The sequence below is a fragment of the Panicum virgatum genome, chromosome 6N (genome assembly GCF_016808335.1).
Source record: "Panicum virgatum strain AP13 chromosome 6N, P.virgatum_v5, whole genome shotgun sequence".
NCBI lineage: Eukaryota > Viridiplantae > Streptophyta > Magnoliopsida > Poales > Poaceae > Panicum > Panicum virgatum.
This window is the reverse complement of record NC_053150.1, coordinates 42002184-42063131: the sequence shown is the minus strand read 5'-3', so window position 1 is coordinate 42063131 and position 60948 is coordinate 42002184. Positions and strand designations below refer to the sequence as shown.

General features: G+C 46.0%; 4 protein-coding genes and 1 long non-coding RNA gene across 6 annotated transcripts; 1 reads left to right on the top strand and 4 right to left on the bottom strand.

Annotated features, from left to right (window-relative positions):
• Nucleotides 1–227: 227 nt before the first annotated feature.
• Nucleotides 228–2803, bottom strand: LOC120679322. Its single transcript, XM_039960880.1, has 3 exons — nucleotides 2401–2803; nucleotides 853–974; nucleotides 228–728 (listed from the first exon to the last, which is right to left on the bottom strand). The coding sequence occupies exons 1-3, from the start codon at nucleotides 2534–2536 to the stop codon at nucleotides 402–404; spliced, it is 585 nt and encodes a 194-aa protein (XP_039816814.1). The 5' UTR covers nucleotides 2537–2803; the 3' UTR covers nucleotides 228–401.
• A 6302-nt stretch (nucleotides 2804–9105) lies between these two features.
• Nucleotides 9106–11759, bottom strand: LOC120679367 (exocyst complex component EXO70B1-like). The gene has a single exon (XM_039960946.1). It carries the CDS (start codon nucleotides 11492–11494, stop codon nucleotides 9605–9607), a length of 1890 nt encoding a protein of 629 aa, XP_039816880.1. The 5' UTR covers nucleotides 11495–11759; the 3' UTR covers nucleotides 9106–9604.
• Nucleotides 11760–13533: 1774 nt separating this feature from the next.
• Nucleotides 13534–15112, top strand: LOC120680290. 2 transcript variants are annotated; one of them, XR_005677572.1, is made up of 3 exons: nucleotides 13534–14178; nucleotides 14750–14947; nucleotides 15030–15112. It is a non-coding gene; the product is annotated as an uncharacterized LOC120680290 (long non-coding RNA). The 2 variants fall into 2 exon arrangements; XR_005677571.1 differs by having other exon boundaries at nucleotides 13535–14197.
• Nucleotides 15113–20286: 5174 nt separating this feature from the next.
• On the bottom strand, nucleotides 20287–22305 carry LOC120680271 (serine/threonine-protein phosphatase PP1-like). The gene is made up of 3 exons (XM_039961889.1): nucleotides 21812–22305; nucleotides 21151–21710; nucleotides 20287–20688 (listed from the first exon to the last, which is right to left on the bottom strand). The coding sequence occupies exons 1-3, from the start codon at nucleotides 21990–21992 to the stop codon at nucleotides 20515–20517; spliced, it is 915 nt and encodes a 304-aa protein (XP_039817823.1). The 5' UTR covers nucleotides 21993–22305; the 3' UTR covers nucleotides 20287–20514.
• Nucleotides 22306–33986: 11681 nt separating this feature from the next.
• LOC120678178 (ethylene-responsive transcription factor ERF018-like) lies at nucleotides 33987–34679 on the bottom strand. The gene has a single exon (XM_039959330.1). The coding sequence runs from the start codon at nucleotides 34677–34679 to the stop codon at nucleotides 33987–33989; it is 693 nt and encodes a 230-aa protein (XP_039815264.1).
• Between the last annotated feature and the right edge of the window lie 26269 nt (nucleotides 34680–60948).

Genomic DNA, 60948 nt, shown 5'->3' with positions numbered 1-60948 from the left:
AGAACGAAGCAACAAAATGCGAGGTAAGGAGTGCACTGGCAGCGCGGCTCACTGACATTCAGTCTTTCCTGCAGAAGTTCTGCACCATCCAGGGCCAGAGACGGTTGAATTTGATCCCGTGAAACCCTCGTGATCCAACGAGGCTCCCAGTATGCTGATGCTGTGATGCACAACATTTCGGACCACACTAGGTTTTAGAGTTGTGCAAAAGCACCCCCAGACCCCCGTTCCAACATCAAGATCCGCAGTTATTCTGTTTCATTGCACAAAATGTTACAAGCAGCACCAGCACCCTGGTACAGTTTACAGTCTACAATATGGTAAAAGCACAAGCCTAAAAATGGGAATCTGGTACAGAGAAGCTGAGGACTAATCCGGCATCAACGGAGGTCGCCAAGGAGTTACTCGGTCGAAGGGATGAGGAACTTGAGGAAAGGTTCAGCCTTGGGGGCGATGGACCTCACGTCCTCAAATGTGGCCATCTCAAAGTCCTCGTACTGGAAGCCAGGTGCACAGGTGCATCCCACCAGGGAGTAATGCTGCTCTGGATCCCTCTTCCGGGACTTTACAAGAACGCTGCCATCGGAAGCAAACGACTCAACATCAAGCGTGGGGAAGGAACCAAACCACACGTTCGGTGGCACGGTGTACTGAGGGCGCTGGCCGGCTTCGAGGTGTGGGCCGATGACAGTGAGGTCAATGTGGCCATCATCGTGTAGCTCAAAGACCTAAAACAAACACGGAGTAGCTGTATTAGATAGAGCATGCAAATTAGTTGCCTAAGTGCTCTGGTCATGGTATAATAGCAATAAGAGACAGCTCAATGATGCCAAGCAAATAGATGGCGCTAACCGTGAGAGGCTCTCCCTTGTAGAAGTGCCAGGTTTCTGCACAGGGAATGCGGTGGAGACATGAAACACTCCCTGCAGGAAGCAAGAAGTAGATTGCAGTGCTCACAGCACGGTCGACTTTATCTGCAGTATATGTTAGGAAACATTAGATACATATAAACCTATAGCAGCTCAATTTCATATTCACATGCCATCCAGTAGACAAGTGGTACTCTAGCTAGCGAAGATCCACCCGCCAACCTTTAGCTAACAGTTAGTTACTGATGGACTAAAAAAAAAGAGAAGTCACTCAGAGAAGTTTCCACAGCTACATACCCACATTCATACATGAATATACACTAAGATGGTGTTTGGTTTGTACGACGGTAACGCAAATGGTAATGGAATCAAATCACGGCGCATCTGCTGCCGTAATGTGGGTCACTCTCTTTGTTTGGTTGTACTCCGCTACCGAGGGAGAGACAACACGGAGCCGCTCCATATCTATTTGCACCGGGTCTAGAGCAGCATCAGATTTGTGAAGGCCCGAATATGCTAATGGTGTGATCCGATTACAGGAGGCCAAAACAAACAGTGAAAAACGGAATCTGCTACGCTATGTAATCAAATCATGTTACAATCACCCAAACCAAACACTACGTGAAGTTGAATTATAAAGGCAGCAGGCAAGTTCTTCGATCTTAGCAGATGATACATGAGCTAGACTGTATGCATAAGACTTTTAGCAAAAGGCTGTAAATGACCTAAAAATCTAAAATGAATGGTGTTTTAACATTGGGCCCTATTTGGAAAGCACATGAATTTTTTAGGACTTGGAACACAAATTTGAACTAATTCCGGAGGATTTGGATCCTGATCCATTCTTTCTTAACCAGCCCTTTCAGGTTCTGACCGGAATCAGGGCACTTGTGGCGATTCGAACAGTGACCAGACTTGGCAGACCTAATTTGTCTGAGGCAAATACCAGATGTTCAGTTGCAGCTGTCATAGGTCCTAGAAGAAAAGGAGAAAGCATAATGCTGCAATCCTGAAACAGGAAAGCACATCAGCGATGCCATGTCACAGAGTACTTAAATTGGAGCCATATGTAGGCAATAAAAGAGCACCATCTTTGCTTAGCTGAACAAAGACAGGAACCACAACCGAGCAAATTTATCATTACATTCCCTAGCATTCCCGATTGGCCCACTTCATGGATCATGATGCATACAGCTGCCACACGGAGAAGTAGCACGCACTGCCAGACTTATCTGGCTTGAATTTCCTAGGTCGCAGAGAGCACACCCTACCGAACCTTCACAAATTAGTCAAACAGCAGCGAATCAAAATCAAACACTACCCCCACCGATATACCTAGCTAAGGCCTGCACATGCCCGAGCCTAAGACGCAACCAATTCCGTCTCAACCCGGTGCGATCGCACACTATCCCGCGCAATAATAATCAGCCCCCGCGCAGCGAGAAAGCATAATAAAAGTGTAAAACGAGCACTAATCCCCCCTGCGCGCGGTGATCGAACGCTACGGAGTAGGGATCGCGGGTGCACGTACACTGGGGCGGGAGCTGGGCGGTGGAGAGCGTGACGGAGCCGTCGCGGAAGGTCTCGGCGTAGAAGCCGCCCTCCGGGTGCGGCTTCAGATCCAGCAGCGCCGCCACCTCCGTCGCCGTCATCTCCTCCGACGACATCCCGTCTCCCCGCGCCCGCCCGCCCGCGAGCTCCCTCGTCGCCGGAGCCCCGCCTAGATCCGGCCGGCCACCGGCGCCGCCCGCGCCCTGCTCGCCGCGGGGCTCTCGGATTTTTCCGCGGAGGATTTGACTGGCTGGCTCGTTGAATTCCAATTCCTCCGCGCGGTGGAGCGCCCCGTGTCTGTTTAGCCCGCGGCTGGAATGTGACGGCAGGGAAAGCGGAGTGGGTTGGTGGTGGCCAACAATTTGTTCCGCCGGTCAAGCCGATTGGGTGTTGAATCCGGAGAACACACGACTCCAGGTGTTACGCTTCCTCAGTAATCCTAGCCTCCTAGGCAATGGCGCGCTGGGAACAATGTAATTTATCCGTCAAATCTCTAAACCTCTAAACGTGGCCCAAGCTCTAGCCAGCCATTGGGCCACGTCACCCGTTTTTTTCCCGTCCATTGGATCTTAGGTAGCATCTGCTCTGGCCGTTGATCTCGGGCTTGGTTTCTCGACCTTTCGCGAGAACGGCGCAGCGGCCGACGCCTTCTGCAGCTTGCACCTCTCCTCCCGTCGGTGTCACCATCCATTGCTATGGCCGCCTGCTCGCACTCAACCTCGCGCAACCCCTCTGCTCCTCTCCTACTGACCGCATCAGTCTGCTCCGGCCATCGGGCCTCGCCGAGCCCGCCAGACTCACCGCCACCTCCTCTCCCTGCTGTTCGTTCCCTGCCGGTGCCCCTTTTCCTTCTCCGCTGCGTACTGCAACTGCTCCACTGGGAGCCACTCCTATGCCTGCTTCGCTCGCTCAGCGCTCGACGCGGATCATCCTCGAGCAGCAGCTGGAGAAGGTCAGCGTGCAACAGCTCTCCCGTCATCAGCAGCCGCGAGCACCCTGGCTGTACGAGGGCGTGGGCGTGGCAGACCTCACGTGGCCCTACCCGTTCGAAGGAATGGCGCGCTGAGCTGCGGCGAAACGGCCTGAGCTGAAATCCAGACGGCAACAATGCTCAATAAACTACTGCTCACAATACACTTTGGGTGCTCACAACCCGTTCGATATAATGGCGCGGCGAGCTGCAAGGAACCAGCCCGAACTGCAGTCCAGACGGAAACTAGCCTCAAGCTGCTGCTTGTGAACGATGGCTTTAGCAGCAAGCTGGAGGATGGAGATGAGCTCACGGCGCATGTGGAGGGCACTGATGAATGGACACTGAGACCTTGTGTACCTGTCAGGTCGCTTCCATGTTTGTTTGCCTCCTCTACCTGAGTTGTTTGCCTCCTGTTTCAGGCTTCCATTCATCATGCAGAGTCCCCTCCTCTACCTGAGTTTGCTTGCCTCTGTTTGATAAAATGCCCGTGTACTTGTTGAAGGATCAAAGCAACCATACCTGCTGCAGATTCTTATGGTCGAGGTTCAACATCAAATTGTGGGTGCAAGGCAGCCTATTAGATCATTGGCGTAGACAAACTGCAACTGTCATTAGTAACTTTAACCTTTCCTGGATTTTCCTTCAAAAAATTATTTAATTTTGCCGGAATTAAGGAATTCCCATCATTGTCCTTATATTAGTTTAGTACACAAATAATAGCAATTCCAGCTAGCTTGCCAATAGCTGTGCTTAACTTCTTATATTGTACAAGTAATTTCAACGCATCCCATACAACTCTGAGCATAATAATTTGTCAATTTACTTAAAAGGATTGAAACTTTAATTTCTATAGAGACAAAAATATGTTAGTGTTAGACTTTTCAAAAGCCTCCATGATTAGTTTGTTAGGTGTAGCATCTTGGTACTCAACTTCTCGAGTTCGATACAGGAATAAGATTCTTCTATTACTAATTTTTTTTGAATTCAACATAGGAATGTGACACCAAGCTCCAGTGCATAGTAAGGAGCTCAGTGAGGTGTTGGTGGAAAATGAAGAACTTTGATGTTTTTCTCCCCTTGATCTATCCATCACCGTGGTTCTAGATAAAAGTTGCTACTACTTCAGTTCACTGAAAAAGCTATTAGTAGCTGTATCATTTGAAAGTCAGGTTCATGACACAGTATTAGCTTGTTAACGATTATGCCAACCAAATTAATAGCAAAGAGTAGTGTCCGTTTGGACAGCATAACACAGTACACTATATTGCTACCTTTACACTGCCTAGTAGGATAAAACTTTTATGCCCAAAAAAAAGTAGGATAAAACTTTGTGGGTTACACAAAAAATAACCAACAAGGAAACAATGAGGGGATGACAAAAAATGTCCCACCAAGGACTGGGCATTGATTCATATATATGGCCAATTTTAGTAGTATATTTAAAAACATTTGTTTACACATGGACAATTCTATGTTGCAGTATCATGTGCAACGAGCAAAAACTTAAAAAATATTGCTGGAAAATGGAGACGGGAGCGAAACCACAAAATTTATTCTAAGGAGATATACTTCAATCAATTTAACTTCAAGAAATGGTTACTAATTAACTTCTATATTAATTATTGGGTACACATCTCCAACAATTTACTCTCCCAGGTTCAGCCAGGAAAAATTGTAGATTATATTAAGTTTAGATGATCTATAATCGCGATTATTTGCAAAACATCCTTCAATCTGTTGTTTCTACTTTTATGTATTATTACAATTTGTATGATAAGGCTACAAGGGAACCTATGGTCCAAGATAGCTCTTGAATTCAAAGGAAAATCAGTATTTCCATCATACAAATAATATATACATACATTGCGAAGTCTTCCACTCGGCAGCTAAACTGGCGTGGCAACGCCGCGCCCTAGGTTTTCTAGTTTCCTTTCTAATCTGAAACCAATCTAGGAGTAACTTGCAGCCACACAATTTTGTAGGGGTGTTAATTGACGGTCTTTAGATGCATCTCCAACTTTTTTTAGTTTAAAACTTTGTAGTATTTTTTCAAATTGAGAACTTATTTTTAAAAAATAGTACAAATTGAACTAAAGAGAGTTGGAGGTGCACATAAGGGTCACCAATTAACACCTCTACGATTTTGTGTAGGATGTCTAATTAGACGACAGTTTTAATTTCAACGAGCTTGAGCTAGCCAATAGTTTGGTACTTCCCCTATTCCAAATTATTACTACGTCAGTTCTAAAATATAACAACTTTTTAACTATTCAAAATTAATTATTTTCATCTTTGACTGTAGATAGTAAAAAATAATATAAAGGTTGACAATATAAAAATGATAGTAGTTGTTTTAAATTTTCTAGATAAATAATTTTTTATACATATAAATATAATAAATATTAGACAGACTAATAATTATGAACGGAGGAATTATTTCAGGATAGGAGGATGCTTTCATGGTTTATGATCGTAGAGAGATGATCGGGGTGATTTGACAGCCCAAATGTTGGAAGCGGTCACAAGTCAACATCGATAACGGATGTTTAGTTGGATAAAGACATAATGTGAAATTATAAAGAATATTTTTGTAAATTATGGTTGTGGTGAGGGTGGTAGACTTAATAATAACTATGAAATTAAACTGACAAAACTACCCAATGTTGAGTTTACCTTCGCCTGTGACTTTTGCAAGTCACGGTCGATCCGACCGTTCCACCCCTCTCTTTCCCCACCTCTTCCTTCTCTTTTTCCCTTCATCATTCTCCTTTTTTTCGCCTTCCTCCGGCGACGAGGAGAGGCGGCAGGGCAGCTCAGATCCGCAGCGCCGCCCCCCCCCTCCGCCACCGCACCTGTGCGGCCTCCCTCCCCCTCCGCCACCACAGCTCCGCGGCTCCCTCCCCTTCCGCCGCCGCATCTCCGTGGCCAACCTCCCCCTCTGTCGCCGCTCCTCCGCGCCCTCCCTCCCCCTCCACCGCCGCAGCTCCGCGGCCTCCCTTCCCCCTCCGGCGCCGCACGTCCGCGGCTTCCCTCCCCCTCCGCCGCCGCAGCTCCGCAGCCTCCCCCCCTCCGCCGCCGCCGCACCTCCGGCGGGCTCCCCAGCGGCGCCGGATCCGCAGTGGAGCAGCGCGCCTGGGTGGGGCCGCGGTGGGGGAGGGAGGCCGCGGTGGGTGGGGCCGCCGGACCCCTTCTAAAAAATGTTTTCATCTGATTTTTTTTATGCAAAATATTATACCTGAGCCTTTTAGATGCAAAAAAAATTTATCTGAGTTTTTTTTTAATGTAAAAATTTTCTCATCTTTTAGTTTGTTTCTTAAAAAATTTTCTTCCAAATATTTTCCCCTTAAATTTTTCTCGCCTCTTGATTTTTCTCCTTGAAAATTTTTCTATCTCTCCAAAAGAGTTTTTGAATTTTTTCTAAACTTTTTTTATCACAAAATGACAAAAAATTTATTAAAAATGGAAAAAAGGCACGGTCGGAAGATCGACCAAACTCATCCGTACGTCGACCGTGAAGTAGCGTGACCCACGAAACTAGGTGGAGCGGCATCGAAGGCGCTAAAGCCGAGCGAGGTGTTACCGAAGGCAAAGTGACATGTAAAGGTGAAATGCACCCGATAGTCGAGTGGGGTGACGATAGAGGAGGAGCAGGAGCTCACTCGCACTCGCAGCACATGCTAGCGTTAGGGATAGTTGCCGCCATGTGGCGAAGTAATGACGTGCAGGATAGCGACGCGCCAAGAAGCAACAACAACTGCTCAGATGGAGAGGTTAAACTAAAGTGGAGTTAACGAAACCACCATACTAAAATATCGGTGTTGCCACAAATTCTACAACTTGCACAAACACCTAATTCCATCCGGCACGCATGGGTGTCGCACGCACGCACGGACGCCGGGCTGAACCCGTCGCCGGCCGGAGGTGCTGCGACCTGACGCCGCCGCCGGTCCGGATCATCCGGCGGGCACCCGGCACGAATCCGCATCCGGCCTCCCCAGTTACACCTTTCGACGGAGGGGAGGGGGCCAGCAATCCCAGTGGGGCAAGCAAAAGAGCCAGGCGAAAAACCGGCCAATTTTTTCCTCTCGTTCATACGGGCGTCGCGGTTCAGTTCGGCAGGAAACAATCATTGCGTGGACACGGCAGCCGGCGCCACATGATCACCGGCTCCGGCGAGGTGAGCGCCACGTTCTTCGTTGATCAACACCGGAATTATTTCCGGGGAGGGAATATCCCCCCATTATCGGCGAATTATTCGGTGGTTAAGCCTTGGTTGGGATTATTATTCATTCAAACGGGCATTGTAATTATGCGCGGTCGATGTTAACGAGAAGCGAAAAAAAAAAGAATAAAAGCAAATGCAGTAAGCGTAGCTGGGGAGTATCAGGGATTCAGAGTCGTCGATACAAATGTCACAGTACCTGATTACTGAAAGCGAGGCCTGCAACATCAACAGGATAGCTCGGTAACAGGAACTCACTTAAGTGAAACATCAATGATACTAGGTTACTAGCTCGATAACAGGAACTCGTGCCCTACGAAGTTGAAACACCAGTCTCGCTGAATGTATGGCCTATGCAGTGCAACACTTCTATGTACGGGAGACCAAATGGCTCCCCCTGTGGAGATGTCTGTATCATACTGACTGTGTCACGGTGCTGTGAAGTGAGAAGTGTTCAAAGTGCATTGCTTTTATGGCAGCTAAATATTACTGAGAAGCTGACATGTATGTACTCCAGCATAATTTTCTTTTCCATTGAGATTGAGAACACACAAAGTTCCCCTCTCGACAAAGAAATATCCGATTATAGATACAATACAAACCTGTACCCGTGTCATTTGCAAGGTAAAAGGGGAAAACAGAAGAAATGATGCAGGTACGCCAAGCAAGCAATTGCAGCTCTACAGGACCTGGTAACTCTATAGCGAGAGATCAGTCTCTAACAATATAGCAGCTGCAACGGGAAGGGTTGGCCAGGTAGGCACTGAGATTATAGCATTGTCTCAGTTTCCCAACAGCATGCTAGCTAAAATTCAATACGCATACAAAAAATGCCAAACGATACCCTCTAGGCTACACGTATACGGTGGCAAATCTTTCAGCTTACATTACAATGTTCTCTTCAAAAGAATTACATCAAGAACATTATAGCTCCAAAGGAAAACAATCAGAGCCATTCTATTTAATGGCATGTATGTCGTTACATCATAGGTAATGCTGGACCATGTGATGCCAGAACACATACAGCACCACCCCAGACATACCATTTTCAGTTACATGCATTGGTACATCATATTGTGCATTTGCCAAGAGAAAAAGGGCAGGCATAATGAAGATAAAGATGGGGGTATTGGATCTTTTTGCACAATTGACTAGTCACACACTTGTACAAGTGGAGAGCGCAAGAGACTAATTTCTCATACCCTGGTAACAACATAAAGCAAGGAAGATAATAGGAACACTAACTGAACTAGTAAAAAAAAGACCTTTCAAGAGGAGAGCATCCCAAAGTGGTGTACAGGGAAAGTAATCACACGATTGAAAGTACTCTTGCCATGGCAGTGACAGAGCAGTATGCATTTTCTAACTTACTGGTTGTATGCTAGTAAGCTACAGTAGTAACGAAGTGCCAAATCTTATGGAAAGCTGCCAATAATGATAATTTAGTAGTTTAGCTTCCTATTGGTTTTGACACCTGAAAAGAACTGTACTATAGAGAAGACTAGAGTTTCCTTTTGAAATTGTAACAGCATGATATTATCATATTACAAAATCATGTGGTACATGAGTCATATAAATCTTTTTACATCTAATCCACAAGCATAGATCCTTCAGATAATTGTTAACAGTGAAAAGGGCAACAAAAGCTGATGCAAGACAGGGCAGAAATGCTATGAGTTTCAACTATCCAACATTACTGAAAGAATTTCCTATATGGACAAACTACTTGCAAAATTATATAATAATAGTGTAAGAACTGAACAAGTTCTCTAACAGAATGGGAACCATATGGAGGGCGATTGACAGCTTCAACAAGATCCCAAAATGTATTCATGTTTCGCCAATTCTGATAGATGGTCGCCAACTTTATCTCTCAAGTATAAGAAGAATAGTGGAAATAGAACCCCGAATGCCAGCACCAGCTTCCGTGTGAAGAATCAAAGAATAAATAGCAACAGCAATCCAGTTGAATGCCTGAGGTGAAGTCCTTCATCCATGTGATCTCCTCCTATTATGTGGGGTAGGAGGAACACCCTCAAAGAAATCACCCACAGCTATTTCAAGATCCTCAACAGAATACTTGATGTACAGTTCTGGATGCTTCCCATTCTCTATGTGATGTCGAAACCTGCCAAGGAACGACCGGTATGCTGGTAGTAGCTTCTCTGCAATCGAAATCCTTAGCTCCTCCCTCAGCTGGTTGTCTGGCACACACCACCCAGACTGCACCCTATGTGCATCCTCAAACGCAGCATTGAAGGACTTGAACCGCTCCCTCAGCGCTGATTTAGATATTCCAGACGAAAATCCACCACTTACATGGAGCCCCTCATCACGCAAACAGTTCAAGATCTTCAACCATGAGGTCCGCTGGTAGTTTGTTGCTGCCATTGTGAACTTGCCAGTAAGACGTTTCAAGTAATCATCGCCAATCATGCCCCAGAGGTCTGGTGAATCTTTCACCTTGTGCACAATGTAGTGTACATTGTTCATCATGAACAAATGTGAAAGAGCTGGATCCTTGTAGAGTGCCGCCTTGCCCTCCAGGTTGTGTTCAAGAACAACAATGATCCAGACAATGTGGGAGGCAAGTGGCAACTGGTTCTCAAGCTCAGGAAGCTCGAGGTCCGCCAAGGACGGCGCGAGCTCATTGCCCTCAGCAGCAAGACGGGCACTAGCCGACGGCCGCGATATGATCAGCTCGGAGAGCGTGACCTTGTAGTCGCAAATGAGGCTGCTATAGTTCATCACATACCGAGTGAGCGGGTGGATGGTGCCGCCAGGCACCGCGGTCTTGGGCGGGTCGCGGAGCACGGCGTTCTCGAACTCCGAGAGTACCCCCCTCACGGCGTCGGCAAGACGCGACTGGATCTCGACGGCCTGCACGTATATCGACTCCGCCGCCTTGGAGGCGGCGAAGATGTCGGAGACGTCGGGGAGGAGGTCCGAGAGCGCGTCGTGGAGGTCGATGATCTTGAAGAGCTTCTCAGGGGATCTGCGGCCGATGCTGATGGCCTCGGCGAAGCCGAAGAGCTGCAGCGCGGCGCCCTTGACGACCTCGGCGAAGGGGGTGTCGTGCGTGGCGGGCGCGGCGGCGGCGGAGATGGTGGTGCTGGAGATGGGGAGGTCGTGGAAGATGTGGAAGCAGAGGCGGCGCTCGCTGGCGAAGACGCCGCGGACGGCGGCGCGGGCGGCGCGGATCCAGCGCCGGATCTTGGCCTCGAGCGCGTCCCACTCGAGGCGCTGGACGTCGCCGATGCTGAGGCGCTCGACGCCGAGGCGGCGCAGGGAGGCGTCGACGGCGGGCTTGCGGACGGAGGCGTAGACCTGCGCGCACTCGCGGCCGTAGCCGGCGGCGGCCATGCGGGAGGCGATGGCGCGGAGGTCGGCGACGGCGTCGTCGGGGAGGAGGTCGATCTCGCGGATGCTCCGCAGCGAGCGGTAGGCGCTGCTGCGGCGGCCGATGGAGGAGGAGACGGAGTCGTCCTCGTCGGTGGCGGGGAGGTCGGCGGAGGAGGCCGAGTTGGAGCGGTCGCTGGTGATGGAGAGCGAGCTGAGGTCGGCGAGCGCCTCGATCTCGAGGTCGAGCGCGCGGGAGGAGAGCACGTGGCGGAGCTCGTCCTCGAGGCGCGCCATGGCGACCTGCACGGCGCCGGATCCTCCCCCCGCGGAGGACGAGGAGAGGCGGCGCGGGCTCCCGACGGCGGCGGGCGACGGCGGCGCGAGGCGGCGCAGGTCGTCGACGGCGCGGAGGAAGCGGTCCGCCTCGGCGCGGTCCCCGGCGCCGTCGAACAGCATCGGCTCGTCCCCCGCCGAGGCCGAGTCCCACCGCATCACCACCCGCTCCGCCGCCTCGAGCTCCGCGGCCGATCCGTCCATGGGTGGCAAGCTGGGCTGACTCCCCCGCCGCTTCCTCTTCCTCGATCCGAAGCTGCTGGCCTGGCTGGCTGGCTGGCTCTGCCGCGGCGGCGCGAATCCGGGGAGCCGCACGTGTGGGCGCGCGCGCGCGTGGATGTGCGCGATGGCGCACGGGGCGGGGCAGAGGGGGAAGTGATATAGAAGTGGAGGCGAGGCGAGGCGAGCTGGCTCCGCTCCGTGTGCTGCTGCTCGCAGCTCGCTGCTTGCTGCTGCCGGTCGCGCGAGCGAGACGGGCAAAGCCGGCGCTTTGTTTTCCCGTCCCTGTGGTGTGAACTTACTTTTTGTTTGGACTCGCGAGGACTAGGGAGCGAGAGCCACAAACTTTCTCTTCTTTTTTTTTTTGAGAAAAAACTTTCTCTTCTTTCAGAAAGAGCCATAAGCATTTTATTACTCTTATAAGATTTGAACAAATTACAACTCTGGGTAGAGTTAGACAGCCACATCTTGAAAAAAGGGTAACGATGATGTGGATTATTGGAGGGGAATGGTTGTATCCAAGCAAACTGATCCCTGCTTTTTCTATAGGCGAGGAAAACCACACGGCGCTATATCTTGGGACATATTTGACATATTTTCAAAATATAGGGGTGTTTGGGAGGAAAACCACACCGCGCTATATCTTGGGACATATTTCCATAACATGGGGTGTTTGGGAGAGCTCCACTCCACCAAATTTGACTCCACTCCACCTTTTTTTATCCAAACACATCACTCAGCTCCACTCCACTCCACCAAATATCAGCTCCACTCCACCAAAAACCTGGAGCTCCTTAAGAGGTGCTCCACCAAAATGTGAAGCTGATGGAGTTGGAGAATATTACCCACCTGCCACTGATTACACACTTCACATACCCTTTCAAATAGAAAAAAGTTAACATTTCCCAATCCAGAGACGTCTGCTGCCCACCGCCGCTTGGAGCTTGCCACCGCCCCTGGGGCTCGCCGCCGCCTGGGCTCGCCGCCACTGCCCCTGGGGCGCACTAACGCCAGGAGCTCGCTGCCGCCCCGGAGTCCAGCCGCGCCTTGGAGGTACAATCGTGGAGGTTTGGCCACGCCTCGGAGTCCGACCGCGGAGGTCCGGCCGCCGCCTGCTTTCACCCCGCGTCGCCGCCTGGAGGTCCGGCCGCCCCTAGAGGTCGCGCCACCGCCGCCATGGAAGCCCGAGCGCCCCCTGGAGGTCGCGCCACCGCCCGCCATGGGAATCTGGCCTGGAGGTCGCACCGCCGCTTCCCTAGAGTTGGAGGTCCAACCACCCCTGGAGGTACCCGGCGCCGCCTCTCATCGCTAGCCACGCCGGCGGTGGCCTCTGCCGCGCGGGCGAGGGGCACACTGGCGGAGGGAACACGGGAGGAGGGAGGAAGAATGAGAACTCAGAAAGGGAGGGTGTAGAGGTAGAAAATAACTTACCAACGAGGGCCGCGTGGAAGTGAGAGGAGTTGAGATGGGCTGAGCTGGGCCGCTGCTTGCTTCTTGGGCCGATGGGTAAAGGGAACTGGGAACTGAGCCTCTAAAATTTGTGGAGTGGAGCTCTCCTAAACAGAATGAATCACAAGTGGTGGAGTGGAGCTGGAGGAGTGGAGTTGGTGAAGTGGAGTGGTCCCAAACACCCGCCTCGCGCTCTATTCTCCGTCATCTTGACCTTGCTCCTTTGTGGCTCCGCAGTTTGAATGTTGTCCTTTCGGTGACGATGAGACATTCGATATTGGAAATAAAGCAAGGTAACAAAGATACGAAGGAGGGGTAAAGACTCGGTAAAATTGGGTTTCATAATTCTATTGAAAAATGAACCATCAAATGAACATGGAAACTCTTTAGAATTTTGCTTAGATTAACGAGTAATAAAATCCCAGCCGCTACATCATCGTGTCCTTATTACAAAACAAGCAAACAAAAAGAAGCTAAAAAGTGAAGCAGTAGTTTTTCAAGCATCTCTATCTCTATAAGACGAAAGCTGACCCTGGATCGGGCTAAAATCGGGCGCTCGTTCGGCCACGTCGCCTTTATTTTTCACCCGTGCGATTCTGATCGGACGGTAGGAACGTGTTCTCGCGAAGTGAGGGGGCTCGCTGGCCGCCGCGAGGGGAACCCGCCCCGGCCGTCGTCCTCCTCCTCCGCCGCGCGCTGGGACCGCGCCCTTCACCCGGCCCCGCTTGCTCCGGCCGTCCCCGCCCCCGCCGACCACCACGGCCTCCACCCCGGCGGCATCTGCTGCTGCGGCCGCCGCGGAATCTCCGAGTGGCGTCGGCGATGCAAACGAATGCGCTCAGAGGCTACGAGAGAGGCGAGGCTGCTCTGTCTACCCGAGGGCCGGCAAGCAGGTGGCTGCCAGGGCGCTCTCCTGCTAGAGAGTCCATGATGGCGCAGCACTGCTTGCCCGTCACCCATCCGGTGGCCCGGCTTCGAAAAATTCTCCGCCGAGCAGTGACCTCCTCGATTCCACCGACCCAGCCATGGACTTGGGATGAGAGCGCGCTTGCCCGTGGCGCCTACACACCATGCGCTCAACCTCCCCCACATTCTCCGCCACCACAGTTGTTCCATCTATCTAAGCTCCCCCTTAGTCCAGGAAATGATGCTGGAGAACGGTGTTCAGGAGCACGCATGCAAGTTACTCGACGAAATGCCACTGTTGGTTGCTGCTAAGGGTGCGTTGGAGCTCCTCCTGTAAGTGGTGAATTTAGGATTGTCTCAAGGAGACAGATGCGCCCCTTTCTCCTACTTCATGTGTTGTGTCATTCAGACTATTTTTTTCCTTCTTGAAAATGGCCCATGGTGAGCTGCCTGAAAGAATCCTCAAGGAAGAGCATTATTGTCACTGCTTCAGTGCTTGTCAGTGCATGTGCATCTTCTTAATATTCAGCTCCAACATGCAAGATAGTTCTTATACATATGGCATATATATAAGGGATCCCTATATATAATGTTAAGTCAGTAAAGAATTGCAGTTTGTTGAAATAACAGTCAGTACTATGCAACAAAATAGATTAGCAATTCCCACTGGTTTAATTTTACAAACAATAAATTTCTTGAGCACTCAATCTACACATGATTTCTCATTTATATTCTTTTGTTTTCCATATAGTTATTCATTTCAACAGTTGTCATTCCCCAGCACCAAAGAATCATATGAATATTCTGAGCTTGTGTCCATTGGTCTCAGAATTTGTAATCATGTATATGGATTTTTTTTCTTACTCAACAAGTATGGTGTTTCAGGGACGTGCACATGCGGAACCAGGAGATATATGGATGGAGCCCGGGCAAAGTTCATGGCAGCTCTCCGTTCCACCATAAGTTGAACACAAAGAATTAGAGTGACAGGCAGATAATTTGAATGAAAGTTGAAACAATATCGTGTTGTGCCATTCCACGTGCTATATCTCAAGTATTTAGGATCAGAAAAACATCGCTAAGGTGACTCTGAAGGAAACAAATATCATCCTCAAACCTAACACTGGGAATATGACGTATTTAGGATCAGAAAAACATCGCTAAGGTGACTCTGAAGGAAACAAATATCATCCTCAAACCTAACACTGGGAATATGACGCGGGCCACGGCAACGCCGCGCCATGTTTCTAGTAAAGCCGATTACTATACCACGCTTCACATAGACTACATCACTATCGATTCCAACAAATTGGCACTAAGGGTGATGGTCTTCCTCATTTCGCAACTATGATCAAAAGGAGCTAGTGAGTGCTCTAGAAATGATATGCATGTATTGATTGGTTATCAAAGACCATATCATTTTGACTAAGTCAATTTGCCCAACAAAGAGCACTAGCTCTAGCCATGATTTGATACTCTAGAACCCTCCTTAATCCACCTCCAGACATGTTTGAGACACTTGTTGGAGGATTGAGAGGATTTTTAGTTTCTAAATATAGGTATTTTACTTGGGCCTATTTTATCATTTTGGAGAGCTCTATACATAGATTGGACTGAAAATAGTACATTTTTGCATAGGGTCCATTGCAGAGTATGTTATTTATTAGGTTGCACATTAGCTACTACAGCAAGCAGATCATGCAAAACACATAATTTGTCACTAACCAAAGATCTACGAATGGAACACTTAAAGAAAGCTATATGCATTCTTTCTTCCTAAAAATAATATTATAATAAACATGGTATTTTTGTTTAAAAGGTGTAACTCCAAACTATGTATCTTCCCAAAATATCGAGACACAAGAAATCCTTCACAAGGCCATACCAGAATTGAGTCTCGCTCATGATTTCTTTTGCACTTAAGTGCTAGTAGTATGGCTTAACCTATATTTATTTCTAAGGGGATTGTACCAAATTCCATCGTCATTTATTAATTTAAACAATCATTTGCGGATGAGACTTTTATTTTGCCCATGTAATTAAATTTGTGATGCCTAGCCCCCCTTGATCCTAATGTGTGCACACACACTATGTTCCATCTGGTGAGTCTATATTTCATTTTGGGATCATCACTTTGCCAAAAAAAAATCTCAATATGCATGTAGTAATCTAGCTATTTAAGTATGGCTTTATGCGCATCAAAGATTGATAATACAAATATGGATAGACTGCTAAGGGTGGAATTAATGAGAACTAATTTTCCCCTACGGATGTGCATGCACTTCCAACTACTAAGCTCTTTTTAGAACATTTATTCTATTTCCTTTTTCATTGTACTGAAAAATATTAGAAAAAAAGTTTAAAAATAAATAAATTACTCTTCCATGGAACCAAATTACATGGTAATAAATTTCGGTGTGTCCTTACCATTTTGTTCTTCATTTTTCCTTTATGTTCTCTTAAGTCGACAAAACCTTATTTCCTTTCAATTATTTTAACAACAGTTCGTTTCATACACAAGGTGTCTAGTGTCGTCTGGTATACTCTCCAATACTAAAATGGTTAGATACCACCATTCTACTTTCACCTCATCACGCATTATAAAATCGAATAGGGTGATACCTTCTGCCACATACATGACCATGCCTTGGGATGACAGGGAGCAGACATGTTCCATGGATCTCACACGTCACTCCGCTTGCCAGCCATGGATTTGGAAGGCGGGGCCGGGTGCGATGAACCGACGGGGCTGTCGCCGCCGCCCAAGTCAGGCTACCGGCATAGTTTATTGCCGCGGGACAGTGAGATCGGCGCTCGCCTGCGCTGTCCTCGCTGTCCTCGCGCATGGCTCCAGCTCCAGAGTCCTGGACGGGGCAAGCATGCTGACGAGAGAGAGATCCTCCTCATCTTCTCGAGCACTGGTCCTCTCCCCTGCCCGTGCGCAGAAGCTACTACCCATGGATTCGATGGGATCACCGGTTGTCAATTGCCGGTTTACAGCGGTGATTGCCCGGCCGTCAATTGTTTACGGCTGGTCTTATCTCGGAGGCTGTTTTGCTCATCGATCGAGCTTCATCAGAGTAAAAGCCGCGGCATTCTTCTTTCAGAAAAGAGTGGCATTTTTGAAAAGCTTTTTTTTTCAGATTCGTACTGCATCGACATGGGAATGAGAGAGTTCAGAGATCAACGGGGACGGCCGGACGGGACGAAGCCCTACCAAGATCATGGGCCACTGTACTACTGTGCTCTGTAAAGGAAGTGCCCACTGAATGCAAATCCTATCCATCCTCTCGCGGCCTTATTAATCCGTATGCCTCGGAGTGAGTTATGGCCTACCAAGGTACAAGGCGTGCCACTGTTCCTCTCAAAACAAGAAATTAAAAACAACAAAATTGGGAAGGGATGCTTTCGGCGAGCTCGCCGTTCTTGTTCTGTACCTCTGCACTGGCCATGGCTCCCAAACCAGCGATCAAGGTGTGTCCGATCCACGATCGAGCACTTGGCCTTGTCCCGCCGCCGGTCTAGCGCCTAGCACCTTTTAAACACACCACTAGAGGCGCTAGCTACAGCCATGCTTGTCGTCAGGTGACAAGGGCACCAAAGCATGCTACCACCTCTGTGATCTGGGCATTGTTTTTTTCTTCTTCTTCTCCCAATCAGTGATTCTCAAGCATCCACGTCGGGTAACAGTGACAACCTGTGGTCTCCTGAATTCCCAATCAAACGCAACGGTCTCTGCATAGAAAAACGCCTGCAGGATTATTCGTTGCTGAAACATGTCCAGGACACGGCGCCAACGCCTGCCTTTTCTTCGTTTGACAAGAGGCAGGTAGAGTCGTTTTGGCAGCATGCTAATGCTCCAATGCTCCATGCTGTTATTGCTGTAGGGTCAGGCAATTCTATTGTTGTTTTCCTCTCTTTTTTTTATAGAGCACATCACATACCGTTTTATTCTTTTTCAGGGCAGTGGCACAAACGTTCAACAATCATTCAGCTGACAGCTCCTGGCGTTTAGAAACTGCTTGATTTCTCAGCGATCTGACTTGGCACGCAGCATACGTTACCCTAGTACTATGAGTGTTCTTGTTGTTCTCGTGTTTATGTTCCTGTAGGAGCTTCCATGTCAGGAGATATATTTTTGATCCTTCATAGATTATTGTACTATATCATTTAAGTGAATACTAGAATTTATGTATATGGATGAACCTTCACATCAGGAGCTGTCCGCAATCCTGAAAATCCTTTTCCTTTTTGAATAGAATGCAATTGCTCATAGAAATGTACATAATGCAGCCGGTAGTGTGAGAGGCCAGTTGATAAAATAGTTCGTCATGCTACTCTGAAATCAGCCAAATTGTCGATATTATTACTTCCTCTGAAATCGGCCGAATCATCCATATTACTTTCTTTGCTTTATATATATATATATATATATATATATATATATATATATATATATATATATATATATATATATATATATATATATATATATATATATATATATATATATCACCTGCATGGCATGGATGCAAATATGAAAAAGAAACTGATTTTCCTCTCTGTGTGTCGTGCCTCATTAGGCTTCATCAAGTGCTAAAAAGTACGTTTTGATGGGAGAATACATACCAAATTAATTAATGATATTATGGGAGACTTTTTAGTTTTTAAAAGATGACATGTGGGGGCCCAAGCCGTGGATGGCGAGGGCGGCATCAGCATTGTGAACTTGCGTGCTCTTTAGTGTGAAATGAACGATATCTTTCAGATTGCCAGATCAAAAAGTTGCAAATCTCTAGACTGCACGGGCAACAGTTTTAAACAACTTCATGAAGTCAACTTGTACTGCCTATAATACAGCTCAGTTTGTTATCTTGCGTTCAGTTTGCATTACTAAAATGCAGGATAAAGTTGTCATCCAAGTTGGATCAAGGGTTAGGTAGGCATGGGCAGGTGTACATCTGGAAGATATGCAAGGGTAATGGGGTTGACTTTGTTCTCACAAAGGTTCATTTTTTTTAATACTATGTATGCGAACGCCGTACGCCGCACATGATGTTTGTCAAAACAGCACAGGAGAATCTTCTTCCTGAGATTTGTATTCTGTTTTTGAATTATATGCTGTCAGCCTGTCACTATATATTTTACTTGATGGATGGAACAGCCATAAAGTGGTAAATGTCTGATGAATAATCAGGTTCCAAGAATTTGAATTTGAAAACACGAAATAAGCTGATATGTTGTTATGATGGGCTGCATTCATTCTGAACTTCTGATGTGGAGAAGGGTTCGTGAACATCATGTCCTTGTTGAATGAAGAGTCTTTCTCTTGATTGTGAAATGGCATTATCATGGGCACTGCTGAATATTCAGACAAGTCGTAGGACGTGACATCACTTGATCTTGTAAACATCTTAAGACCCATGATCACTACGGTCCAACAGGTAGCTATCAGCACTTAAATTCTTGTTACCCTCCTATCGATCTCATCACAGAAACGAAATTACACGACAATTAGCTGCCAGGTTGGGGCTCACCTTTTTTTTTCTGAAAGGATTCTCCTTAGCACTGCTTGATTGGAAGCACCAATTGCATTATATTTTTCTGTGAAAAATTAATCTGCAGGCATCTTAAGGCTGCTAACCGTATCTATCCTCAGATTCTGGAGGTGCTTAAGTTTGAAGTTCTGAAAGAAGTATTCTTGAAAATAATTTGAAGAAGGTACCCAAATGCTTGTTCTTTAGGTGCAACAGAAGTAAGATTGTATGGTTCTGAAAATGATTGCCGTACTTGAACAGTTATTAACAGTTCTCCCATCTGGAGTTCTGGACTACCCATGCAAATTTTCAACGAGCATTGTCGTTGAAAGTCATCTATCTAAACTGTTGAGAAGTTCAAGTTTGCAGATGCCACACCTAGCAACTGCTAAAGTTTCAGAACATGATGATATTCTGGAAATTCTCAAATGATATGCTCCAGAATTAAGGTTGTTTGGTTCTGAAAATGGTTGCTGTACTTGAACAATTATTAACAGTTCTCCCATCTGGAGTACCCATGCAAATTTTTCGACGAGCATTGTCGTTGAAAGTCATCTATAAGAACTGTTGAGAAATTCAAGTTTGCAGATGCCACTTTTAAGGAAAGTTACAGCCAAAATAGAAGGAACAAACTGAATTTTTATGTTTGTAGATGGAGCAATAAGTGAGCAGCAGAGAAATCCTGTATAAGTTGATGACTTTGTAGATTCACTATTCCGTTGGTTTGCTAAAAGATGATGATCTTGCTTTCGGTCCATTGCTCTCTCTCTTTTTTTTTATATCAAAAGTCCAATGCTCTTTAAAAGAAATGTTTCGGTTTTCTGCATATGTTGCTCTCTGAACTGAACTTTGAGATGACATTTTGCCCCTTGCATGATCATTAGATGAAAGCAGTTCAGAAACTATAATCTTTTATATATACACGTATTGAATTCATCAGGTACAAGCAAAAGATTCAGAAGTAACTGCAGACTGAACCGACAGCTCTCGGGCCAACAAAAAATGCGAGAGGAAACACCTGCGCAGGAAAATCTCCTTGCAATTCTAAACACGCCTCTAATGAACATCTCCCGTGTCCCGGCCGGCGGCCGGCGGCAGCCTGCTCCGTCCATGTCACTCCGTCTGCGCTTTGCCCCTGTACGGCTTGAGGATCTGGAAGGAGCAGAGCAGGCTGGCGTCGACGTTCATGAGCGCGCCGGCGTTGTTGAACTCGCCGCAGTAGTTGGGCGCCGAGAATATGGTGACCAGCTGCCGGTCGGCGAAGAACTCGTAGCCGTCCTCCACGACCTGCAATGGGAGCAATGGCGATTTATTTAGGACTGAGCTTGGAGAAGAGCACGGCTGCCCTTAATTAAATGGCATCGTATCTAGTGCAAACCAAGGACCTCGTGCAAACCCGTGCAAACCTACTAAAAAAAGTTTCAAAAAATTCTGAAAAAAATCATGAATGTGCTTCTCAGGTTACCTCATCTATATATAAAATTTCATGGTCAAATTCGTCTTACTCTAGAAGTTACAAAAAAGACAAATTTTCTGACAACAATAATGGTTCAAATGCATCTCAAATTTGTCTTTTTTGTAACTTCTAGAGTAAGACGAATTTGACCATGAAATTTTATATATAGATGATGTAATTTGAGAAGCACATTCATGATTTTTTTCAGAATTTTTTGAAACTTTATTTAGTAGGTTTGCACGGGTTTGCACGAGGTTCTTGGTTTGCACTGATATGTTCCCTAATTAAATTACCTGGTGCGCGCGGCAGATGAGGTCGAGGTCGTGCTTGGTCAAGAACTCGGCGACCTTGTCGGCGCCGAAGGTGAAGGAGACGCCGCGATCATTGTCGCCCCATCCGGAGCTCTCGCGGTCGGGGTCGGACCAGAGGAGGTCGCAGAGGAGGCCCTGGTCGGGGACGTCGACGGGGCGCTGGATCTCCCTGATCCGGGCGAGGCTGTCGAGGTCCGGCGACAGGCCCCCGTGCATGCAGAGGATCTTGTCGTCGATGACGGCGGCGACGGGGAGGCAGTTGAAGCAGTCGGTGAAGAGCTTCCAGAGGCGGACGCTGAAGCGGCGCTTGCACTCGTCGTAGAAGCCGTAGATGCGGTTGATGGAGGCGCACTCGTGGTTGCCCCGGAGGAGGAAGAAGTTGTCCGGGTACCGGATCTTGTACGCCAGCAGCAGGCAGATGGTCTCGATGCTCTGCTTGCCGCGGTCAACGTAGTCGCCCAGGAACAGGTAGTTGGCCGCCGGCGGCAGGCCGCCGTACTCGAACAGCCGCAGGAGGTCCGAGAACTGCCCGTGGATGTCACCTGCATCATCAGCAACCGCGGCGAGGCCAGATCGACGAGATAGATTAGTCGCCGCCGGCGACGGCGAAGCCAAAGTACTAAAAATGGCTTTGTTTGCTCACCGCAGACGTTGATGGGGGCCTCGAGCTCGAGGAGGTTGGGCTGGGAGAGGAAGACCTCCTTGGCGGCGACGCAGAGGTTCCGGATCTCGGCCTCGGTCAGCAGCACCTTCTTCCCCGGCGCCTTGTGCTTCTTCCCCTCCAGCAGCCGCCGTATCAGCTCCTCCACCGCGCTCCCGTCCATCACGCACGACGACGTATCACACCAACCCGGCGGCGACGAAGCTCTCGTCCTTTGGTCCGACCGGACAGGCGGCCCCTTGCCCTTCTTGGCCGGGGTGGCGACGCCAACGAGGGGTGCGCCCGCAGGGACGGGAGGGGGAAGACGAGGGGACCCCGCGTGTCGTGTTGTTTGCCTCGGCCCCCGTTCTATGCCGCGCAAACGCTTGGCCCGCGGCGACTTGCCAAATCGGGGCGGGTGGCGGCGTGGCAGCGGGAAGAGCGGCTCGCCGGTGAGGCTGGGGGTCGGTCAAAATGCGAATCGCCGCCGCCCCGCCAGCCAGCGGGACTGCGGGAGCACATGTTTTTTTCCGGCAGATTTTTTCTTCGACATCGCACAGACACGTGGCATCTTTCTATTGGATGGGTCAGCTGCGAGCTCAAAATTAATCCGCCATGCATCGCAGGGAACCATGCAGCAGCGCCACGTGTCGACTAAATGTTTGACTGGTCCGACGTGAGTTTATTTGTAAACTCCAAACATATTCTTCTTTCAAAATGGAGGATCCATTTTCAATTCCGTTTGAACCACCATATTGTTTAGAATAAATGCAATGAAATGTTGAATGTATTAGTTCAACATTTTAAATACGCCGATTCAACTAGTTTATGTGAAAATTCTAAAATTGTCTAATTATAATGTTGAATTATGTGTTTACACGGAGATTGAATAACTCTTCTGTAATATTAAAAGTCAAAACATCATCTCATTCTATACTTTTAAAATTAAAGAAGAATAAAAAATGAACAAAAGCCTGCATGCTCTCCCCGCTCTGGGAGCCTGCTGCTTAAAACGGCCTGCGGGCTCCCAGCAGATGATTTTATTTTGTACAACAGGACCGGAGCAAATGGAACATCGTAATGGGCTTCAACTGTTGGGTTTAAAGATTCAAAGGGCAGCCATCTTCCACAAGCCCCCGGAGCTGGTAGGCCCAGTTGGAAAGAGCATGCTTCGACGCGCTACACAAAAAGACCAACCTGTGGGTGTTCTGATCGGCCCAGTTCGAAGGAGGCGGGTTTTTCTTTTTTATATTTTAAAAAAATTAAAATTTCAAAAATATATGTGTCGCCCCAAAGTGTTATTTTTTTTCTTCAAATTTGCAACGAAGTCCCTGGAGAAAAAAAGGGGGCCTGTCGCCACCCCAACGGGCGACAGGGACCTGTCGCCCACCCCTCGGGCGACAGGGGGTGGGCGACAGGGACCTGTCGCCCACCCCTCGGGCGACAGGGGCCTGTCGCCCAACCCTCGGGCGACAGGGGCCTGTCGCCCGTTGGGGGGTGACAGGCCCCCCTTTTTTTTCCAGGGATCTATTTTGAGCTATTCGAACGTGTATTCGTCATCATCGTCGGCAGGATCTCGGCCGCTAACTCCTACGGCACCTAACTTGTCCTTCATTAAATCACGGAAAAAAATCGCAAGAACTTCCTTTATTTCACGAGCATTATGGAACCCACAAACACAATAAGTTCACATCAATAGTATCTATAGAAACAAATGACAAGTAACCTACCACAATCATAAACATCAGATACAAATAAGCGGTCCACAGCTATCTCATTACAAATAAATATCATAGATACAAACATCAGATACATCTAACTACCCCTAGGGCGTCGGACCCTCTTAGCCCTCTGCTGGGCACGGACATGGCCCTCGGAGTAGGTGAGAACATCCGGAGACCTCACCTGTCGCTCAGGACGCGCAAGGGGCTGTGGTGTCTGCTGCTGAGAGATCCCAAGTAGTGCCCCTCCTAGGTTTGAAAACCCCAAGACATCGGGGTCACCTTGCGCGGCAGGCTCTTCTGGACTCAAGCTGTCGAAGTCGTCTAAGGTGAAGGTCTCGTTATCTGGTCGAAAGGAGGAAGAAGAAGGTCCGGCGCCCGCATGGGGGTAGAATCCTACGCAAAAAATGTGGATGTTAGCGTACGCTCGTATATTTTGTCATGCCATGTAGAAACCGAAATACAAAACATAAACTAACCTGTGTAGGCCGGTATCTGTGGCCCCGGTACCATCCCTGGATACGGTCCGCCAACTGGTGCTGTCCCTCTAAACATTCCAGTATGGCCGAACGCAGTAGCTGGATCGTATCCTGTATGTGATATTAGTAAATATGTAGGAACACTTGATGTAATTTTAAAGAGATATGTACGTTACCTGCACTTGGGAAGATCTACGACGTCGGCCCGTGCATGGTCGACGGACACGGGAACGACGACGAGGCCTGAGACGACCCGTGGCTGTCTTCGTACTGCACACGGCTTCCGAAGTTGTGGACTACCTGACGCAACTGATCATGCTGCCTCGACCATGCCTCTGTCTGCTCAAACTGGGTCATTGGAGATCCGGCACGTACCCTCGTCAAGTAAGTCGAGCAGTCCGTCTCCATCATGTTGCAAAGGCGAAGCTGCATCAATTCAGTAAAGGTACAGTTACAAACACATGAATTATCTTATGAATATGATTATATATATATATATATATATATATATATATATATATATATATATATATGCAAATATGATCAAGAGACTCACCGCGCCAGCTAGTGCCTCCACGTGGTGCCGGCCATAGCCATCCTGATGCCTCGCCTGGTGTGGCTGCGGGTGAGTGTCAACAAAAACCAGACGAGCCCGAGTCCGGGGTAAGTACCAGGTGAGGTAAGCCCTAAAGGAGCTGTCTGTGTGTGGTCCTGTTGGATGGACCAAGAGCTCGTCTACCTGTTCCCATTGGTCCACCCACGGCTGGATCTTGGTGAGCCAATCATCAGAGCACGGCAAGCCACTCCTTGACAACCTACATCAGGCCATAATGGAGGCGTTGTCGCAGTTCCACGTTGCAATTTCAGTATTGATTGCAGGATACCTGCATGCCTATCACTAATAAGGCACACATCTGGACGTGCAGCAACAACATGAATCTTCACTCGTTCAAGGAACCAATACCAACTGTCTATGTTCTCATTCTCAACAAATGCAAATGCGAGCGGAACAATTTGGTTGTTGCAATCTACACCGATTGCGGTGAGTATCTGACCTTTATACCTTCCAATAAAAAATGTGCCATCAATGCAGATCACCGGAAGACAAAACTGAAATGCTCTAACACAAGCACCTATGCAAAAGAAGGCTCGTTGCATAATTCTTTGCCCCCTAGTCACGGCTGGTAAAAGGTATGTGTCATAAAAGCTTCCAGGATTTCTAGCAGCAACCTGGGATAACATACGAGGTAGGTTATCATATGATGTCTCTTATGTGCCGAACCGCATCTCGAATACCCTTTGTTTAGCCCGCCATGCCTTCAAATAACTAATGGTGTACTGGTAAGTCTGCTCAATATGTCGAACAATCATTTTTGGCTCATAATTTAGGTTGTCCATAATAAACCCATACATTTGCTTTCCAACAAAGTCGCATGATATATTGCGATGCGAGGGAAGAACTTCTGACAGCAAACAAGTGTGCTCTGTGACAATGGAACATTTCCAGTTTGACTTCCATTTTCCCTTGAATGCATGTACTCGCCATGGACATCCAGCATTCACACACTTCACCTCATATTCTTTACTGCCAGACTTTACGACTCTGAATTCTCGTTTCAATGAGATTGCCCATAGTCTCACAGCATCTTTTACGGCTTCAATGTTTGGATATGTTGCACCTTGCACTACCTCGTTCCCTCTGTACTCCCACTCATGATTTCGTACATCTTCTGCGACATGACTGTCAAAACCATGCTCTTTCCACTCTTTTGGCAATGAGTACTGCTCGTCATCAGATGAGTCCTCATATTCTTCCATCTCTATTGCGGTTTGGTCTTCTGCCTCCATCTCGTCCACAATGCTATGTATCCTCTCTCCCTCATCAGCAAGGCCCTGTGGTCCCATGTTTTGGTTCTCTGTCTCTTCTGACTCATCTTACTCAACATAATTGGTCTCTCTTCGAATACTCGGAGTTCCTTGATCTGCACAATGTTGGATTTCATTTTGTGTCTTCTCCTGAATTTGAACAAGAATGGCCAGAGGCCACCCACGCTCTAGAGCTGCTTGCATGTACTTCTGCCAGTCATCAGTGCTGTGTATCATCATTAATTTCCATAATTCACTTTCTACCTCCCAATTAACAAGAGACTGGACAGTGATCACATGTGTCAACGGATCAACATAGAACCCACGCTGCAGCCACTTACATATGGAACCAAAACTCCTTTCCAGAGGTTTATCTATGCCGCTAGATGTGCGCCTAAAGGCAGAAAAATCTACTCCATTTGGCCCATACATAACATTGTATTCACCATAAAATACTTGAAACTGCATCTTGCTCGACATATCTGTATATCACATAATACTTATCGAGTTATACTCTTTACTTCACTACCTTATTCAATAATCCGTAAAAACTAAGTATGAAATTCAACTACAACATATAAGTATTCATAACTACGTGACGACACTCAAATTCTATACTGCATATACCAAATTCTATTCTAAATCATAATTAATTTATAAACACGTCTCTAATAGTACTGCAATTGTAATAATAAATGCGTAGAACTAATTTTCTAAACTAATTTACTACTACGTAACTACAAACTAAAGTATCATTGAACTCCTACTTAAATGGTTCTACTATAGCACTAATTAAATTAAATTACTTACCCCTACTTAAATTACTCATATTTAAATACGTAGTACTTAAATATAACAATATATAAACTAAACGTACTAACCTGCAGATCACAAGTGCTGAATCCGGCAGGGCTTCGCCGCTTTCCTTCTCCTCAATCCTCTCTTTTTTTCTGGATTTTTGGTGGAATTTTCGGGCTCAAATGAGGAGGGAAGGGGAGGGCTGGAGCTTTTATAGGGGATGCCCCGGTCGCCCGCGGGGGGGGGGGGGGGGGGGGGGGGCGACAGGCCCCCCGCCACGCCTGTGGGCTGGGCCCAGCGGCGGTCGCCCGTGGGCTGGGCGACAGGCCCCTGTCGCCCGTGGGGGGGGGGGCGACAGGGCTTTTTTTTTTCCAGGGACCTCATTGCGAATTTGAAAAATAAAATTACACTTTGGGCCTGTCGCCCTATGGGGGGACCGGGGGATATTTTTGAAATATTTCAAAACGGACATATATTTTTGAAATTTTTATTTTTAAAAAATATAAAAAAGAAAAAACCGCTCAAAGGAGCACGACGCTCAAAAGGCCCAGTGGGGAGAGGCTGATCCTTCTTTCAGTTGGGCCAAATGACAAGCTCACATAGTTTTGCAAGGGCCGAATCCACGTTTTCTCCACAGACAATAAAACCGTCCAACTGGACTCTTGATCTCTTCTGACTCACGATACCGGATACGTGATTTTTTTCGGTAGTTTTGCTTCTTTCTTTTATATTTATTGTGGTTGAATTTTTAAAAAATTATAGTAAATTATAAAAATTATAAAATGGAAAATTCAATTTTATCGGACTCCACATTAGTAGGTCCATGCTTCATATAATATGATATAATTTAGTAAAAAAATTCTTGTACTTTTAGATACATATACTTTTCTAGAATTAATTCATATCTACATTTCTGTTGTTCAATTATGGTCAAATTTTAATGGTGGGCTAAGCATTATATACTTGAGTTGTAGTAAAAATTTCATGCTCATTGGATATGAATGAAACACCAAATTTGCTGGAGCTAACAGAATCCGAAATTCATGGGCGCCACCAAAGGTCAAATTCCTTACCTGGCTTGCGTTCATGGGCAGAGGCAGACAGAAGGCGACTGCATGGCCTAGATGCCCATGATGGTTGTTGGTTGTGTGATCAGGGACTGAAGACAGCAGACCACCATATCGGTGAGCCGTGAGCTGACAGTTTCGCTAAGGAAATATGATGGGGGGTTCTGAATACAACAAGTTGTAACTGTGGCTTCCTACAGAACAACCCTGGCCTGCAAGATTGGTGGCAGCATTTGCATTTGCAGGAAGGCCCAAGCAAAAGAAAAGAACCCATTTCATGCTCTGCAGCCTCATGGAAGTAAAGAAAATGGAAGGTTATTCAGACGAGCCTCACAGTCGGCTCTGCAGCCAGCCAGCTACGGGGTCTGATCCTGCAGGAGGCTGCGGCCTGCTTACAAGCCAGCGCCGAGCACCTTGGTGGAATGGTAGAGCTCTAGTGTCTAGCTCGTGTTTCACTCCTTTGAGTTGAACACAACCACCTGTCTCTTTGTAATGTATTTTGGGTCTGCGAGTGCGAGTCACTCCACGTTGCAAAACTCTATATTCATCCTGTTAATACAAAGAAGTGCAGCACTCCTGCATTTTCAAAAAAAAAAACCCATGCATGACGAAGAACAGTTTAATAAACCACGCCAAATTATGCGATCGAGGGTGTATGTGTGGAGGACGTTCCAACAACATCATACTCAATGGACGGTGTAAGGAAAATGACTCTTAAGCCATTGTTTATGATTTTGATGATTGAATAATAACATGACCATTGGAACTAATATGTGTGTCAAGAATGAATATTTGTAGGATTTTATAGGTTCCAACACAAAGAAAACCTCCAAAGCCGGAACAACGAGAGGAATGAATTGGAAGTATCCCATGTATATTTATATTTTTACTGATCAAATGGCTTATATTTCTGAAGAAGCTTGTATAGCATTTCACAAGCTTTCCATAAAATCCAAGATCATCAAACTCGGAGTCCCAAGTAAAAAATTATGATCAAAACAAGTAGCACCGACGCAACTGACAGATTAAGACGATCAGGCTAGCATTGTTTTGACAGTATGATTCGTTCATTGCTTGATAGTATGATTCGGTCAATGCATGAAGGGAGCCTGGGATGAAGAAAAACGGCTCTACCGATTAGAGAAGCGGTGAAGGTCTATCTAGTCCTCGTTGTCAGAGCCCCTCAAATGGAATGCCCGCGCAAGGATGCGTTTGCCATGGCTAGAGGTGGCATCCATGGTACCTCTCCCTGCGACAGCCAACGATGTGGGCGCTGACATCATAGTAGTTGAAGCCTTCCTCGATGCACACTCCTTCTCATGTAACCATATGATCGTGGTAATAGATATATCACATTGATTTATGCCTAGCAATTTTCTCTTTAATTTTCATACTATTGAAGAATTGCTTCTATCCTATTAATCATGAATTTTAATTTCCATGAATATCAGTCAGAGTCTATAGTAATCCATATGCATATGTAACAAAATGTTGGAAATAGCCCACTATAGCTTGCTATTAGCTTTTTAGATCTACCGCTACGCTATGCAATATTTGTCTGCTATATTCGTTAAAGGGGTTTTTTTACAAGATTTAGCAATGCTAAATGTCTGCTAAAGTGGCTTTGGTGAGATTTAGCAGCACTAAATGTCAAGTTGCTAGTAGATTTTAGTTGTATCATTCGCTCAAAGACGCAGTCAACAGATACAACTAAATCAACATAACATGAATCCTAGACAGCATAGCATGGGCAACATTGGCCAGTTAAGAGACATATTAGAGTTCATTTTTTGGTGTTAGACCTTACTGATTATTTTATTATTTTGCTAAACGATTTAGCTTTCGCTATAACCCATATAGCTTTCTGTAGCTTTTAGAGAAGGCTGCCACTAAACTTCATAGCCTGTTATTTACAACACTAATCTTTTTCTCAATTTCTATTTTTATATATTCTTCTAATGCATATATTGGTTATACTAGCTTGCATCTATGCTCACCAACAATATAGATTTTTTCCCCAGTTCCACCAACTAGATTCGAGTATTTTTCAAGTCAGGCCTATAATATACTCAATTAGTTTCGGATCTAAACTTCGCACCTAGCGTCCTAGCCTCATCCTATGGGCAACTTTCGGACCGAGCTAAGGCTTTGTCAGGCCATGCTCTCGTTAGGGTAAATTTTCTCAAGCCTAGTTTGTTTGACCAATCCCGACCCTAGAAAGGTATGGCTGTGAGGATGGGGCAAGACTTAATGGGTTCGAGCCGGGCCTAAAATGCTTAGGTTTACCATCGATTAATGTGGCAACTTCTTGTCTCTCAACACTAACATGGTGACTTAATATTTTTATGTTAAAATTTATGTACTAAGTAGATTGATATGCATATCGAGATATTTTCCTTATTTATCTGTTGACTAATTATATTCTACATGGGCTTTTCTATTTAAGTAATTTGCTTGGAAATACAACTTTTCACTATTTTTCTTTCCAAAATAGTTATTTAATACATGTATGAATATAGTTATTTTCTCCCATATTTATTTAGAATACCACTATATTTCCTATTATTTTAGTTTTGAATTTAGCTATTTATTGGATGTACTGAACATGAATTCTTGGAATTAATCTAGACAACTGAAGCATCATAAAAAATCAATGGTGTAGATTATTTCTTTATCAATTAGCATTGTAACTTCAATTCATATTTCACAGTTTAATTATTGGTGAATTTTATTGCATAAGCCCTATGCGTAAGCAATTTGCTTTCCAACATTGTTGGAAATCATAATACCAATTTTTATATTTTGATTAAAAATTTAGTTATTTATCAATTGTATTTGTCATGGACTCCATATTGAGCTATGTTTCTTCCCAATTTGTGTACAATTAAACTACTAATTTATTATTTCCTTAATTCATAATTTATCTATTTATTAACTGCATTTGATATGAGCTCTATTCTTATTTTTCTGAAAAGCTTTAAATTCATTTGTTTATTAATTCAATTTTTGAATTCACCCAACTATTCATATTTGACATGAATTGATTGGTCAATTACTATTTTCCTTTTTTATTACAAATTTAGCTATTTGTTTTATTATTTATACTCAAGATTATCTATTTTGTAAACCTCTAATTATTTTATATTTTTATTCTATATTTATCTATTTATTAATTGTATTAGATATGGACTCTTTAAGTCAATGTATACAATAAGATCATAATAAATTTAGGGATATGTATTCTTTTCTTTTTCTAGATTAATGTCTTAATCTCTAGTCACTCTTGACCAACGTCGCGCCTTGTTTTAACACCATGGTGTTAAATAAAAAAATGTTTGAAGGTTGACTGGGCACTTTATAAGAGAGGAAAAGTTGACTTTTTATCCATTCATGAAATAGATGATTGGAGCCCGTGGATGCGTAGGGCTCGTTGTATACATTATGTTTAACTATTCACATTATCTTCTGGAGTTCAGATTATGAGTTATGTTTGACATAAGATTAATAAAGGGAAGCTAAAGTAATAATAGCGGGTACAGAGTGTTGATTTGCCAGTGTGTATGATGATGAATATGATTGTGTAGATTAATTACCGCATCCCCCTAATTATTGAATAAAGGAGCTTTTGGTTGCTGTCAATAATTGCCCCTCAATTACCACTTGGTGATTACTACTGCTGACGTGAGTACCATCGCAACAGTACCTTGTAACAGTCAATCAGTCATTGTTCGTGAGGTGGTAGGTACGTGCCTGTGCATGTGGCATGCTACCTTGCTTTGCAGCCGCACGCTGGTCTCTAATCTCAGTTTCCTCTGCTTCTTTTTTTCTTTTTCTTTATATATTCACTGATAGTATTTATCATCGATTTATTGGGTTTAATATGGACCATTATATCATCATAGATTCTAATACTATCTATTTTCTTTTCCGATTAACATGAAAATTTCTTTGTTTTTTTTGTTGAACGTGGACTCTCTAGGTTAGCCTAGACCATAGATCTTCATAAAATTTAATAGTATAAATCCTTCTTTTTTTAGATTGACTTGGAAATTTCTATAGCCCCTCGGCGAACATGGTAGCTTATTTTAACACTCTTTTATTAATATAATAATAGATTAGCTAATGGAGTAAGATTAGAATCAGGAATTATATTGTTCAACGTCCTTCTTTCCTCACTCCATCCCTCGTAACCAAAATGGGTGTACGCAAATGTCTTTTCTCTCACTTTCCACTAGATTATGACCGTCTTAATTTGTGACGGGGATCATATATATTATTAAAAATTTATTTTTTTAAGGTGACTTAGATCTTGTATTTGTGTAAGTTACCAACGTGGACCGTTGAATTCCATATTATTATATGCACGCCACCCATTAGTTCCCTATGCGATATATAGGGTCCACATCCGCTTTGCTTATAGGCCGCGGACTATAGGGCAAGGTGCAGCGCACACTCCACACTGTTCGCCTATTATTATACGCGAGATCCATTATTAACCAAAGCGATCAGCAGGTGCCTTTCTGTATTAACAAAACCTAATCTGCTTCCTGATCGAAGCATTTTTGCAGGTTGCTGGCCCTAGCATGCGTACACTGGCCTGGCCAGCAGTAGTGCAGCTTTTTTTCCCATTTTTTTTTTGCCCCTTGGCATCTTTCGTCTTTGGCGTGGCTTTGTTTGGTTGGTTCTAGTAACTCTAGAACACGATTTATTTATAGAATTTTTTTAAAAATGGGTGTAACTTTTCGTGATGAATCTAATGATGGTAATTAATTGATGATTGACTACAGTGATACTACAGTAACTAATCACACGGCCAAAGACCTCGTTAGATTCTTCAGGGTTCCTAGCGCAGGAGTTCTGAGTTGATTTTGTAAACTGACTTTGTTTGGCACTTCTAATTAGTGGTCAAAACCCGTTCTAGAATCTCTAGAACACAAACCAAACAAGGCCAGTGGTTGTTGGATGCATGTACGATACTGGCTGCTGCGTGTGGGTTATGGATTAAACTAAACACAGTGCTCATCAGTGCTAGTAGACTGCTAGCTACCATGAGGTGGGCTTTAGCAAAAGATTTGAAAACACTGAACGAAAGAGCACGTTTTGCACACCGTTTTTACGATTATAAAATTGCATATTTCATCGCCAATAGTAATAAACATATATATAATAAGATATACGAAGATGCTAGTCTCAAGTAATAACAAGCGAGTGATGGCACATGCATGCATCGCCCAATTTGGACATTAACAAGAGCTAAGAGGCGGTGTCTAGTATTTTAATTTTCTTAATCAATATAATATAGTTGCACCTGATGAGCTTGATTTGTCCATAATTAATGGTTGCACAATAAAGGGTACAAAACTTCAATACCATCGATCTATCACTTCCTTACGCGTAAATAATTAATTTTATCATTAATCTATGTTTAATATTTATAATTAGTATCCAAACATCCGATAGCTCGCTCGGAACTCTAAACAAACTAGACAAACTTTGATCAATCCGTATATTTTTTTTTTCTAAAGGTAAAGTCTAAATTACTCCCTTGATCTACAGCCAAAGTTTAGAAAACCTCCTAAACTATCGTTGGGTTCATTTACCCCCCAAACTATACCCTTTGGTTCAAATTACCCCTTAATACAATTTGTCTTTTTCATTTCTCCATGCATAAGTGGATTTTTAAGTTAAAATTTTACAAGAGGATAGTACACATCATAATACATGTTAAAAAAATACATTATAATTTTTTATCATTATTTTTGATAGATTAGAATATTTAATAAATTAATCATTGGAATTCAAGATTATATGAAAAATGATGATAAAAAATTATAACATTTTTTGTAATATGAGTTGTGATGTCCATTACTAGCCTACAAAATTTGAAATTAAAATTTAACTTGTGTATCGAGAAACAAAAAAGATTATATTTCAGTTATATGAAGATGGTGACCATGCCATGAATGAGAAAAATATAATCTTCATGCTATAAATCAAAATTTCGGAAATTCTTACTTCAGTTTGAACACATCCCATACCTGTTACCTCAGTGCTTGCAACAAAGTTTACTCTCCAGATGTATATATATCCATGTTTGTGTACTGAATGTATACATATATATGTACTAATAGTAATACCTATTTTAATTAAAGGAACCACATCTTGGTGTGGGGACATGGTAGAGTCATCATAAACTGCAACTCCATCCACCACGGTATAACCTTCTCATAGTTCGTCTTTGCCACCGTCAGAATCGCCAAAGGTCATCTGAGATGAATGTACGATCATCTTCGTCGTCGATCATATCCTGTGATTCCTCTCCACTCGGCATCATCACTGGGTGTGGGGAACCGTACATGAAATAGTCATCCAATGCCGGAACAATATGATGGACCGCCGTAGTTGCCGCCGACGACGCCGGCATTGATGGCAATGTATCCATGAAAGACCAATCAAGCGCGTCGTCACTGCCGGCGAGGGCGGCCCCACTACCGTAAGTGGATGGCAGCGACAAGGCCGTCCTGTCCATGCTTGCTCCTCCCGCGGGGGCAGCTTGCTGCGACGGCGACACGGCGGTGCTCGCCAACGATGCAACCGGACTAGCCGGCTGTTTGGCGTGCCTGACGGCTTCGGCCTGAATCTGCTCAGGCGTCAGCAGCGCGCCAGGGATGTGCCGGACGTTGGGCGGGGACTCCGGGAAGTTGAGCGACCCAGCGCGGGAGCCCCGGAGGCAGACGGCGGCCGCGTCGAACGCCCGCGCCGCCTTCTCGGCGGACTCGTAGGAGCCCAGCCAGATCCTCTCGCGGCTGTTGGGCATCCGGATCTCCGACACCCATCGGCCCCATTTCCGCAGGCGCACGCCCTTGTAACGCCGCTCCGCCGGCGGCTGCGGCGAGCCGTCGCCGTCGCTGCGGCTCGCTCCGGCGCCATCATCATCCATGGCTCGAGAGATGTGTGGGTGAGTGGGAGAGGACTTGACTTGCCAAAGCTTGATTTAGCTTAGCGATCGAGTGGAAGAAGCTTGGACCAGCCGAGAGAGATTTATACTACATGGAAGACGCGGGGTCGTCGATGACTTAATCCTCCGTGTGGCCGATGGATAACCCGACGGCGGTGATGGTCAACCTCGCCAATTCGCCATGGGAGAGGGGGAGGGGATGAGGAAGGAGGTTGATGGGTGTATCAGGTGGTTCTGTACTTCGGTACAAAGAATTAGAATATTGTATACAGCTCGATCAACATGTCAATATGACGATTTTGACGAGAGCACGTTGGGAAAATGCAGGTGCGTGGCTGATGCAATCAATAGTTCAATAGTACAGGTGTCTGCCTTTTGCTGTTTTGTCCCAGCTGAGTGAAGGCACGGTGATCTTTCAGATCTGTATATAGATAACGATATATTCTAGGACACATGCAACCACAGCCCACAATGCATTGGACTTATTTATTCTGCACATAAACCAGAGGCGCAGTTCGAAAATTTGGGGGGGGGGGGAAGCTGCAAGTAGTAGTGAAAGGATCGTGGCCCAAGAAGGGAGGGTTGAATTGGGACTTTTTCGAATTTCTAACTAGTCCTTAACCTAGACTAGTATTGCCCAATCTATAAATTCGAAACCTAGTCACTATAGCATGCTAGCAAAGGGTCCTTAGGTAGGTAAACACACTATCATGATCATTTTGCCTAGATGGATGCACACTAGCAAGATCAAATCCTAAGTAAGAGCTCAAGCTAACAAGCAAGTTGTCCTAGTCAAACTACAAGCAAGAAGAGCAACGGAAGGAATTAAATGCTTGAAGTAAAAGTAAAGGACATGAGACAACCAGATTTTTCCCGTGGTATCGAGGAGTTGACGCTCCCCCCTAATCCACGTTGGAGCACCCACACAAGGGTATAGCTCCCTTGCTCCACCAAGAAGCAAGTGATCACTAAGAATGCTCCTTCTCCATCTCCGGAACGGCGAGCTTCACACCGTGTACAAACTTCTCGTCTTGGGGCTCCCACAAACTCCAAGAGCTCACCAAGAACCTCCCGATCACCAAGACCGGCTAGGTGCCGTCAAACACCAAGAGTAACAAGTTCCTAAGCCTTCACTTGACCTACACTCAGTTGGCCCTAGCTCAAGCACACTTGCTACACTTGCAAAGGATGGATTCTTCAAGGTTGAAGCACAAACAAAATGCTAGATCTTTTCTTGTTTGCTCAAAGCACTTTCTCTTCTTCTCAAGGGTGGCCTCAAGTATTCAGGGTGTCAAAGGCAACTGAAATGAGCCATGGAGTGCCCTTATATAGAGTGGAAGGAGTTGCATAGCCGTTGGAAGTCCACTGCAGAAAAACCGTGAGCACCGGTTGAACCGATGGGTGTCTGTTTTGAGGCGTCGGTTCAACCGGTCTCTCTGTGTCCCAATTGTAGCCGTTGGAGTTCTGACACAGTGTCCAGGCTTGCTTCAATGCACCGGTGCACGCTCCGTAGAGGCATCGGTTCAACCGGTGCTGAAGAGGTTTACTGATTAATTCAAACAAGCTCTCTGGAACATAGGACGCTCAATGCACCGGTGCTTTGATTCCGAAGCGTCGGTTCAACCGGTGCTGAAAAGAAGTTGAAGTCCACCAAAACATGCTCTCTGGAACAAAGAACTTTCATTGCACCGGTGCTTACTTTTCTGACCATCGGTTCAACCGGTGCTATACTTGATTTCAGCCTTCATCCAGAGAAGATAGACCGACAGGGCATCGGTCCTTCCGGCAAGCATCGGATGCTCCGATGCTAGGGCACCGGTTCAACCGGTGCTGCTGTTTTTCCTGGTTTTCAGCTGAATTGACTTGGATTTCAATGTTACTTCGATTGTTTCTTCTTCCAAGTATTGTGTTAACTTCTATTGACTATCTTGAGCTGTTTTTGTTTGAGTGTGCAAGATTTCTAAGGCCAACTCAATTTTGATCAAGCTACTAACTCATGAACCCCTCTTAATAGTACTGGTCAAGAACTAAAAACTATAAACCCTATCTAAATCAAGTGTCCTTCATCTCCTTGTGACACTTGAGACTAGAAAGGTCCTTAATCTTTGAAATTGAGTCCTTGGCACGCATGATTGTTTCGAGTTGAGGGGTCTCTTTTCACATTTCATATGGGACTAAATCAAACATTAATTTTTCCTTTAAAACACACGTTAGTCGCATACGGTTGTCATTAATCACCGAAACTTACCATTAACATCTATGGGCCTAGATGCACTTCAATCTCCCCCTTTTTGGTGATTGATGACAACACAAAGTAGAGATACACAAGATATGAAAATGAAAGCGATAAACAAGCATGCATTACTTGAAATAAAGCACATGTAGGGACATGATAACACAGAGCATACGCAATATCCAAATAACATGTCCATACACAAAAAACCATGAAGATCCAATCACGCCACAAACCACCAAGCTCCCCCTATCTCTACTCCCCCTATCTATCTCCCCCTTTGGCAACAAAGCACCAAAAAGAAAGGCGATCTAATCCTGAGCTGGAGAAGGCGGAGTCTTCTTGCTGGGTCCGGTAGAATACTGAGCGGCGGAGTCGTCGGCGTCGTCGTCTGTCCAGTCGTCGTCGACCGAAGAAGACTTCTGCGCGACCGGAGACGTCGGAGCAGCAGAAGTAGCTGGAGCAGCGGTAGAAGCTAGGCGCGGCGACGATCGTGGAGTCCGTCGGAGGAGCAGACGTGACGGGAGTCAGATCTGGCTGAGTGACGCGTACGACGGATGGACGGAGCACCTCAGGCTGTGAAGGTGACTCGAACGTGAGTGACTGAGCCGAGGGGTGCTGGAGCTGGTGTAGGATCTGCTGCTGTCTATGAAACTCTGCACGCTGCTCGGCAGTCCAAACACTAGGCTGTGGAGCAGGGGCCAGGAGCAGCAGTAGGAACAGGACTGGCAAACAACCCGGTCTGAAGAAATGGTGACAGCGGGAAAGATGATAAGGGTGTCTGCACAAATCCGCCAATAGGAGGAGCGGGAGCAGTAGGGTCGAACTGGAGCTGCTGGGGTGTAGGGAGCTCTAGGCTCAGGTAGTCCAGTGTGACGATACAGCTGACCGAAGCATCCCGAGAAGAATGTGAACATCTGCTGCTGTATCTGGGACTGCTGCTGTAGCTGTAGCCTCATGGCCTCCTGCTGCTGCCGAATGCCCTCAAGTACAAGTGTCTGGGCCTCCTGCTGACGAGCCTGCTCGGCCTGCAATGCTCAGCTGAGCTGCAGCAAATCTGTCCTGCTGGTCTGAAAGCCGAGTAAGAATGGCAGCAAGTGCATCGGGCTGAGTGACCTGAGCAGTGGTGACTGGAGGAGCAGGGGCTCGTGCTGCACCAGAGGATCCTGCCTCATCATCATGAGCTCCTCGAGGGACGGTAACAGTAGGAATGAAATCCTCGTCATCCTCCGAGTCCTCCGAGTCTGTGATCAGGTAGTGTGGGAGCTGGGCCTCTGCTGCTGCTAGTGAAGCGTCCTCGGCTGCTGTCGGATCATCTGCAACTCTGCCCTCAGCCAAGAAACGCTCATCCAGAACCCGCTGTGCTCGGCGCTGGCCTCTCGAGCCACGACGACCGTCTCGAGGAGTAGCAGGTGAGTAAAAACTGAACTGTGTCCTCGAGTGCTCCAGCTCATCCATGTGCTCATTCTGACTTAGCTGAGCCAGAATCCAACAGATCCAATGAGCAAACGGATGCCGACGGTGAACTGTCATGCCATCCAGAATCACATCCTCTAGCTCGCAGATAAAGAAGTCGACTAGGTCAAAGTCACGACCTGTCATGATATAAAGTAGAAGCCACTGCTGCAGAGCTGTGATCCCCTCGTTGTATCCAATCCGGAACAACAGACTCTTCCTAAGAGCTAAGTGGATAGAGTGCGCCATGGGAGTCAGCCTGTCCGGAGTCCTCGGTGTGCCAGGCAGGAAGGGCTACTGAAAAAGAATACTGATCTCCTCGTCAGATGGTACATGAGACTCATGAGGACGTCGAGGAGGTACCGTGCTGCCATAAGCCTGATAGTGTACGAAGTGTGGCTCCTCGGCAATCTGAACTCCAAGAAAGGTGGCCAGTCGTGCTCGGGTCAAGCGATAGTGCCTCTCCTGGAACATGAAGTCAATAAACTGCCGGTCCTCCTCAATAAATAGAGTGGCGTAGAAGACTCGAACCCACTCTCGAATATACCTGGACCTCTCACTGAGTAGAGCAGGCAATCCAACATATCTCTCAAAGAGAGGAAGCACTGGAGTCCCACCTGCTGCTACACGCATAGCTACCCAGTGGAGCATCTTGTGCTCACTAATCTTGATGTCCAACTGGCAGTAGGTGTGGTAAAAAGACTCCTGAAGCAGAGTGTAAAAACGACGATCAACTCCGACATCCCTCTGCTCGGGAAACCACTGCTCCGGGGTCACATAACTGCAGTCTCTTGACCCTAGGTCCTGGAATACCCCTGAGATCGAACAACTCAACCTCGGGCAGCTCCTCACCACTATCCTGACCTTGTGACTGAGTCTGACTGTCAGTGTGCTGCTGCTGTGCATGACCTGCTCCCCTCTGAGTGCCACCACCTCGAGTCTGTGGACGAGAGCGGGACTCAGGTGTGGCCTGAGCTGTCTGAGTACGTCCTGAGCGACGTAACTGCTGCTGTGGCTCCCCCTGAGCCTGAGGATCCCTGATCCTGAGTGAGCCCTGCCTGTCAGCTGCATCTGCCACTGCCTCAGCCTGCTCTCGCTCGCGGTCCTCACGGGTGCGCTTCTTCTTTTTCTGCACAACCATCTTACTCTTGCCCTTCTTGTCACCTAGCCATCTGACATAGAGAGGCAAAACAAGAATTCGATTTGAGCCTATGACATGAATTCTAGTGGATAACTTCTGAAAGAACACACTAATATAGATCTCATCAAGTTAAAGAGCCTATGTGAGTGAGAGGCAAAGATCATGTATGGTCATGTGTGATAGATATGAAAAGTGAAACATGACACATGTGTAGATCATACCCTGGAGGATTAGAGAAGAGAACTCGACAAAGATCGAAGAAAACCCCTTTGGAGCAAAAGCTCGAACACCTTGAGCGCGCTTGAACCAAAGGTGCAAGGAACTCAAATCAGGGCTCGAATCGCGGTGGAAACTCCAAAGGAGTGGAGCAGGAGGGGCTACGCGCGTAAAGGAGTCTGTTGGCGACGGTGATGAGCGGCGGCGCGGCGAGGAACAGTCGGAGCGCAGGTGCACAGGCGCGGCGAGGGCGTGAAGCAGGCGGCGTAGGCGCGGAGCGGGCGAGGCGCGGGCGAGGCGCGGGGCGAGGAGGAGCTATGCGCGTGCGGCGGCGCAGGGGCGGAGCGTGTGGAGCAGCGGCGGCGAGTGGGCGCGTGGCGGCGGAGCGAGGGCACGGGCGGCGGTTCGCGAGGGAGAAGGGAGGTGAGCGTGAGACTGACTCGCGGGGCCCGCGGATCGGTTAAGAGAAACAGGACGTGCGGGCCCGCCAACCCTAAAGCACCGGAAGCTCCGATGGTTCGGTAAAAAAGGCATCGGTGTATCCACCGGTGTAATATTGACCAGATCTTAATGAATTTGAAAGCGTGGGCAACAGGGACACCGGAAGATCCGCTAATGAGTCACCGGAACATCCGACGGGCGTCGGTGCGTTGGCAGGAGTAAGGTCCAGAGACTATGCAAGGGCCATTAACTCCACGCAGTAGCACCGGTTGAACCGATGCTGAGGCGTCGGTTCATCCGCCAATCATCGGATGCACCGGTGGCCGTCGGTGTAATTTGCGGAGTTTGTTCCAGAGATGATGCAGATACCGAGCCACGAAGACTTTAAGCGCCGGTTGAACCGATGCAGTGAAGAAACCAAGCGTCGGTTTAACCGGTGGTTAAGGAAATTTTCTGCTGAAGAACACACTCTACTTCTGATCCAAATTTGCAAAACCAAAGCCATAAACACTCAATTTGGACCATTTTCGAGAGACAACCTTACCCCTCAAACACTCATACTAAGTGCTCGCAAGCTTTTATATAAACTTAGGCAAATTAAGATCCAAGCGAGGTTTAAACTCAAAAACCAAATGTATGAGCCACTTTGCCTATGAACTTAGAGATTGAAACTTTAAGTTCGATAGGACGTGACTCAATAGGCATGAAAGCACAAAATTGATCTTATCACTCTTGTGGAGATGATATATCATATTTAGCATGAATATCTTTCTCGAAGTGTGATTTGCTCCCTTGCGATGCTACTAACGTGATGCAATGCCAATGCAAAGCGAGAGATTAAGCATGAATGCATTCTATATGACAAGCACATGCATTGCAAAAAAAAAATTTAAATCTATCTTGTCAAGTTTGAACCCTCGGCAAGCTTCTTCATGATGAACCATTCTTCATGCCATGAGCGAAACAAAGACCACCGGCTCATGCAAGACCCATGTTCATCACTATCTTGACAAGGTTAGACAAGCCCCTAGCACATGTACAAATGAAATGCATCTATATGACAAGGCAATTATATGACGTTAGAAGCATCTAAAACGTTAAGCTCACTTCGCAACCTACAAAAGGTGCTCTCATCTAGAGGTTTGGTGAAGATATCCGCCAATTGATCTTCGGAACGAACACCACAAAGTAGTATATCATTCCTTGCCACATGATCTCTTAGAAAGTGATGGCGAATATCTATGTGCTTGGTGCGAGAGTGTTGAACCGGGTTATTAGCAATTTTAACGGCACTCTCGTTATCACAAAGGAGCGGGATCCTATCTAATACTACACCATAGTCCAAGAGGCTTTGCTTCATATAGAGGATTTGAGCACAACAAGCCCCGGCGGCAATATATTCCGCCTCCGCGGTTGACAAGGCCACGGAATTTTGTTTCTTTGACGACCAAGAGACTAAGGAACGCCCTAGCAAGTGGCACCCACCCGATGTACTCTTGCGATCCACACGGCATCCGGCAAAGTCCGAATCCGAGTACCCCAAGAGTGTAAAACTAGCACCTTTGGGGTACCACAAGCCTATGCTAGGCGTATGCTTGAGATACCTAAGGATCCTCTTAACGGCACTAATGTGTGATTCCTTAGGATTAGCTTGAAAACGGGCACACATGCATACGCTAAACATGATATCGGGCCTAGATGCGGTTAGGTAAAGAAGTGACCCAATCATAGAACGATAAAGAGTTTGGTCAACCGATTTACCTTCCTCATCCAAGTCAAGATGTCCATTAGTTGGCATTGGAGTCTTGATCGGCTTGCAATCATCCATCTTGAATTTCTTGAGAATATCTTTTGTATACTTTTCTTGATGGATGAAAGTCCCTTCCTTTAATTGCTTGATTTGAAACCCAAGGAAGAAATTGAGCTCACCGATCATGGACATCTCAAATTCCCTAGCCATCATTTCTCCAAATTCTTTGCAAAGAGTTGGATTAGTTGAACCAAAAATGATATCATCAACATAAATTTGACATACAAATAGCTCTTCATTGATGAATTTTGTGAATAGAGTTGTATCCACCCTCTCGATCTTGAAGCCCTTGTTGATAAGGAAGTCACGGAGGCGTTCATACCAAGCCCTTGGCGCTTGCTTGAGCCCGTAGAGCGCCTTGTGCAACCTATAAACATGATTAGGATATCTAGGGTCCTCAAACCCGGGAGGTTGTTCAACAAATACCAACTCATTAATCAAGCCATTTAAGAACGCACTTTTCACATCCATTTGAAAGAGTTTCATGTTATGATGTGAAGCGTACGCTAAAAGGATACGAATGGCTTCAAGTCTTGCAACGGGGGCAAATGTTTCACCAAAGTCCAACCCTTCAACTTGTGCAAAGCCCTTTGCCACAAGTCTTGCCTTGTTGCGAATCACTACACCATGCTCATCTTGTTTGTTGCGGAAGACCCACTTAGTACCAATGATATTCTTGTCTTGAGGACGTTCTTCAAGAACCCAAACTTCATTGCGGGTGAAGTTGTTGAGCTCTTCTTGCATGACCATCACCCAATCCTGGGTCCTCAAGAGCTTCATCTATATTTGTGGGTTCCAAGCAAGAAACAAACGAGTAATGTTCACAAAAAGAGGCATATTGACGTCTACGAGTTCTTACTCCACTAGAGGAGTTACCCATGACCAAGTCAATGGGATGATTCCTTGAAGTTCTTGTATGCCTCTCTTGTGCTTGTGACGTTGATTCTTCTAGTGATTCGTCATCTTGATCTTGAGCTTGGGCTTGTTCACTTGTGATGTGTGTGTCATCAAATGGAAGTTGTTCTTCAACCACTTGTTCATCTTGGGCATCTTGGAAAGGAGGTGAGGCTTCATCTTCTTCATCGGATGACTCATCATGGTGATGTGATGATGTAGACTTGTCTTCATCTTTTGAGTCATCCTTGGAAGTGGCTTCCACTTGAGTGGATGAGGCTTGTAGCTCTTCTACTTCCTCCTTTGGCTTGACTTGCCCAATAGTGATGTTCTTCATGACTTCTCGAAGTGGTTCATCACCTACATCATCACAAGAGAAAACTTCCCCTTGGGAGCCATTAGTCTCATCAAACTCCACATCACAAGTTTCTTCAATCTTGCTTGTAGCACTATTGAATACTCGATATGCTTTGGAGTTTGATGAATAACCAATAAGAAAACCAACATCACATCTACTTTCAAACTTGACTAGGTGCTTCCTTTTCTTGAAGATGTAGCACTTGCAACCAAACACCCGGAAGTAGGAGATGTTGGGCTTCCTCCCAATAATAAGCTCATAGGGTGTTTTTCCCAAGAAGCGGTGAAGATAAACTCGGTTGGACGCATGACATGCGGTGTTGATGGCTTCCGCCCAAAATCTTTGTGAGATGCCATAGTCATCCAACATTGCTCTTGCAAGAGTGATCAATGTCTTGTTCTTCCTCTCCACCACTCCATTTTGTTGGGGTGTGTATGTTGATGAAAACTCATGCTTGATCCCCAAGTCGTTGCAAAGCTCTTCTACTTGAGTGTTTCTAAACTCCGTGCCATTGTCACTCCGGACCTTCACAACACTTGACTCAAATTCATTTTGAGCTTGCTTGACAAAAATCTTGAAGATCCCCATAGTCTTGCTTTTGTCCTCTAAAAAGAAAGTCCAAGTATATCTAGAATAATCATCAACAATTACAAGACAATAGAGATTACCGCCAAGACTTTTGTAGGTGGTTGGTCCAAAGAGATCCATGTGTAGTAGCTCCAAGCTTCTTGATGTTGACAAATAAGCCTTCATGGGATGTGATGATGCAAATTGCTTCCCGGCTTGACAAGCACTACACAATTTGTTTTTGTCAAATGTAACATCTTTAACACCAACCACCATACCTCGTTTGAAGGCCTTCTTGAGTTGACTCATGCCAATATGAGCAATGCGGCGATGCCAAAGCCAACCCATGGAGTTCTTGGAGAAGAGACATGTCGCCAAGCTTGCATCATTAGATGAGAAGTCAACAAGATAGATGTTACCATGTCGAAATCCTTTGAATATTAAGCTCTTGTCCTCCTTGCTTGTCACTACAACCTCGCTATCACTAAAGGTGCATATTAGTCCTAAATCACAAAGTTGAGCAATAGATAACAAATTAAAACTAACCGACTCAACAAGCAACACATTAGAGATAGAGAGTTCCTTGGTTATGGCTACCTTACACAAACCTACCACTTTTCCTTTTGAGTTGTCACCAAAGGTGACATGTTCATAATCGCCCACATCTTCATCTAGTGAGGTGAACATCTTTACATAGCCGGTCATGTGTTGTGTACATCCGCTATCAAGCACCCAATGCTTGCCACCGGCTTTGTAGTTCACCTACACACAAGTGAATCACTTTTGAGGTTTGGGAACCCATGCAAGTTTGGGTCCTTTGACATGAGTTACTAAAGCTTTAGGAACCCATAGTTGGCGTGGTAGCTTTCCCTTAATTTGAGTGCCAATAAACTTTGCCTTAACCTTGCCACTTTTAAGCTTGCTTAACAAGAAATGATTTTCATTGAATTGAGACTTGTAATTAGGAGGCAAGGTAGGAGGTGGACGTGTAGGAATTGGACACTCCCTTGTGTGATGCCCGGTGACTTGACAATGTTGACAATATGAGCCAACTTCCTTGTTGAAGCATGCCATGAGCTCCGGCGACTTGGGACAATTTTCCTGGAGGGTTGGGAAATGATCCAAGTCCATTTGTCCCATAGTGCCTTGCATTGTGGAAGAGAATCTCTTTATGCAAGTATTCTCCTCTTGTCACATTGAACATGCATTTGCTCATGCTTTCAAGTTCCTCCTCAAGTTGTTTCTCCCTATCATGGTTAGTCTTTGAACAAGAAGGAGAAGCATGATGACAAGTAGTAGGGTGAGGCAACTTCACAAGATCATCACAAGAAGTAGCTATATTGACTTTGATGACTTTTGTTTGAGTTTCTTTTAGTTCTTCATCCAAAGCATCAAAGGCAAGGTCAAGTTCTTGATACTTCATATTTAAATTAGCATAATCAAGCTTAAGCTTTTTGTTGCATGAAGTAAGTGACTTGTTAAGCACAACTACTTCCTCATATTTAAGATTTAATTCATCATGCTTAACAAGTAGCTTGTCATGCTCCTCTTTAAGTTGTTTGCTAGGAACAATGCTTGTATCATGAGTTTCTATTATCTCATTGTGCCTAACAATTAACTCATTATTTGAGGCCTTAAGCTTGGCATATTCAATTTCAAGAACTTTACATTTTGATTTGTACTTCTTGATCACTTGTTGGTACTCTTCTAGGATGTTTTGCACTTCAATAGGAGATAAGCAATGTTCACTTTCATCACTAGAGGAGTCATCATTATCACTTACCTTGGAGTTACCTCTTGCCATTAAGCACATGGGTGGTGGAGGTAGAGGTGCCTCATCACCATCATCTTCATCATTATGCATGGCAATCCCCACAATCTTTTTATTTGATTCTTCATCACTTGAGTCATCATTTGAGGATTCACCATCCGTGATCCATTCTCCAAGGAAAGCCTTGACCTTCTCTTTTCTTGTGAAAGACCCTTTCTTCTTGTGGTCCTTCTTCTCATGATTTTTCTTTGAAGTCTTGTATTGATTGTCACCATCTTCTTGTTTCTTGTTGAGTTTTGAAGGCTCCGGACAATCATATGAGAGATGACCATATTTGCCACAATTGTAACAAACTTTCTTGACATTGTCTTTGCTCTTCCGGGTACGAAACTTGTTTTTCTTAGGGTCATAGTTGTACCCTCTCTTGTTCAACCTTGACATCATCTTGGAGGTCTTTCTCATGAGAAGTGCTAGCTCAACATCACCATCTTCATCACTTGAATCTTCATTAGCTTCATCTTCGCTTGAGCTTGGTGATGGAACTTTGCACTTGTTCTTTTTCTTGGACTTGTGATCACTCTTAGCTTTGAGTGCAAGATCTCTCTTGTCTTGCGGTGGATCAACTTCTCCCAAGAGAAACATCTCATGAGATCGAATCTTCCCAACAACATCACTCACTTCAAGGGTTTCAAGATCCTTCTCATAGAGTAATGAGGTGACGATGTTGTACTTGGGCTTGTGTAGACAATGTAAGGATCTTCCGTATGATGTCACTGTTAGACAAGGGAGAAATTTCAAGAGCGTTAATGTCCTCAATAAGCACATTTAATCGAGCAAACATTTGTTCAACCAACTCATTTGGAAGCATTTTGAATTCATTAAGTTTTTCCTTAAGCACTTGATATTTTTCTTCACGAAGTTTTTTAGAACCAACATAGATAGCTTCAAGTGCTTCCCAAATTTCATGAGAGGTCTTCTTGCTATGAACACGAGCAAAGATCTCCTCACTAAGAGCATCAAATAAAGCATTCTTAGCTCTAGCACCATATTTGACTTGATCCTCATTCCACGGACCAACAATAGGTTTTTCCGTGACCGCCCAAGCGATGGGATTTATAGCCTCAAGGTAACCCGCCATGCGAGCTTTCCAATAAGCATAGTTTCTCCCATCGAGCTTGGGTGGACCACCACTTCCCCCGGCCATTCTCTAGGATTTTAAGCCACAAAGAGAGCCCGGGCTCTGATACCAATTGAAAGGATCGTGACCCAAGAAGGGGGGGGTTGAATTGGGACTTTTTCGAATTTCTAACTAGTCCTTAACCTAGACTAGTATTGCCCAATCTATAAATTCGAAAACCTAGTCACTATAGCATGCTAGCAAAGGGTCCTTAGGTAGGTAAACACACTATCATGATCATTTTGCCTAGATGGATGCACACTAGCAAGATCAAATCCTAAGTAAGAGCTCACGCTAACAAGCAAGTTGTCCTAGTCAAACTACAAGCAAGAAGAGCAACGGAAGGAATTAAATGCTTGAAGTAAAAGTAAAGGACATGAGACAACCAGATTTTTCCCGTGGTATCGAGGAGTTGACGCTCCCCCCTAATCCACGTTGGAGCACCCACACAAGGGTATAGCTCCCTTGCTCCACCAAGAAGCAAGTGATCACTAAGAATGCTCCTTCTCCATCTCCGGAACGGCGAGCTTCACACCGTGTACAAACTTCTCGTCTTGGGGCTCCCACAAACTCCAAGAGCTCACCAAGAACCTCCCGATCACCAAGACCGGCTAGGTGCCGTCAAACACCAAGAGTAACAAGTTCCTAAGCCTTCACTTGACCTACACTCAGTTGGCCCTAGCTCAAGCACACTTGCTACACTTGCAAAGGATGGATTCTTCAAGGTTGAAGCACAAACAAAATGCTAGATCTTTTCTTGTTTGCTCAAAGCACTTTCTCTTCTTCTCAAGGGTGGCCTCAAGTATTCAGGGTGTCAAAGGCAACTGAAATGAGCCATGGAGTGCCCTTATATAGAGTGGAAGGAGTTGCATAGCCGTTGGAAGTCCACTGCAGAAAAACCGTGAGCACCGGTTGAACCGATGGGTGTCTGTTTTGAGGCGTCGGTTCAACCGGTCTCTCTGTGTCCCAATTGTAGCCGTTGGAGTTCTGACACAGTGTCCAGGCTTGCTTCAATGCACCGGTGCACGCTCCGTAGAGGCATCGGTTCAACCGGTGCTGAAGAGGTTTACTGATTAATTCAAACAAGCTCTCTGGAACATAGGACGCTCAATGCACCGGTGCTTTGATTCCGAAGCGTCGGTTCAACCGGTGCTGAAAAGAAGTTGAAGTCCACCAAAACATGCTCTCTGGAACAAAGAACTTTCATTGCACCGGTGCTTACTTTTCTGACCATCGGTTCAACCGGTGCTATACTTGATTTCAGCCTTCATCCAGAGAAGATAGACCGACAGGGCATCGGTCCTTCCGGCAAGCATCGGATGCTCCGATGCTAGGGCACCAGGTTCAACCGGTGCTGCTGTTTTTCCTGGTTTTCAGCTGAATTGACTTGGATTTCAATGTTACTTCGATTGTTTCTTCTTCCAAGTATTGTGTTAACTTCTATTGACTATCTTGAGCTGTTTTTGTTTGAGTGTGCAAGATTTCTAAGGCCAACTCAATTTTGATCAAGCTACTAACTCATGAACCCCTCTTAATAGTACGGTCAAGAACTAAAAACTATAAACCCTATCTAAATCAAGTGTCCTTCATCTCCTTGTGACACTTGAGACTAGAAAGGTCCTTAATCTTTGAAATTGAGTCCTTGGCACGCATGATTGTTTCGAGTTGAGGGGTCTCTTTTCACATTTCATATGGGACTAAATCAAACATTAATTTTTCCTTTAAAACACACGTTAGTCGCATACGGTTGTCATTAATCACCGAAACTTACCATTAACATCTATGGGCCTAGATGCACTTCAAGTAGTTATTGAATTCTGAGCATAACATGTGCATGTGAGCACCCTGAGCTAGATTTGGGAACTTGCAAAGAATTTCATGCAGTACATTTGTGCTACACTAAAAAATATACTAGTAGGAAGGAGAGGAAATTGTGAACCCTTGTGTGTGTACAGTAATCAAATGGGAGAAGATGGAACTCTAGAGGGGTGTGTAATATTTGTAAATATTTGCCAGCGTGGCACCACGTGGCATGCCATGTCGACTTCGGACGCTCACGTGGCGTGTTTGGGATCTCGAATGGAACACTTAACAAAGTTTAGGGACTGACACGGATGATTTGAAAGTTTAGGGATCTAGATGAAATCTCGGGACAAGTTTGGGGACCCGGGGTGCAATTTACTCTATTATTAATTATAATCAGTGTGGGGTGGATATTGCATGTGGCAATGACAACTTCATAAGGGACAGTCAAACTCTGAGACCGATTGCTTCTCCTTGATGGCAGCAAGTCCAATGAGCTTCTTTTCTTTGGCAGTGCACTGGGTGCCGTGAAATCTATGAATATATCATCTCATGAGCTTGTTTAATTTCCAGTAATGAAGTCTGCAAGAGCCGTGGGTGGCCATGTTAAACGTGATCTGACAGAGGGAGAGGCCTGGGTCAAGACAGGACGCCATGCCGAAACACATTTGGCTGGATTCAAGGGACGACATATCCTCACTCCTAGATTACACTAGAACGTTTCTCGATATGTCTATCAAGTATTTAATTTGGTGTAGTAGACGCTTATTAGCCGCTGCGGGGATAGTTGCAGGCGTTCTATGGCCTGTTTAACTTCTTGCTTCGGAACCACGTTAGGTAGGCTATGCCTTCGTACTAGATCTGGGGTTCACGGTGCATGCTCGGGACTTGGGTAAGGACTAGGATTCTGAACAAAGGATTCTTCAAGCAACTCTATAGAATCTTGGTCCGAGGCTGTCCGATAAACCAAGGAACAAAGGATTTCATCACAGGAACTCTATAGAATTTTTTAGGTTTGTTTAATTTGCGGTCTTAGTTTTCTTCTTTTTGCTGTTTCCTCTTGCTCGGTTGTTGTCAGCTCGTCCCATTGTTTTCTTTGGCTTGATTGTTCTTCAGTCCCTTGGTGGTTGCTTATATTAGTAGAAGTAGTGGAATTAATGGTGTCTGTTCTTTTTTGTGTATTTAAATTTGTATTCTTTTCTTGTCTTTTAAATTATATATTGTTCCTTTGCTTAAAATTTGTGCCAAATCTATATCTTGCCGACCTTTTGAAAAATACACTTTTTAAGATCTGCTCTAGCAAAAGTTGTCATATATATTATGATTGTTTAGCCAGTGGAATATAATTGTCACAAACTTTGGATCATAAGATACACATGCATTATTCCAACTTATGTATATTATCTAAATAGAGGAAAAACAAAGTTCCTTTACATTCCTAAGGAAACATCATTACTCCATCCGTCCCAAAAACAAGTCACCCAAGTAATTTTTTTAAGGATAGATTAACAAAAATGGTAAAATAACCTTAATTGCCCCTATTTATTGGCCATATTGGCTAATTCAAATTTGCATGCCCACAGGCAACATGTGAACATGCCAAATTGAGTATAATGACCTTTTCTTTTGGACACATTTTAAATCATTGACTTGTATTTTTTGGATGGATGGAGTGTTTCTTTCACTATTTGGAGACTTCATGAAAATGTTTCCGAATGGACCAGTGGAGTTGGTCATGTTCAAGTAAGGGCTTTCAAAATGAAAAACTAAGTGTCTTTGCGCTATATATCCTAGGTTGATGTATGATATTTTGGCTTCTGCTATGGTCTGATTGCTTTTGAAACATTGTGTTGTATCACACATGCCTAACCAAAGTAAAACATATCGGAATAACAATCTTACGCTTTTTCATTGTTCATACTGTGCATGTCCATAAAGCACGACTCAGCATGTTTGTTCCCATACGCTGACAAGGATAAAATAACGGAGCATACCAAATGTAAATTGACTACATGTGTGACACCACCCGACAAAGTGCACTTACTCCCTCCATCCTAAAATGTAAAGCATTTTGTTTGTCCTAAGTAAAATTGTTGTAAGTTTAACAAAATTTATAAAAATGTAATAATATTTTAAGTGTCAATAAGAATAATTAGATCCATTATGAAATATATTTTCACATTTTACTTATTTGATGTATTAGATGTTAATATTTTTCTCTATAAATTTGGTTAAATTTAGACTATACTTTGACTTAGGATAAAAAGCAAAATGCCTTATATCATAGGATGGAGGTATTTAAGGAAAGTATGATCAACAACTAGACTTTCCAATTGGCACTATAAGTCGTTTTCGAATCTTCTAATGTAAGACCTCCTGCGTTCCAGTACCCGGGTCTTGTGTGTCATGAAATGGAGTGGGTGTCACCAGAGACCTCCATGTGGTTCTCAGCCTAACATTTCATAGTTGATCGAATTTTAATGTAAATAAATGTATGTCTACCAAAGATCAAACACAGGCTTAGTGCCATCACATATGACTCTTAACCTAAAGGAGGAGGCGACAGGCCAGGCCTAATTAAGCTAGCTGCTAGATCTTGTGGAGCCGATCGATGTACTCCTCTGAACACCATGATTGATAAGGTCGGAGATCTCAATTGCCTCCGTTCTCCAACACGTCCTAATAATAAGGCGAAATAGCCAATATCTGTTGAACTGAATCCTGTGCACATTTCATGTAATAGGACTTAGTTGCATTAGCATGTTTGTTTTTCTACATGTAACTAGCTGCTGCATGTAACGATGTAACGGCCGGCGTCGTGCTGTGATAAACGACGCGGTCGACTAGTTCTCGCCACGCCTCGCATGCAAAACGATCCCGCGCTTTGGGCGGGCACGATGCAGCCGTGAGCGGGCGTGGCGGGGAGCTCGGATCTCAGATCCCGTGCATCAGTTGAATGAATAAAAGGCAAGGCCCTCGGTGGAGGGAGCTGCGAAGGTCGCAGCGCCATTCTCGCGTGTTCAGTTTTCTCAGAGAGGAATAGTTACGAGCGTGAGAGAGAGAGAGAGTGCGCCGCCGTTCGCACGGTGACCGCGCACGTCCAGCGACCCGCTGATCACCGTCGGGGCTGCCATTCCGGCACCTGGCGCCAACAAGTGGCATCAGAGCCCGGTGCATGTTCTACAGCGGCTCCGTGAGCCCACCTCGCGAGCCCTCGCGGAAGAAGCGCGTGATCTCACGCAGAAGACCGGCAGCGGCGACCTCGGAGGAGATGACCGGCGAAGACTCACCGCAGAGCCCCATTGGGGTCGGCTCGTCAAGCACCATGGCGAGCGGCGTCCGTGAGAGCTCTCTCATGTGGCCGATGCTGACACGATCAAATTACTCCGAGTGGGTAATGTTGATGCAGTGCAATTTTGAAGCAATGGAGATTTAGGAAGCCATCGAGCCGGGCGGTGCCGGCGTCAAGCGCTCCCAAGATCGCCAGGCCATGGGGGCGCTCCTGCGTTCTGTGCCCAGGGAGATGTGGGCGACGCTGGGGGCGAAGAAGACGGTCAAGCAGGCGTGGGGGGCCGTGAAGAGCATGAGGCAAGGTGCAGATCGGGTCAAGGAGGCCCACGCACAGCGCCTGCTGCAGGAGTTCGAGAACTTCGCCTGTAAGGATGGCGAGCTGGTGGATGATTTCTCGATGCGCATCAGCACGCTCGCGGCGGAGCTTCGGGTCTTGGGTGAGACCATGCCCGAGAACAAGGTCGTGAGGAAGCTGCTGCGATCACTGCCAAGGCGTTTCAGCCAGATCGGTGTCTCAATCGAGACACTGCTGGATGTGAACACCATGACTATCGAAGATCTGGTGGGGCGTCTGAAGGCTGCAGAGGATCGGATGGATGTTGATTCCATCACGGAGCAAGCTGGTCGCCTCCTGTTGACTGAGGAAGATTGGCTCGCCAGGTGGAAGAACAAGCAGCAGTCGGAGGGCACCTCAAGCTCAGGCAAGCAGAAGAGCGGTGGTGGCGGTGGCAGCGAGAAGAAGCAACCGGTGGTGAAGCTAACATCGGAGGGCACGCCACGCCGCAAAGGGAAGTGCAGAAACTGTGGCATATATGGCCACTGGAAGATCGACTGCAAGAAGCCCAAGAAAGAGCGCAGAGAAGAGGTGCATCATGCGCAAGCAGAACCTGATCACCCAGCACTACTAGTGGCGACCGTGAACTCGGTGCACGGACATGGGGGTCAGGTTGTTCACCTGAATAAGGAAAATGTGTTCCCGGAACACCGCGACGAGGATGACAACATGTGGGTTCTCGACACTGGTGCCAGCAACCATATGACGGGGTGTCGCAAGGCGCTTGCGTCGCTGGACACGACAGTGGGCGGGACAGTACGTTTTGGCGATGGCTCGTTGGTGGAGATCGCGGGCACCGGATCTGTGATGCTGCAAACGAAGAAGTCTGGGCACAAAGTTCTCACTGAGGTATACTACATTCCCAAGCTCAAAAGTAATATCATTAGTCTCGGGCAATTAGAGGAGGGAGGCTGTAAGATTGTGATAGAGGATGGACACTGCAACGTGTTCGACGTCGGGCGTGCACTGCTGGCGCGAGCACCGCGGGTGACAAACCGCCTATATCTGTTGAAGACTCAGCTGGCCGCTCCTGTGTGTCTGGTGGCTAAGAGCGAAGATCAGGCGTGGCTCTGGCATGGCCGTTATGGTCATCTGAATTTCAGAGCACTCCGTGATCTTGGTCTAAAGGGGATGGTAGTAGGCATGCCAGTGCTTGATCGGGTGGAGGAGTTCTATGATGGATGTGCTCTGGGCAAGCAGCAGAGGCACTCATTCCCTAGAGTGGCAAACTACAGAGCAAGCAAGCCACTGGATTTGGTTCATGCAGATCTGTGTGGTCAGATCAGGCCTAGAACACCAGGTGGTAAGAATTTCTTCTTGCTCATTGTTGATGATCATAGCCGATATATGTGGGTGGAACTTCTGAAAACAAAGGATGAAGCATTCAAGTGTTTCAAGCGTGTTAAAGCTCTAGCAGAAACTGAGCATGGTGGCAAACTTCGGGCATTTCGTAGTGACAAAGGTGGAGAATTCAATTCCATTGAATTCAGAGAGTACTGTGACGAACATGGTGTGAGGCATTTCACTACTGCACCATATTCACCACAGCAAAATGGTGTAGTGGAGCGCAGGAACCGCACCGTTGTGGAGATGGCAAGGTGTCTGCTCAAGAGCAAGAATATGCCAGGAGAGTTTTGGGGAGAGGCAGTGTCAACGGCAGTCTATTTGTTGAACAGGGCGCTGACAAGAAGCCTACAAGGAAAGACTCCCTATGAAGCATGGCACAACCGGAAGCCAAAGGTACATCATCTACGCACTTTTGGTTGCATTGCTCACGTTAAGAAAGTAGGTCCTGGTATTAGCAAACTGTCAGATAGATCCACCAAAATGATCTTTGTCGGCTATGAAAGTGGCACAAAAGGTTACCGGGTGTATGATCCGGTAGCAAAGAAGCTCCATGTTTCCTGTGATGTCATCTTTGAGGAAGGACGGGCTTGGGATTGGAATCTGGAGGCCCGGACTGAACCTGTGTCATCAGAATTTGAAGTGGAGTACTACACTGTTGTCGGTCCGACAACAGCAACTGAAGAAACTGCAATTCCTGTGAATGCAGCAGAACCGGCTGTGCCTATTCAAGTGTCACCTGCCCAGGTTCAGTGGTCACCCAACACAGATGCAGGCTTGTCAACACCACCTGCAAGTCCTGCAGCGCCTGCAATTGGCTTTGCTACCCCACTGTCAGGAGAAACAGTGGATTCAGATGGTGTTCACCAGAGATTTAGAACCTTGGAGAATATTTATGATACCACTGAAGAAATCCAACATTTTGAGTACAGTGGAGTATGCTACATTGCAGCAGAGGAACCGAGGAGTGTTGATGATGCTCTAAAAGAAGTGTGTTGGAGAAAAGCTATGCAAACTGAGATGGACTCGATCCAAGAAAACCAGACCTGGGAGTTGTCAGTGCTACCTGCCAATCACAAGGCAATTGGGCTGAAATGGGTTTTCAAGGTGAAGAAGGACCCTGATGGTAACATAACCAAGTACAAGGCTCGATTGGTTGCAAAGGGGTATGCACAGCGTGAGGGGGTGGACTTTGAGGAAGTCTTTGCTCCAGTGGCAAGAATGGAGACAGTCAGGTTGTTGATTGCTCTAGCAGCACAAAGAAGTTGGGAAATACATCATATGGATGTCAAATCTGCATTTCTGAATGGTGATCTGATGGAGGAGGTGTATGTTCAACAGCCTCCAGGATTTGTTGTTGAAAGAGGTAGTGGGAAGGTGCTCAGACTGAAGAAGGCATTGTATGGGCTTCGTCAGGCCCCCAGGGCATGGTATGCAAAACTGGACAGTGAGCTAATACAGTTGGGATTTGAGAGGAATCCTCTGGAACATGCAGTTTACAGAAGATCAAGTGGTGATGGATATCTCCTGGTAGGTGTCTATGTTGATGATCTGATAATCACTGGGCCAAGCAAAGCAGCCATTGCAAATTTCAAACGGGAGATGATGAAAAGCTTCAGTATGAGTGACCTTGGGTTACTGAGTTATTATTTGGGCATCCAAGTTGACCAAAAGGAAGGGGAGATAACCATCTGTCAGAGCTCATATACTTTGAAGATCCTGGAGCAGGCAGGTATGAAAGGCTGCAATTCCTGTCATGTGCCGATGGAGAACAGACTGAAAATGAGTAAGACTGATGAATCACCTCTGGTGGACAAGACCAAGTATAGGAGTGTCATTGGCAGCTTGAGATACCTAGTGAACACAAGACCAGACATTGCTTATGCCGTGGGGATAGTGAGCAGGTATATGGAGGCACCAAGATCTACTCACTGGGCTGCAGTCAAACAGATATTAAGATACTTGGCTGGGACAGTGAGCTATGGGTGCAGATACAAGAAGCAGAACACCCCTGAAACTATACTGACAGGTTTCAGTGACAGTGATTTGGCCGGTGACATTGATGACAGGAAGAGCACAAGTGGATCTGTGTTCATGCTTGGTAGAAACCTGATTACTTGGGCATCTCAAAAGCAGAAGGTAGTGGCACTCTCTTCATGTGAAGCTGAATATATAGCAAGTGCAAATGCTGCCTGTCAGGGGATATGGCTCAGCCGTTTGTTGGGCGAACTGCTTGATGTTCAGACCCCAAAAGTGAAGCTACTTGTTGACAACAAATCAGCCATTGCTCTGAGCAAGAATCCATTTCATCATGAGAGAAGCAAGCACATTGACACGAGGTACCATTATGTTCGTGAATGTGTTGAAAGAGGGCAGATTGACATTGAGCATGTGAGCACCACTGAACAATTGGCAGACATACTGACCAAGGCGCTTGGGCGTGTCAGGTTCGTGGAGCTTCGTCAGCAACTAGGAGTGGTTGAAGTGCAGCAGGATCAGGGGGTGAAATGTTGAACTTAATCCTGTGCACGTTTCATGTAATAGGACTTAGTTGCATTAGCATGTTTGTTTTTCTACATGTAACTAGCTGCTGCATGTAACGATGTAACGGCCGGCGTCGTGCTGTGATAAACGACGCGGTCGACTAGTTCTCGCCACGCCTCGCATGCAAAACGATCCCGCGCTTTGGGCGGGCACGATGCAGCCGTGAGCGGGCGTGGCGGGGAGCTCGGATCTCAGATCCCATGCATCATTGAATGAATAAAAGGCAAGGCCCTCGGTGGAGGGAGCTGCGAAGGTCGCAGCGCCATTCTCGCATGTTCAGTTTTCTCAGAGAGGAATAGTTACGAGCGTGAGAGAGAGAGAGTGCGCCGCCGTTCGCACGGTGACCGCGCACATCCAGCGACCCGCTGATCGCCGTCGGGGCTGCCATTCCGGCACCCGGCGCCAACAATATCGTCCCTGAAGTATCACCCGAAGCTCAATTTCATCCCTGAATTACGAAAATGATCATTCTCATCCTCAAACTATCACAACCGGCTCAATTTCGTCCTTGGTCCGACGTGAACTGCCACGCTGGCTCACCATGTCCTCACCCAGTCAGCTTGTTTAATGAATTACCGTTTCCACCCTTGGCCTATCTCTTCCCAGGCCCCATCCGGTCCTCCGGCCTGGCCGCGCTCGCTGGACCTCGCGGTCCTCGCCCTCCACCTCGCGGAGCACGGCGGACCTCTTCCCCGACCACGCCGCGCCACGCAGACGCTGCCGGCCGCGGGACCTCCTCGATGCCGATCTGACGAAGTCTCCCACCGAGGCCTTGCTCGTCATGCGCACGACCGTTGCTGTACTTGAGCTGGAACTTTAAGGAGTCCATGGAAGGGGCGTCTTGGAGGCGGCATGGCGAGGGGCACATGCAGCAATCCGATGGCATCAGGGACTCGAGCTTGACCTGACTCGGCCCCGCCACCCGCCCGCTCTTTCGCCGCTTGCCGTTGGGTCCTGGCCGGCCACTACCGTTCCCGCATGGCCTGACCGATGCCGTCCGTGCTTGTCCCGGCCACTGACCAGCCTGGACGCTCCGCTCTTGGCTGGACGCCGCCACCCACGCAGGCCTGGCTGCCTCTGGGGGCCGGCTGGCGCCGCCCGGGTCGTGGCTGCCGTGGATGAGGCCTGGGGAAGAGATAGGCCAAGGGTAGAAACCGTAATTCATTAAACTAGGTGACTGGGGGAGGACATGGTGAGCCAGCGTGGCAGTCCTAATCGGATCAAGGACGAAATTGAGCCGGTTGTGATAGTTTGAGGATGGGAATGTTCATTTTAGTAGTTTAGGGACAAAATTGAGATAAAGGCTCTAGTTCAGGGATGAAATTGGCTATTCCGCCTAATAATAATGATGGAACAACAAAGACGTAATAAGAATAGATATTACGTACAATAGATTGTCGGTTCACCTAAGTGCTCACATGCATTGTCCTGTGCAAGGATGTGCTAAAAGGTTAATTTGGTCATCTTGAAGAAATGATGCATGTGACTGATGATGAGGAACTTTATCAGAGAGTATCTCGTGCCTTTGCAAACTGCTTGTAGGAGGTTGCCACCACCAGACTTCCTCTAGTCTCCTATGCGCCTAAAAGCAGGCTATCTGTTTTGGGACCTTGTGGAGGTGGTTTCTTTGCCACTTCGTCAGGCATTTTTTTCCCTGCAGGTGTTTGTGTAGCTTCTTGTTGTGTTGCAGTTTTTTTTTTGAAAGCATGTTGCAGTTTGTTGATGCGTCTTGCCGCCCTGCCCTGTCCTATTTATCAATATAATAGACAACTCTCATTCCTGTTCGTTAGAACTTAGAAAGAAAAAAGAGGATGATGAAGAGGTTGGCTTTTACTGATTATCATGAAACTAGAGAAGCAATCTAGATGAATGAAAAGAAAAGAGCCGTAGCCTAAAATTTGAATTCGTAGAATATTCCAAATTTCTTGGAATTGCATACAACTTGAACCTAGGGCTCTCTCCACAATCCAACTTGACTCTTATATATTTTTAAATCAAAATTATATATGATAAGAGCGGGCTTTTTTTTTAGATCTGGCCTTTAGATTATCTAAGGTAAAATATGCAACCCTTTACCACCTCTAATTGTATGTACCCAAATCAGATTAATTAAAAAATTGCCCAAAAAAATCAGATGAAGGGGGCAGATGTTTGTACTGACTTAAATCTAGCAGGACATATAAAAATCACATATATGCAGGGTGCAAAGAATATTCAGTCAATGCTGAGACCAGTGACCGGCAGCTGCTTCTGCTCCGGCATGCATGTATGGTTCATGCGCGACAGCAAAAAGCAGATGTCTCCCACTTTGGCCCCTTTTGAGTGCCCTCAGTAGGATATACACTACACACACATACAGAGTACATATGGCCATTATCTGTTGTTGACGTCTTTTATGGGTCAACACACGAACACGCTAGATCGCGCGGTGCGAGAAAGAGCTTGATGCCGCTCCTCCTGCGTGTTGCGGTCAGATCGGTCTAAAGGACTTGTCAGACCGGTCGCCGAGGTGAATCGGCGACGGCCGATGAACGCTAGCCGGGAGGGACCCCGTCAGGGCAGGCGCACGTAGGGTTGTTCTAGGATTGGCAGGCCACCTAAAACGCCTTCAGACGTTGCAGAGACGAAGGAAGAACAGCAGATGGAGGTTGGAAAAGCTTGGGTTTGGAGAAAAGGTAAAGAGGTAAAAAGTAGAGTTTGTATTGATTTGATCGATTGGATATTCTCAATCAGCCGTGACCCTTTATATTTATAGGGTGGGGTGGACTTATCCTGTAAAAATCCCTATTACAGATCTAGATCTACAAAAATCCTTAATTGACTCGGACTCCTCCTAGATCGGTCAGACCGGTCGGTCCCCTGCCGGACAGGCTACAGCACCAGACTGGTCAAACCGGTTGATGCCAATTTTGGCTGTCAACATATGTCCCCCTGTTTTTGGTAAAACTTCTTGCCAAATAACATTCTTCTGAGCCAAAATTGTCTAAGGGCAATGATTAACATTACATCGGCCATTTTTTGTGCTAAGGGCGATAGGTAATTATCGGTCATATCTTGCTCCAATCAAGTCGATGTTGAAACAACTTGTTTTGACCACCACACCATCTTCATTGTTGCTGACGTCTTTGACACAGCCTCCACCTATTGCTCCATTGTCTCCTTTTTGCGCATATGTTGCAGCCTTTGCTTCTGAGTATGAGACAAGCCTGACGGACACCACCTCAGCTGTAAATACTTTGAGTCTTGTTCCTTGCTCCTCTCTTTCTCCTTGCTGCAACCAACATCTTGCTGGACCAGATTATTGCTAGCAACAATCGGTCTTCGTGGCAATGCATGATTTAGATACATAGGAGTATATTAAATATAATATGACTGCATATGCATTCTACTATAATCTATCGGTGTATAAAAGTAAGGATACCAGCAATACCATGGAGCAATCGGTCCACTAGATGAAGCATAATTACCTTGACTTGATTGCTCTTGATGTTTTGACGATGAACCAGTATCCTTTGCTTCGCTTGGTCGCCTCTTCTGTCTCTGAGCACTCCCCTCTTTCTCATATTTGGCCAAAATTTCCTTAAAACTTGGCCTTGTCTTGATTTTGGAGGAGTTCCCAGATTCACTGGACGTTCCGGTCAGACCGGTCCTGTGGCTGGTCAGACCGGTCGAACCGGTCAGACCGCCGCTGTGGCCGGTCAGACCGGTCGACTTGCTGTCGGCCTTCTTCTTCTTGTCTTGCACCCCAGGTGTTTTTGCGGCTTGAGGGTTCTTCAATGTCAGCTTCTTGTCAGGTCTTTCATCACAAATGACTACATTTTTCCCCTTGGTTGATTCGGCTTGACTCGGCCGAACTAGCACTTTAGGATTATTCAATTCTAACATATGCACTGGGAAAGAATTTTGATCAACCTGTATAGTAGGAATAACCAATCATCCTTCATTAATGGCTGATTGAATCTGTCTACGTAACATATTGCAATCATTAGTATCATGTGAAAAAGTATTATGGAGCTTGCAATATGCTCGCCGCTTCAACTCTTTAAGCGGCGGTACAGTATGTGACATCTTGATGTATCCAAGTCTATATAACTCATCAAATATTCTTTCACACTTGGATACATCAAAAGTAAATTTTTCGTCTTGCCGATTTTTGTGAATCAGTTTAAGAGCAGAATAAGTAAACGGTTTGGCTTGAGATGGCCAAACAAACTCAACATCATATACATCATTAGACTCATCATCTGAACAATCTGAAGTACAATCTAAAGCATGCACACTAGAACGATGATGGCAATGAGATTCTTGAGATTCTTTGCTTCGGCTTTCTATAGCCAAAGCACTTTGATGCATCTGAGTGACAGTAAAGAAATCATAGCCCTCTAATCTTTTTTTAATATGAGAGCGCAAGCCATTAAAAGCCAAATTAGCTAGGTCTTTTTCTGCAATATTCACACTAAACCATTGGTTTTTTGTATCACGGAATCGTCTTATGTAATCATTAACAGATTCATCACGCGATTGTCTAACCGATGTCAAGTGAGATAATTTAAGCTCGTCATGCCCACAGAAAAAGTGCTCATAGAACTTCTGCTCTAATTGTTCCTATGAGCCAATAGAATTAGGTGCCAAAGAAGAAAACTAGAAGAAAGCGGTTCCAGTTAGAGATAAAGAAAATAAACGCACTTTCAACTCGTTTATTGAACCAGCGTCTCCTAATTAGGCAATATACTGACTAATATGCTCAAAAGTACTCCTAGTATCTTCCCCACTGAACTTAACGAATTCAGGCAACCTAAAACCAGTAGGGTATGCAACTGAATCAAACGAAGTAGGATACAGTTTTTGATATGTGCGAGTTTTGCTTCTAAC

Coding starts and splice junctions, on each gene's coding strand:
- LOC120680271 (XM_039961889.1), bottom strand. CDS start 21,992: ATGGACGGGAGCGCGGTGGAGGAGCTGATACGGCGGCTGCTGGAGGGG. Junction 21,711..21,811: donor GGCCCCCATCAACGTCTGCG/GTGAGCAAACAA, acceptor CTGATGATGCAG/GTGACATCCACGGGCAGTTC. Junction 20,689..21,150: donor TCATCTGCCGCGCGCACCAG/GTAATTTAATTA, acceptor CTCCCATTGCAG/GTCGTGGAGGACGGCTACGA.
- LOC120679322 (XM_039960880.1), bottom strand. CDS start 2,536: ATGTCGTCGGAGGAGATGACGGCGACGGAGGTGGCGGCGCTGCTGGAT. Junction 975..2,400: donor CGCCCAGCTCCCGCCCCAGT/GTACGTGCACCC, acceptor CATATACTGCAG/ATAAAGTCGACCGTGCTGTG. Junction 729..852: donor ACAAGGGAGAGCCTCTCACG/GTTAGCGCCATC, acceptor TGTTTGTTTTAG/GTCTTTGAGCTACACGATGA.
- LOC120679367 (XM_039960946.1), bottom strand. CDS start 11,494: ATGGACGGATCGGCCGCGGAGCTCGAGGCGGCGGAGCGGGTGGTGATG.
- LOC120678178 (XM_039959330.1), bottom strand. CDS start 34,679: ATGGATGATGATGGCGCCGGAGCGAGCCGCAGCGACGGCGACGGCTCG.